Source organism: Phragmites australis, chromosome 11 (assembly GCF_958298935.1).
Source record: "Phragmites australis chromosome 11, lpPhrAust1.1, whole genome shotgun sequence".
Taxonomy (NCBI): Eukaryota; Viridiplantae; Streptophyta; class Magnoliopsida; order Poales; family Poaceae; genus Phragmites; species Phragmites australis.
This window is the reverse complement of record NC_084931.1, coordinates 4,987,634-5,058,378: the sequence shown is the minus strand read 5'-3', so window position 1 is coordinate 5,058,378 and position 70,745 is coordinate 4,987,634. Positions and strand designations below refer to the sequence as shown.

General features: G+C 44.1%; 5 protein-coding genes across 9 annotated transcripts; 2 read left to right on the top strand and 3 right to left on the bottom strand.

The window, feature by feature from the left end:
• Positions 1-1,184: 1,184 nt before the first annotated feature.
• LOC133885944 (auxin-responsive protein IAA16-like) lies at positions 1,185-3,163 on the bottom strand. 2 transcript variants are annotated; one of them, XM_062325717.1, is made up of 5 exons: positions 2,795-3,163; positions 2,611-2,689; positions 1,972-2,243; positions 1,715-1,823; positions 1,185-1,639 (listed from the first exon to the last, which is right to left on the bottom strand). In XM_062325717.1, exons 1-5 carry the CDS (start codon positions 2,895-2,897, stop codon positions 1,561-1,563), a joined length of 642 nt encoding a protein of 213 aa, XP_062181701.1. In that variant the 5' UTR covers positions 2,898-3,163; the 3' UTR covers positions 1,185-1,560. The 2 variants fall into 2 exon arrangements, with proteins under 2 accessions (XP_062181701.1, XP_062181700.1); XM_062325716.1 differs by having other exon boundaries at positions 1,715-1,829; positions 2,795-3,159.
• A 37,799-nt stretch (positions 3,164-40,962) lies between these two features.
• Positions 40,963-45,364, top strand: LOC133885242 (NADP-dependent malic enzyme, chloroplastic-like). Its single transcript, XM_062324923.1, has 14 exons — positions 40,963-41,571; positions 42,220-42,340; positions 42,426-42,652; positions 42,822-42,927; positions 43,008-43,073; positions 43,163-43,258; positions 43,368-43,439; positions 43,549-43,632; positions 43,758-43,856; positions 44,005-44,052; positions 44,147-44,200; positions 44,300-44,488; positions 44,576-44,728; positions 44,830-45,364. The coding sequence occupies exons 1-14, from the start codon at positions 41,462-41,464 to the stop codon at positions 45,136-45,138; spliced, it is 1,734 nt and encodes a 577-aa protein (XP_062180907.1). The 5' UTR covers positions 40,963-41,461; the 3' UTR covers positions 45,139-45,364.
• A 751-nt stretch (positions 45,365-46,115) lies between these two features.
• LOC133885241 (pseudo histidine-containing phosphotransfer protein 2-like) lies at positions 46,116-63,157 on the top strand. Of its 4 annotated transcripts, none has more exons than XM_062324922.1 (9): positions 46,116-46,438; positions 47,602-48,019; positions 48,108-48,204; positions 57,546-57,611; positions 58,745-58,875; positions 59,017-59,085; positions 62,393-62,464; positions 62,546-62,618; positions 62,844-63,157. In XM_062324922.1, the coding sequence occupies exons 4-9, from the start codon at positions 57,552-57,554 to the stop codon at positions 62,892-62,894; spliced, it is 456 nt and encodes a 151-aa protein (XP_062180906.1). In that variant the 5' UTR covers positions 46,116-46,438; positions 47,602-48,019; positions 48,108-48,204; positions 57,546-57,551; the 3' UTR covers positions 62,895-63,157. The 4 variants fall into 4 exon arrangements, with proteins under 4 accessions (XP_062180906.1, XP_062180905.1, XP_062180904.1 ...); XM_062324921.1 differs by having other exon boundaries at positions 57,543-57,611; XM_062324920.1 differs by having other exon boundaries at positions 48,105-48,204.
• On the bottom strand, positions 51,033-51,398 carry LOC133885103 (uncharacterized mitochondrial protein AtMg00810-like). Its single transcript, XM_062324741.1, has one exon. The coding sequence runs from the start codon at positions 51,396-51,398 to the stop codon at positions 51,033-51,035; it is 366 nt and encodes a 121-aa protein (XP_062180725.1).
• A 601-nt stretch (positions 63,158-63,758) lies between the features above and the next one.
• LOC133884756 (protein CHUP1, chloroplastic-like) lies at positions 63,759-67,499 on the bottom strand. Its single transcript, XM_062324299.1, has 4 exons — positions 66,589-67,499; positions 66,407-66,474; positions 65,147-65,911; positions 63,759-64,900 (listed from the first exon to the last, which is right to left on the bottom strand). The coding sequence occupies exons 1-4, from the start codon at positions 66,761-66,763 to the stop codon at positions 64,058-64,060; spliced, it is 1,851 nt and encodes a 616-aa protein (XP_062180283.1). The 5' UTR covers positions 66,764-67,499; the 3' UTR covers positions 63,759-64,057.
• Positions 67,500-70,745: the final 3,246 nt, after the last annotated feature.

Here is a 70,745-nt window from a genome sequence, read left to right as displayed (position 1 = left end):
AAAGGCACCAAAGCTGGATTAGTGCAAGAACACCACGGGAATACATAAAATCATCCTAAAGTGTTGTTTAGATGCTCTAGGAATTTAAGGGCCTCTTTGGAACAGACATTTTTTTAAAGTGGAACGAAAGGAAAATTTTCCTATATGGTCTTTGGAACAAATATGAAGATCAGATAAAATAATCAAGCTGAGGCACTCTGTTTTCCTTTTTTTAAAACACGCAAAAACTTTAAGCGTCAATTTCATAGAAGGACAAGCATAGGCCGAGCAAGATAGGCTGAAACGTTAGGTTGTAAGTACAAATAACTTAGACAACAATACCGACACTCTGTTTTCTCGCTAAATGCAACAACTGGATCAACTTTCCCTCGAGAAATCCAAATATCTAGATATACCTATAATATTCCGATGTGTTTCTGATTTTGATATATGTGATTTAAAATTTTCGATACAGAGCTTTTAGTACCACATTGATAGTTACCATAGAAGGACAAGCATATGGCGCACACGATAAGCCGAAAGTTAGGTTATATAGAACTTAGACAACAATATCGGCACTCTGATCAACCTTCCCTAGAGAACAAAATATCTAGATATACTTATAATATTTTGATTTATTTCTGGTTTAAGTCTATATGACTCAAAATTTTTGTTTCTGGTTTAAGTCTATCTGGCTCAAAAATTTTGATATAACGGACTTAGTACACATTAATAATTCAGATAGATTAAAACCAACTTATAATTCTTCACACTCTAAACATAGCACCTTTAAATTAATCTTTTATACCAAACGAGAACAAAATTATAAAAGAGGTATTTTACCAATGCAAAACCACCCAATGGGTGGTAAGTGAATTTTAAAGACGAATTTGCACCTGATAGGCCATAAGTGAATTTTAAAGACAAAATATTACATATAGTATCATAACCAACTCTCACGACTGTAGCACCGAACAAGAAAAGATCATAGATATTTAACTGCTGTGTTAGCGATAACGAGATAACGAAAATGTAAAAAATATACTATACGTACAAAAATCCGTCTCACATGTTAGCTGGACTATAAGTGAATTTTAAAAAGACTGTTACAGTACTATAACTATCAACCGTCTTTGGAGAGCCTTTGCAACATGGAGATAGCATTCCCGCTTGCCGACTGATGCGAAAACAATAATCCATGCACATGAATCAAGAGAAGCTAGCATTGAAAAGATACGAACAGACATCATCTCTACACTGTGCATGCATGGCCGCTGACAACATGATGTCTGCAGTTCCAAAAAATCTGACACTGCAGCTCCAAACATTACAGGTACAACACCCATCATCCCCTCTTGATTCTTGCTTCCCTAGTTGGTAACGGCGTGACAACCAAAATAGAAGAAACAGCTTCAAGTTTATACAGATGGCTCGCAGAAAAGCCGCAAAATGTTCAGAGCCATGGGCACAGTTCAGCACCCAGCTGCTGCCCTCTTCCTACTCTGCTCTTAGCTGCAGAAGCAAGGGCCAGATCAAAATTCTGAACTCAATTTTCAGGCTACAATTTACTGCAAACTAGTTTTAGCGGGGACCGAGCGATGACGTGTTCAGATCAGAGCTCCTCAGCACGCGCAGCCTCCTTGCGGTGGCGATGAACATGCTGCAAGAAAGCATCGCCGGTTAGTACTCAGAATTGCAGCAGATGAACCGCTGCATGGACGGAGATTGAACTCACTCCCATGGCACGTCTCCAACCAGCATCTGGTCGCCCTCGTCGTCCTCGTAGACCAGAGTGTAGTCGCCGCTGCCGTCCAGGAGCCCCATGGTCACCTGCTCCTCCCGTCCTGATGCTTGAGTTGACAGAGCAACCAGAGATTGTAAATTCAGTTCAGGTACCCTTTCTTGCACCCACGAGCACCAGAATCCATGTGCTCACACAACTAGTATCGCGGATCGTCAATGGTGTGAGGGAGTTCATGTACATGCACGTACCGGCGAGGAGGCCGCGGAAGAGCTGGTCGACAGCGCCCGAGAGCGTGCCGTAGCTGCCGTGCGCGCTCAGATCGACCTTCCGGCCGATGGGGACGCCGTCCATGTTGATCTTGACGAACAGGCCCTTCTTGCCGGACTCAACCTTGGCTCTGCCAGAATCTTTGCCTCCGTGGCTTGATGGTTCGTGGGACGGCTTGGACGACGATGAGACGAGGTTTCGCCGGAACGCGCGCACTGGGGGCCATCCGACGACCGGAGCAGCTGCCACCGGCCTGCAGAATTCAGGCAATGATGCAACGTAAGAACAGACTGCCACTAGCAACTAACGAACAAAACAGAGAAGCAAGATTGCCCTTTCGCATCTGAATATTTGCATCAGGTTGCAAATATCAGAGTTTCACTTCACTGCACGCTCATTTGGACAAGTCTGTCAAACTTTTTTAAACCAAAGGATAAGTCAAATTTTAACAATCTGTTTCTGAAGTGGAGGCACCAATGGCACCATTTCAACTTGTACTACGAGAAAGCGCCACACTTAAAGAAAGGAGCAATTTTTTTAAGGGAAATAATGAGCATCCAAGACCAGAACAACCAGCAAGAACCGAACAGTTCAAATCAGGAGAAAGATTCAGCGGTTACCTTCCCTTGAAGCCATCGCTTCCCTTTGCTGCAGTTGCAGAAGCAGCAGCAGAACCAGCACTTCCCTTCTCCTCCAAGCCTGAAACCACCAAACAGACACAGAAACACTGATCAAATCAAGCCATGGAACTCCAGAACAAGAAACGAAGCGTAAACACGAGAGAAGCAACCATGGACACAGCACCTGCAGCTTGGCTTGGCGATCTGGAGAAGTAGCCCGGGAGGCCGAGGCTCAGCTCCAGGCCCTTCCCCTCTTCCTCGTCGCCGAAGCCGCCATTCCAAGCCATCTCGTTTCTCTCTCTTCCTGTCTCCCCCTGCGCTCAAACAGTCAAGTCACAGCAGCACAGCTAGCTGCCTCTCTCTCTCTCTCTCTCTCTCTGAAATGCTGAAGTGAAGCAGCGTTGCGCAGCACAGGGGGCAGGATATATAGGTAGGGTGGATGGATGGACGGATGACAGGAAGGAGAGGACGCAGCAGGTGGGTGCTGCTCCCGATGAACAGGCAGGCAGAGACCGGAAAAGGCCAAGGGACCTGTAAGATGGGACAAGGTTTGAGAACGCAATAAAGGCCAGGGATTTGTGACAGTGTGCACTGAGAAAAGTTTTCCTGCCTTTCTCTCTCATATCTCTCTCTCTCTCTGCACTCCTGTACTGCGCGTCTGCGCTACTGATGAGATTTTGAGAGTCCACCCAACTCCGATAAGAATTTTTTAAATAATATTATTCTGTTATAAAATTGTAAAGAATATTAAAAATAGAAAAGCAGCAGAAATCGGTATTAGTCGGCGTTCTAACACCAACTAAGCACTTATCAGCAATTGAAGTGTCAATTAATCTTTTGTCGGAAATAGAATAGTCTATATATAATTTTTGAAGGATCTATTAGTGCTTCAATTGCCAACATATCTGAGGTCTCGTAGGTGATAATAAAAAAAATTAATTTTTTCATACGAGTTTGGATGAAGATGATCTTCATATGTAAATTGTACTTATCGATGATATCTATACCTTTGTAGTTAAATATTTTTCTATTTAAATCCGTTTAAATAAAAAAATAGATAAAAATTTCAAATTTAAGATTTGTCGGTAATAAAATAGTCTACATATAATTTTTGAAGGATCTATTAGTGCTTCAATTGCCAACATATATGATATCTCGCAGATGATAATAAAAATAATAATTTTTTCATACGATTTTAGATGAAAATAATCTTTATATGTAAATTGTATTTATCGATGATATCTATACCTTTATAGTTACATATTTTTCTATTTAAATCCGTTTAGATAAAAAAAATCAAATTTAAGATTATAGTTATAATTTTTTTAAATATCGTCAGCAGGAATCTCTATTTCCGTTTTTCGAAAATTCTGCATTTCTGCTAGTGTTCGGTTTCTTCCTTTTTCTTGTTCGCTGCATTTTCTATTCTCTGCTTGGTTCATTCGTACTAGCATATACAGCAATGGCAGTGGTAGGCTACGTTGAGGTCTCGATGTGGCCGAAGACAAGACATGCCGCAAGCCTCTAATAAAGGAGTACTCGATAGCTGCGGGTATATTTCGTTCAAGGAGACTTAGATGGGATTAAGCCATTTTTATTTTTTAATAGGATAATTTAATTTTCTATTTATTTAGGTTGGATAAAATAATTTAATTATTTATTTGATTGATGAGATTAAAGTGAATAAATGAGTCTTGTTTTATATTTGATTTGGTATTAGATACATCAGCGGACTCACTTTATGAGTTTTTCTACTTCAAAGGATTGGTTAAGTGAATGAACTCTCTCTTGAATAGTTTGGTACAAACTGAATAGTTTGGTGCTTAAGGTCATATCATCATCAGATCATACGATGAATTCATAATATTTTACACAAAGTTTCAAACTCTAGGCAATAGTCCGGTGAAGGTTTTGGTGTGATCATCGGATCATTCGACGAGTTCATAATTTTTTGCAGAGATGTTGCAACTTCTTAACATAGTCCGATGATTTATTTGATGAAGCGTCAGATCATCAGGTGAGTACAAATGAATTCTTCCTTTGGAAAAACTATCCGGTGAGCGCCGGATTATCCGGTGTGCACAAATACACATTGTTGCAGAGAGTTCAGAGCTTTTGGGAATTGATCCTGTGAAAGCCTCTAACATGTGTATTTCAGATATCGGACACATCCGGTGTGTATTAAAACTGAGTTTAGTGTTCTAACATAATTAAACTCATCGAACAGGCCGATGTTCAAATTTTTGTTCTCATCGAACCATCCTATGTTTAGTCTAAGTTCGGGTCGAATTTATTTTTAGATCTGTTCAGATTCTTTTGTTAGTTTTGACCAAACAAAGCAGGTGTAAGCAGGTTTTAGGGATAGTGTCCTATTTCATAGGGTTAAGTTCAACCCTCACTCTATAAATAATTAAGTGGGTGAAGGTCGATTACATTCAACCAACAATCAACACAAAATTAGTTTTGTATCATGCCTTCTATTTTTTTTCTCTTGTTTACCCTATTGTTCTTCTTCTTCCAACTGCCACCGCCATTGATCTCTACGACCTAGGGCAAACCACCGGCTGACCGTGCCTTGATAGGGTCCCTCTCGGGTGCAATTTGCTATCGAAGATCTGTCACGCGCAGGGCCAGACTGGTTTGCTCGTAAATCGATCGCTTGTTGCCGCAAAAGCATAATAGTTATCCCCACTGTTGTACGCCCTACGTGTGCTGCTGCGGATTGCACACGAGGTGCTCATGTGTTGGCGTGAGAATCTATATTTTTGTGCCAACACAAATTAGCAACTCCACTAGGGAATGATTTGCTCTTGGCTATAGTACAACCGATTTTTTCCATAGCCAATTATCGAATTGATCCTTTTTAGCTATCACCACATCAGGCCTTTGGGCCGATTGCAATTTGTCTACTGGTGCATGGTGCCGCTCTGCGTTGTGTGCTTGTAGCCCTGCGTCGCTTCTATGCTGTGTGCCTATGACGCCATGCTGCTGCTGTTGCCGCTTGCGCTGCTTGCTACTGCGTGTTGTTACTATTTTGCTATGTTTCATTGCTGCGGGAGGCTGTCGTCCGCTGCTACTCCATGCTATCCGTGGGGGAATCAACTTCTCCAACCATGGTGTAATATGGACTTGGGATCGACAACAACAATATTATCATGCAATCTATCTATACCAAGCCATACAATTTGCAAACATATTACCTATTTCTCAATATTATCTTGCAAATATAATAAATAGGCTTGTTGATGTTGCTATGCCTATATTTAATGAAGTTAGTGCATTAGCTAAAAATTCAGATTGTATGTTAAGTAATTGTTTTGGATCTTCAATTTTAGAATTACAACATATTGATAATATGCAACAACCAATGAAAAGCAATATGCATGTTTCAATTTTCAATTCTATTAGCAACATACAACATGAGCCTGTATCTTTTAATTCATCGGCAATATTTACTTCACCTTGAATGTCACAAACTAGCATGCCAATGAACAATTATTATGGTCAAATTGATATGATAGGTTCAGCCAATTATGAGCCATCAACGTTAATAATTCTAGTAGTGTACAACGTGAAATTGTACCTTTTAATTCATCGGTAATGGTTTCACCGCCTGTGGTTACACAAAGAGTTATGCCAATGAATGATATGTACGGCCGCAATAATATTGATCATTGAAAGTGCATCTAGGGCTCCTATGTAGGTTTTGGATAATTGATGATAAACGATTAAGTGACTAATGAGTTTAATGAGATTATAAACATGTTCTAGTCTTATTAAAGATGTTAAACGATGTTGGCATCCCTCAAAAGGAAAAGAGAAGTGGCAAGCGAGTACTCAGTAGTTTTAATTGATTTTATTTTTGAATTTGAGTATAGATATGATGTGCTATCAAGAGTGATGCGTTTAGATTATCTTGAGGATGTCTCAATTCTAAAAGTATCATTTTATCCAAAAGATGGGAGACACATATCACCCCAAAACACCGAGTTTTTCAAAATTGTTCAGTGTACCCAGAAGTTCCGGGTGCAACTCAGAAGTTCCAGGTAGCTAGAACCTCCGAGTGGAGCTCGAACCAAGGGTGCTCGGTTTGCTTTTTAAAACCAACCCAGAAGTTCTGGGCTGGCTCAGAAGTTCTAGGTGCCAGAACCTCCTGATTGAGTTCGAGCTGGGGTGCTCAGTTAGGACCTCAGTGCTTAACCTCTGGATTGTTTCTGAGCAGGGGTCCTCAGTTACTAAGTCCCGAGCTAACCCGGAACTTCCAGGTTAGAAGTTGGAAGTTCCGGGTTAGTGTAGAAAAGCTGCATAACGGCTAATTTTTGGGAGTTGGGTATAAATACCCCTTCACCCCATCCCTTAATTTGCTGCTGAGCAAACATAAAGACAAAAGTATTCATAGACATTAAATAGCTCTCCCACTCCCTTAGGCATTAAATCTTGCAAGGTTTTGAGAGTTTGGGTTGAGTGATTAAATTCTAGTGAGTTCCATTCAAGGCTTTGAGTACTTGAGTTTGTCTTCAAGTCGGTCGATTTCGCGTTCGTTACTCTTAGAGACTTGAGCTCCTAGATGGTTAGGCGTCACCCGTCGAGCATCAAAGCTTGCGGAGTGTTGCAGGGTATTTGTTAAGGTTCATCATCGCCTCCGCAAGGAAAGAGGATTTTGAATAAACCCAAGCTCGATCTTCATGGTCACTTGGTGAGGAATAGGGTTGAAAGAGATCTGACTCTTTGTGACCACCTCGATGGAGATGTAGGATCGTTTGATCCGAACTTCAGAAAATAAATTCTTGTCTCTTTTGTTTTCTTTCTAACTTTTGGACGTTTTGCCCCAATCTACGGTTTGTGAGTTTGTGACTGCACGTGAAAGGTGGAAAACACTTTACACTTTCTTTGGAACCTGTGGTAACGACTATATTCAACTAGAATCACCTAAGTGTTGTTTGTTTTGATTTCGTTCTGTTTATCTAGAAAATCCGGGTTGAACTCGAAACTTCTAGGTACCAAAAGTTCCAGACTGAACTCGGGAGTTTCAGATTCTGTTAATCCGCTATGAAGTTTTAAATTTTTAGGAACACTTATTCACCCTCCTTCTACATGACATCTCGTACATTCAATCATTCGGCCAATTATATTGAACCACTATATGCTACACCTTGTACATTTTCAGCATCATGTGTAACATGTAATGTATGTAATTTAGCTCCATACGCTACTAATGATTATGGCCGAATGAATGAGAATTCAACAAGTATTCTTGTCCCTCTATACAACATTGTAGCATATAGTTTGCTTTCTACATTACCCCAAAGTTTCGGTATTCCTTATAGTTCATTGCCGAAAATTTATTCTAGTATTTCCCAACGAAATTCACCATTTGTGCAGCCCACAACTTCAGATAAATGTGATACATCACGAGTACATGCTTTTACCCCAAAGCAACAAGCAGATTCCACGCCTACTCGGCCAATGGCCAAGCAACATGTAAGGTTTGAAAATAGTGGGGAGGAAAAGGCTAGTATTTTGGGAGCTAATCCTAATTCAAATCTTAAAGGTGTGACACAAAATTTGGGTGGTAGTCAATTTGGTGAAGAAAGAAATCATGGTAATTCTAATTCTAGTATAATCGAACAACATACGAGTAGTTCAGTTCATTCAAAAATAAATAGAGATGACCATAGCATCACCACAATAGCAACTATGACATAGCATCACCTAAAAGCGTTAGGGGGCAACCTGATAAGAAAAGGGAACAAAACCCGACCTTTGTTGAATGGTCGGATGCAGTTAAGGAGACGTTTGTGTTACATTTGAATTTCGCGCCAAAACAAATGAACTTGTGTATGGTTTGGGCACCGGTCATAACATAGAACTGAAAAGGCCTGCATGTTGTATGTTCGGTTGATGATCAAGACAGAGATAATGCTGTTTCGGTCGTGCCCGTAGCCGATATATAATAACAACATGTTTACGCTTGATGAAATATCTGAAGGAGATTGTAGCACAATTAGAGCAGAATTACAAAATAAGCTGTTTTTGTGCTATTGGAAAACAAAGCAAGGCGTCGTTAAAATAAAGGAGTTTTCATTCATTGATACCTTGCTTAAATAGGTACGATCAGAAATTACGTTATTCGCTTCCCAATCTGATTTTATAGTTTTAGTAGATAAATGTATTGGTATTTCTATGCTTAATGACTATGAAAGATTGGGTAAAGAAGGTAACATAGATAAACGATCAGGTCTGAGTGCAAATACTAAAAAGCCGACTACTATGGCATATGGACAGTTGGTTAGCGAAAAGGAAAGTTCAGTTAGTAATCAACTTGATCTATGGAAAAATTATAGTACTACAAATTCAGATTTTGCCGAATCGAAAAGTAATTTTATTATTGAGAGTAGGATCACTATAGAACATGTTGGCCAATTTAGTTCATTTAGATTAAAGTTGTTTTCATTATCATTGCCGAGTATTACACATATGAGGTTTACTTTACTTGTTCCAAATTCAATATATGCTTGGTTACAAATGGGGAACAAGGTTCATGATTATTTTTATTTTAGAGATACAAAATTAAAAATTGATAAAGTTGAAAAGACCGATGTTAAAGAAATAGAATTTGTTTATAAGATATTAGACAAGGCAAGTACAAATAAGTGTGTAGCCAAATGGGTAGATATTAAATTTGAACCATTAATTTGCTTAGCTTTAAAGCCATCTCCACAAAGGAATTAGCTAAAAAAAAGAAAAAATATACGTTTGATGTGACAAAGTGTGATCAGGTTTTTGATTTTTATTGCAAGAAAAAATATATTAGATTACTTGATCATCATATTATACCATCATGTGAAGAGTCAAAGGGGTGCTTATATTGCAAATGGCATAATTTGTTTACTCATCGTACTAATGATTGCAATATGTTTCGCCGGCAAATACAGTCAGTTATAAATGAAGCTCGATTGAAATTTGCAGAGTGTCCAAGGATAAGGGAGCATAAGTTAGTTGAATCTTCCCCTGTAAATGTGATTAGTGGTGAGAACAAGAAAGTGTTAATTCAGTTGGGAAAGGCTAATGTAACCAAAGAAAATAAATTAGTGATAGCCAGTGAAATTGTCAATAATAGAACTAAAAAAGTTAGCAAGGTTTCTAGTAAGAAGAAGAATATGGTTTGGGTACTAAAAATAGTAAACCTAGTAATGATAGAACCAATGAGGCTAGAAAAGTTTTTGGCAAAAAATAAGATGGTTTGAGTCCCTAAAAGTAGTCAAAATATTAAAGTTAAGGAGAGTGTTCAAGCATCAATTGCTAGAGCTCCACCAAATGCAAAGCTGAAGGTGACATTCCAACAACTTTTAGCTAAATATGAGAATGAAAGGGCAGATCAACATAGTTTTAATTAGGCGAAAGAATCCAAGAAAGGATCACGAGGTCAAAAGTTTACGTCTAGTCATCAAAACCATTGGCGATCACACCATGGATATTCATTACTGTTGGAGGGTGAGCTCCTCAAGCAGGAAGGGACCCCCTTTGAGATTCGGCTGGAGTGATGATTCTGAACCCGCCTCGTACATGAAATAAATGAGAGTAAATGAGATACAGGTGGAGTGGATGATCGGATGCAGGAGGAAGTAAATGCTCAGGGGATTTTTAGACAGGTTCAGGCCGCACTGAGCGTAATACCCTACTCCTGTGTGTATGCTATAAATGCTCTGAGAATGTTTCTCTGATGATCTGCTGTGTTACAAGAATATTTGTCTAAGTCTAGAGCTTCGTGCTTCTTCCGTCGTCGTCCAGAGTTTGTCGGATGTGCCCCGGTGTTCTCAGAGCTCAGTCTTAGTGTTCTAAAAACTTGTCCGGTGTGTTCCGTCGTCTGTCTCTCCAGGGAGCCCGCCCCTCTTTTATACCCGGCGGGGCGGGTGGCGTGCCCAGAAAGGATTGGCGCAAGTTCCAAGGCGTCATAAATGGAAAGCAACCATCATGGGCTGCTGCTTGAGGTGACGGGGAGGGTTGAAAACGAGCCCCCGTCCGGTCTTTGTCGTCATCATTCCGCTTTTCAGCGGGCGCAGCGGGGAGGGCCCGCCGGGCAGCCACCAAGCAGCCCCGCGTGCCCGCCCGATCAAAGCGTGCCTGACACAGCAGGGCAGCAGGCGCTGCGCCTCGAGTCCTGTGACGTTATCCCGAGGCGCGCCGGATGACGCGCGACGGGACCCGCGCATTAAATATCCCCACGCCTCCCTGCCAGACTGTGACAGGGACTGACAGCAGGCATGGGGGGAGTGGTTAGAAGTGACAGGCCACGCGTCCTCTTAAATGCAGCATCGGGCCTCTCACTAATTGACGCCTCACCGCTGAGCCCCTGTGGAGACCACCGGTGAAGGACTTCTCAGGCCCTCGGGGGACTGTGAGTGCTCGGGGACCACTGTTCACAACCCCGAGCACTCTCTCTCGGATATGCCCTTTCTGGGTCATCGGGGAACTCGGGTGCTCGGGGACCACTATTCACGCCCCGAGCACCCTCTCCCGGAACTTGACTGCCCGGGTCCTTCGGGGAACTCGGGTGCTCGGGGACCACTGTTTACGGTCCCGAGAACCCTCTTCCGGAACTGACTGCTCGGGTTCTCGGGGAACTCGGGTACTCGGGGACCACTGTTCATGGCCCCGAGCACCCTCTCCCGGAACTTGATCTTCTCGGGTCATCGGGGAACTCGGGTACTCGGGGATCACTGTTTATGGTCTCGAGCACCCTCTTCTGGAACTTGGTCTTCTCGGGTCATCGGGGAACTCGGGTACTCAGGGATCACTATTCATGGCCCCGAGCACCCTCTCCCGAGACTTGGTCTTCTCGGACCTCGGGAAGATAACCCCCGAGGGAGGGCGCCACGTGACACTCTGCTGTCCTGGCCTCGGGACTCAGGGACCCCTGGTTCCCATGTCACCGATAATTACCTTCTCCACAGATGCCTACATCGTGCAGTATATCCTTAGGTATGTTAGTTTATTTACCATGGTTTTGGTATAGTCTTTGTATACCATTTTATGAATCTCTACGTTCTAGTTGGACGCTGCCGAAGTGACACCTATATGATCGGCTATCACGGTTGTAAATCAAGAACATTGTTGTTAAAATTAACTTCATATTAGAAGGTCAAAATGGTTGTGGGGGGGGGGGGCAAAACAACAAGTATTTGAAAGGCTATTATCACTGTTGCTTGATAGAGTTTTTATTTTAGCCGTTGGTTGATGATTGGAGAAATATATGAATAGACATCACCGATGTTTTGTTTTTATCATCCTAATAAACATATATGGCCGATGTTTAGTCATCGCCCTAAGAAACATAATTGTACAAGGCTGATGTTCGATTCTTATCGCCCTAAGAGCATACATGCATGGTCGGTGCATTGTTTATCGCTGTCCTAAGTAATGACAAAAATAGATAATAAGTTGTTCATGATTATTATACATGAAAGTGTTTTTTGGTACGCAAGCTTAAAAAAAAGAGAGCATGTGTTGATAGCAAAATATGGCATGACTAAATTTTTTTACATACCGGATGGTCCGGTCCTTAAGGTTGTATCATCATTGGATCAACTTGTGTGTTTATAATATTTTGCACAGAGTTTCAAACTCCTAGGCAATAGTCTGATGAAGGTTCCGATGTGATCATCAGATCATCTGGTGAGTTTGTAATTTCTTGTAGAGAGGTTGCATCTTTTAGAAATAGTCTGGTGATTTATCCGATGAAGCATCGGATCATCTGATGAGTACAAATGAATTCTTACTCTGGAAATCCATCGGTGAAGTATCCAATGAGCGTTGGATTATCCTGTGTGCACAAATACATGTTGTTGCAGAGAGCTCAAAGCTTTTGGGAATTGATCCAGTGAAAGCCTCCGACATGTGTATTTTAGACATCGGAACATCCGATGTGAATTAAAACTGAGTTTAGTGTTCAAACCTAATTGAACTCATCGGATGGCCCGCTGTTCACATTTTTGTTATCACTGGATCATCATATGTTCAGTCTGAGTCCGGGTCAAGCTTGTTTTTTAGATTTGTTTGGATTCTTTTGTTAGTTTTGACCAAACAAGGCATGTGTAGGCGGGTTTTAGGGATAGAGTCGTATTTCATAGGGTCAAGTTCAACCCTCCCCCTATAAATAGTTGAGGGGGTAGAGTCCGATTGCATCCAACCAACAATCGACACAAAATCAATTTTTATCATATCTTTCTAATTTCCTCTTGTTTACCCTACTATTTTTCTTCTTCCTGCTACTGACGCCCTTGATCTCCACAACCTTGGGCAAATCGCCGGCTGACCATGCTCTGACGGAGTCCCTCTAAGGTGCGATTTGTAGACGAAGATCCGTCGCCATAGTGCCAGATTGGGCTTTCAATGTGTTGTTTATCGGGTTAGTTATTCTTTTACGGTTTACTTGTAAATCGGTCGCTCATTGTCACGAAAGTGTAATAGTTACCCCGCTATTGTACACCCTGCGTGTGCCGCTGCAGATTGCACACGATGTGCTGGTGTGTTGGCGCGAAAACCCATATTTTTTACCAATACAAATTGGTGATTACGTTGGGGAACGATTTGTTCGGCTATAGTGCAACCAATTTTTTCCTAGCCAATTATCGAATTGATCCATTATTTTTGCCGGCTCGAAAAATGGGCAGATGGAGGAGTATGGACATGTGGTGGGTGGACGGGTAGGCGGCCAGACTACCGGGTAGAGGAGATGGCACCGACTCAAAGGACGGGTGGACGGAGGCGGCCACCTTGCACCGCTACTTCTGCGAGAAGGTGAGATATGTGTGACTGGAGGGCTACAGTGACTGCAAACAATATGTGTGAGTCACATGAGGGATGTCTCACGAGTGGGATGGCTCGGCCCGACCATTTTGTCAGGTTCCATTCATCCAGTATCTTTGATGTATATTCTCCGCAACTGGTCACCCTATTCACATATTTATCTAGCCAAACATCTTTCAAACTCGGAATGATCATCCTATGAACCAAACACATGCTAGGTGTGCAGGAACGGGAATAATGGCAGCGAGTGATTCCAGGGGAGGGACAGAGCCCGGGAAGGGCAACGGGAGCATCTACGCTGTGCACGCCGCAGGAGGGAGCAGCAAGCAAAGCTGACCCAACAAGTCAGCCTCAGGCCACCACCGAAACGTATCTCTCTCTACCTCACTCTGAAAAACCAATTGTAATTCTATATATTTTTAGAATGAAACGCAACTTCTAGGAACTCAGTGTAAAATAGTGTCAAGTATTACTGGCTGCCTCTATTTATATACCAGTACTCCCTACATTCCTAGATATACGACTACATAGAGAGGGTGCAGTCAAATTTCTCTTACTTTACTTTGACAATTAATTTACTTCGATCGGTCCAATCGATATTGTATTATTAGATTTGTTGTGAAAATATTTTTCATTCCATATTGATTTCACAACTTTTCATTATCATTTTCGTTCAAAAGGAGCTGTCAAAGTTGCACAATGAAATTTGTATCAATATGAACCACGTCATATATTAACCAACATGAGGGACTACCTTTGTAGCTAAATAGATCTTGACGCTGCTTTTGTTTTTGCGAAAATAAGTGGTCACGTTAACCTTTATATTTTGCAGCTATATGATATACAAATTGTATAATATATTGGCGGTATCAAAGTAGTTTTGGAAGCAGAGGAAACTTTTACATGTAAAAGTGTAATTTAAGAATTGCTAAGGTTTAACTTCGCGCATAAATTTGTCAGGGAACATAGAGAATATCAAGATGCTACTGTATGTTACAAAAAGAGGAGGCGGCCAAATAATTTCAAGCAGAAAAGGAGCTGTCAAATCAATCTGACCAGGCGCTAGAACAACTTTTTGCACCTGTCTAGAAAACTCTGCACCCACTAAAATGTTTTTAATTTTTTTACATTACATTTTTTGAAGAATAAGAAAGACCACCCCTATTGCTAGACATTAAGGTTGCGTTTAGTTGGTCTTGCTATTATGAATCGTATTTAGGTTGAGGTAAAATATGTTAAGTAGAGTTATATTTGTTTTAAAATGAGTATTTGGTTGATTTTATCTGTCTGTGTATGTTGAGCTGAATTTCTATTTGACTATTGAATTTGAGGTTGTAGGAGCGAATACAAGAGTTAAGATTGTTATTGATTATTTATATTAATATAATTTTTTTTATAAGTGGGTTAGCTTATATGAGTGAATGCAAGCTGCCAAGTATCACTTCTGGATTAGGAAAAAAACCGAGACAAATCGTATCAGTAGATATAAACAACTAAACAAACATCTTATTTTCAAAATTATACATATCCATCTAATCAAGTTAAGGCAAATTCCAGCAACTAAACCTACACTGATAATTAACAGGGGTACATAGATAATGGCCGATCAATTGTCGGTGTAATAAACCAGTTGGAAAACTTTTGCAGCGATGATAATGGATGGAGTCACTGTAAAGCACACAAGGCAAGAGAATGTGACATATGAGAGGGAGCAAGTACGTGGAATCGGATAAGAGATAAGCTCAGAACTAACACACCTGCTTTTGAGTCTTTAGCAGTTGTTTAATCCTCTTTGTAGGTTCGTAACCTTAGGGAAAACATGTTTAGTTGCACAACTGAATTCGACAAGAGCATGAGTAGATTAATATATAGTACTGAGATTGGATGTGCAGTGTGATCGATGCCAGGAATGCAAAATGAGTTCTCAGGTAGAACGGGTCGCGTAGACAGTTTTTAAGCTAAATCTGTCTGTAACACTTTACGTATACATATAGTTTTTCAAAAAAATCTATAAACCTTACGAAACTAACGTATGTGTAGCTATATTACAGACGTAAATTTTATTTTGATTCGTCAGTGTGTAGCTATGTTATAAACATGATTTTATTTGTACGTGAAAGCTCGATATCTAAGATGAAAATCAAATTTATATGTGATAGAGTTTAATGTCTTTTTATAATATATTTTTTTATGAGGTAGTGAACGTTGCTATTGGTGGTGCAAGAGTTGCATGGCAATAGTGGAGAGCTTGTGTTGACTTCTGCTAGAAATTAGGCCAGCTGAGCTAGTTAGTTGGCTTCGTTCATGGGCGGCTGGAACTGAGTGGTGAATGGTGAGTGTCAGAAATGAACATTGGATCCAGACAGGGGCATGGCGAGGTTGTGCGTTCTGTAGAATTATCACATGTGATGAATTGTGTGAGAAATGCGCTTCTCGAAGATAAAGTTGATCCCGATTTGATTGCAGAGACAGGGAGGAAGAAACACACTTATCGAAATGTAAAATGCTCATGTGCTCTGAGAGATTGTTCATTTACACCGATTTTCCAAATTGGTTAGTGTGGTGTACTGTAATTCAACTGAAAAGTAACTGTGCACAAATTTTAGACCAAAAAGTTCCCTAAAAAATTCAGATCCAAAATCAACGAATCCAAAATCAACCAAAAACTAAAGAGAGCAGGGAGCGCCGAGATTCAACTTGTCTAAACCCATCTCAAAACCTTCAAACATATCCGTTTCAAAAATAATCATTTCAAACACTGCCAAACAGTTTGCTCCAGCTATTCCATATCTCTGCACACTGATCTGCTCTCATGAGACAGAGAGAGAGATTGGGACAGAAACAAAGACAAAATATTTACTTTGGAACTAAAAAGACAAAATACTTATTTTGGAAGAGGAGAACAAGAACATCTCTCCTGTTTCTTCTGTTTACTTTTGCAGTGACAGTTGTGAAATGTCCTTGATGAAATGATTGTGTACCGTATCCTTGTGCAGCGTGTAGTTAGGCTCGTAGGGAGCAGCCAGCCTCTGATGCCTGTACAAGTAGTACTAGTGTAAAATTTTCTTGTCAGGTTTTTTCTTACAAAAAGTCTAAGCTTGACCAGGACCATATCTTGGGTGCAGACAGTAATAATGTCTAGTCAATCAGCATTTCTCCTTTTTCCAGAGGTGAAAAAGGGCAGTACCACCACCTGTTGACCACATTTGTTCTCTCTTTGACACAAGGAGTATTTCATTTGCATTGGAATTTTCTTATACTTTACTTGCCTATCCTAGCCAATGATGAAAACCAATAGTCCAATATCACTCCTACTTTATAGCTTTAGCGAAAGATAAGAATTCGTTTTGTCGATCCATATTAAACTCACTGGATATAAAGGTTTTTTTTGTTGTAATTTTAACGATATCTACGCTTTGTATTTGGTATTTTATGAAATTATGCAGTATCCTGACAAATTTACAGGAAGGATACAAGTATAACCTACTAATCAAGATACAGGTGACTGTGATGCACATAAGACAGTATAAATAAGCAAAACATGTCGAACTCCGACACAACGAAGTTCCGACACATTGCGCAAGAGATGGCGGGTATTGCAGTGCATATCTTTCATGTTGGCACTTTTCTTCTAGTCAAGATAATAAATAGTAGACAGTGAGATTGTAGTGGGTTGATATCAGGATAGTCGATAACAGATAGCGCACGTTAAATTTCAATAGCCGTATTTGAAAAATATCTAAATTGTTATGTAATAGTGTATATATTATGATTTTTTTTCTATTATAAAAATCATGCAAATGTACTAATCGATCAAAAATTAGAGATTAGAAGCCTGACTTGTACATACAATAAAATAATAAGACAATAAAAAATTAAATATTTAAATTTAAATAAATAATACGCTATGAATTGACTACTATCATGACTAAATAGTGACCACTAAAATAGTCTTATAAATTTCAATCCATGATTTTTTAATGCTACCTCGTATCAGTAACGTTTATACCCTGGTATCACTATTATCAGCGCAATTGTCGACCATTGTCAACACTATTTAGTACCTTATTCCTAATACCATGTTACAATATTTTACCTGTTTATTTCATACTCATGAAGTAGCTTGTGCTCCCTTACGAAATGATGTCCTAGGTGAAAGAAAAAAGGAGCATGAAAATGTATCAGTTCGTGCCCGAAGCTGCCCTGCACTGCACACACGGATACCATGGGGGCAGACCGCCCAACGCTGCTGGGAAAATCCGACGGCGAGCATCGCCCGTCCGGCGTCTCGAGCTCCAGGCAGGCGACGGCGGAAACCGCACCAGGCAGAGCGCCACTGCTCGTTGGGGCCCACGCGATCGTGCTCCCTTCCGTTAGCCAATGGGGGAGCAAGACGCGTTGCACGAATTCGTCGCTGTCAGCACCGAGCAGTTAGAAAGATTCTATTAAAATTTTATCTATACTATTCATCCTATAATCTAATGATTAGATTAAAGAGCACAGAGAGATTAAGTGAGCAACGGCTTGACAGCAGCGTGGTTGGATTGGTTGGTGACTGGGACAGCGGGCATTGTATCGCCGCCGCGCCATGACATCCGACCAAGGCCGTGCCAAATCTAGCGCCATCGTTCGCCTCCCAATTCTCCCAAATCATACACGGAGATAAGGTCTCCGTACAACTGCGAGTGTTTTTTTTTCCTGTCACACCTTCCATTAGACAACGAATGGGGGAGATCGTCAGATCGACTTGGAAGACACGAAGACAGTGATGCCTGCGACTGCCAAGTGCAAACGCTAGCTCTTCGATTCGACGATAAGATGATGCCTATGCCCTATTGCTTTAGTGAAACGGAAGCTAGCTCTGTTGGGAATTTCGGTGAAATTTAATTGCCAATTTTAGAGAGAAATAAAATATCTAATTTTGAGATTTTCTTTCATTGGTATATGAACCCACAAAGCCGAGAATGAAAACTGATTGAAATTTCGATCTTTTCTTCAGTGAATGAAAAAAATTGTAAAACAAAATTGAAATACTTGCTCGCACTCACCCGCCACGGAGGCAACTGCTGGGTAGTTGGGGTTAGGGATTAAAATTTCCCTAAGATTTTAGCGAAATTTTGAGAACAAAATATCTGATTTCAAAATTTTCTTTCACTGATAATATGAGACCCACAGAGTAGAGGATGAAAAATATCAAAATTTTGACAAAATTTCGTGAATTTCAGTCTTTTCGTTGTCGAACGAAAAAAATTATAAATGAAATTGAAATTCCAAAAGATTTTTTTAGAAGTAGATTGAATTGGGTACGAAGTTATGGGGAAAATAACTATGGTGTAGTGACAAGAAAACTTAGCATTTGTTTTGATATGTGTTGAGCCTAAAATTGACTTAGCTTGGCCAAAAGGCTCATCTACAAAATCATGCTCGCGAGTGCCCCTCTCAATGTAGGACGGAGTTATTCAGTTTTTGTCTTTGGATAGCGGGTATCTACTTTTTTTTTTAAGGATGCTAGCTTTGGAGTGGAGCCATAACAATATAGTCATCATGACTGACTAAACTTTACTACGTGGAACAGATGGAGAATCTAGCTTTTATCCGTAAGGTTTTACAATAGTTCTTGGCAATTATCTCCCGTTAATTTGTAAGCTTACCTCTCACATTAAAGAAAGCATATATCGAGAATTATTTTCGAAAAAACCTTTGCACTTCCTTTTCTAGCAGAAACCTGCCCTCGTCATGACCAAAAAACAAAAACAGGTGGCCTATATGGCTTGCAAATTTTGCATGTGGCATTTTCCCTCGACCACCTGAATTACAAGTGGTAGACATTTCAGAAAGGAAGACCTTTCAAGGCATTTGAGTGGGCGATGGGAACACAAAACAGATTCGTAAAGGGGACTTTCTGCGAGTTCTACGAGGAAATTATGGTAAGGGAACGCAATTTCAGATGGTGTCATGCCGCGTCAGAAATTGCTTCTACAACCACCCCGGGTGGTACCCGCAAGCACGTTTTTTCAAACGAGTAGACAGGGGATCTATCTATTATATTAAATAAAGATAATAAAATTATTAATTATTTATATAAAAATAATTTTATAACACTGATAAGTAAACCAAACTGTACGAGCATGTGCAGTTGTTTATATCTACTGAATTAAACTGTAGACATATATTTACATACACCAAATCAGACTGAAATAGTAAATACAAACAACTAAACATAAACTACAGATTAAGCCCGCATGATATAAAAAAAATTGATGAGAAAAATAAAAGAATAAAAATATACTAGTAATAGTAATAATGGTAAAAATGAGACCGATAGTATAAGTCATGTTCTAACATTTGATTGCTAACTTTCATGAGCTTCTATTTATATATAGTTTTTAAGATATTCTATTACATTAAGTCTTTCTTCACAGACTTCTTCTTAGGTAAGATTTAGTTAACTCTTTTCTCTTCACATTTATCGATACGTATGTTGAGGATCGGATAAAATTAATAAATATAGGTACTAACCAATATAATTGTAGTATCTAAGGATGGAATACCAATTTAAATAAATGGTTACACACCCTGGTACGGCATATCTGCAATTGCCATGAGATAAAACATGCCGAAAATCTATTTTCAGGAATCTATCATGTGCTGCAAGTAAAATATCTTAGTTAGAAGACAAAACTCTATGCAAGATACAACTATTCTGCAAGGCAATATAAAGAGTGGCAGGGAGCACATTTATATGGCCCTCGAATCCTAATTCTTCTAAGTAAGTCACGCCCTACTTAGAGCCTGACAACACAAGTCACACCCTATGATAGCCTGACAGTGCAACCTTGTGCAAGATGTAACACACGGAAGAGCTCAACGAGTAGCCTAGGATAGATCTAGATACACCCATTGTATTATGTGATTTCAGAGTTAATACAAGGAGACAACAACAATATGACGAATAACTATTACTCTATAGGAGCCTAAACCTGTCTAAACCTCGTGTTCATCGAGCTCTCTACAACTGAGTAGTTGGAGGCTATTTTTATAAATATTTGCTTAGATCGATTTACCCATTTTCGATAGTGCCTTAGAATCCCACAATGCACATGCGACTGGAGGTATCGTTGAATAAGTCTAAACCATTTCAATGAATGTTAGACAAGTTTTTTTTTTCAATCAGTGATACTCTACCTTATCATATATATCATCATTTTAGATCCGATCATTTCTGGTAAGGATGCAAATCCATCGTAACATATACATCTCTGTTACACTTAACTGTTGAACACGATAAAATACATGAAGTTTTTTACTTTTCACGATTTTCGATATGCAACTTTTGATAATTATTTTTTATTAGAATATAATTATAATATTTATAAAAAATATAATATTATAAAAGTATTTTTTAACACAAATATACATGTATGATTTGTATATTTCAAACTAAATATTTTGAAAGTTATTGATAGTAAAATTTCTAAAAATTTAACCGAGTCTTGATCAAAGTGTTAAATATTTATAACCGGAGTGAGTAGCTTTTTTGACACCCTTTTATCATAGAGCATACCAAAAGCTCGATACCATTTTATTCATCCGATTTTAATTCTATAATTAACATGTTTATCAATGTCACCGTCAGTCACTCTGTAGTATCATTCCCAAGTATCATACTCCTCTTTTTTAAATTTTCATTTGGGAAGAATGCGCAAAATTTTGGCTCACACGTCTCGGAGAGAGAGAAAAGGCACGTGTTGCTTTGCACTGTGAGACATACGATATGCAGGGAGAAAGGAGAGAGCGACACGCATACATGTGGTAGTTCAATGTACCACGTGCGGCGTACGTATGCATCATCCTTAATTAACCGATCAGGAAACGGCGATGTTGCCCCTCCCCACTTGATTAACCACATCAGCACACATCGTGAATGGTACTACTATATGTGACCTTCATTCACCGTCCAATATGCTTAGCTAATCTTTGCTCCCATTGGACATCATTACATACGCTTCTGAATTGTTTAACTACTGGTGCAAGTCATTTCCGAATTTACTAACTGACATCTATTGTCTATTACAACAATAAATGAGTAGCAATTAGCATTCTCTCTACATACCCATCTAAAATCAAGCAGCATGTCCAATTCATTGCAGTATTCCTCATTTTAGTTAAACACACTCCCCCAACCATAATGTAATCAGTCAATGACCATTAACTAAACTGCAATCACTTCTCCCAAGTAGAAACTAGCAAGGGGGTTATCGATACCTAGGATCATCTTGGCTCACATGTCCTCAAACCGGAACACAGAAGCCCGGAGCGTATCCTTGCACGACGACAAGCGCGATGCTGAGGCAGAGGCCACAGAGGCTGCATCGGCGCCATGGGGTAGGAGGTTTGGTGGTGGGCTCGTGCATGGTGGTAAGCGGTCGGGGTCCCATCCATCGCCATGACTCATCGACAGTGAGAGAGGTGTCAAAACAACAATGGTTGGGAGATCATGTGATAGGGATTAGATGTGAGTTGGGGAGCGACAATGTGGGACGAAGGGAGGAGCACGAGATGGAGAGATAGGGAGATAGTGGGATAGGTAGCAGATGTGGGCAGTGATGTGAGTCGATCTGAAAGGGAATAAAAGATAGGTGGGGGTGATGTTTGGCTAAGGCAAGGTAGGTCATGATGGTGAAGGAGCATGACGGATCACGGATTCTAAGGCGACAGGGGCGGTGTTGCCCGGGTCAGCACCCGCCTCAGGGTTAGAATCACAAGAGCGAGATCGAGGTGGGGAGAAGGGTGATGCCCTGGTCGGAGAGAGGCCAAACGAGTAAAGAGGAAAGGAAATCGAAGTATTTATCAAGTGACATGAGGCGGATAATTTATGTGAAATTTAGGTAGTCTGCAGAATGTGGAGATATGATATCCAATCTGGTGCGAGAAACACTATTTATTTTTTAAATAATAGAGATTAGTGCCGTCAGTAGTACGTGTTGCCTTTTGAATTGCTATGGATACACTATATATGTGTGTGTAAAAAAACAGTTGCAAAGTTACTGGACATGTCAGCAAAGGCGCACGATGCACTAGCTCTGTCCACTTCGTTGTTTCGTTGTCCCTATCTAGGTCTTGGCTTTTATTTGTAGCTTTTCTTCTTCTAATAATAATCTTCTGAATCCAAATTCAGTTTCGTCTACAAGAAAAAGAAAGCTTATTGTACATATCCGGCCCAAAAGCGAGAGCGGCTGACAAGGAAGCACAGCAGAGGAACGAGCGCAAAAAGAGAGTGTGCTCACTAGACGAATGTAACACAAAACACTTGTGACCTGGCTTGCTGGGCCAGATGCGTAAACCCTGATTGGTCTGTAGGCTAGGCCCATGTCAGATGGTCGCTTAGAACATTTAGGCCGTTTTGAATTTGCGAGGTTCAGGTTTAGCAAAAGTGCAGCCCTGCAGCTTAGCTTAGCTTAGCTTTGCTTCCATAGGTTAACAGAGATGGAAAGCTTCTTCTCTACCGGGTCCGGGTGAATCGTAGAACTAGCTGTAGAATTGTATTGTCGAGAGTGCTGTGATGTATTCAGAGAAGAAGGCTATAAATAGGCAGTACAGGAGCGCTCACAGGCACTGAGTCAAACGGTACAATACATGCAGTGGAGCTAATATAATCCTACGGAGGAGGTTCGCGTGAACTGTTGGCGCCCAGTCGTGGTGGAGTCGTTGGCGAGAATCGCTGAGCCGTTGAGCGCCAGAAGAACTGGACACAGTGAAGACTGGGCGACGTATGCCGTTGCAGAGAAGCATGCGCGCGGACATGGGCACATGGCAGGGGAAGCTTGCGCGCTCACTGGAACGGCCCGGCCCCCATGCGTGGCGTTGCAGCAACAGGAGGATGCGCCGAGATGGAGAGGTTGGAGTATGCAGCGACCGGCACCGCTCTGCTTCCCTTGGAATAATCCGCTGCCCCTAGGTCGCTAAACCACAGAGCTCGTCCTGCATAATATCAGTCGATCAACTATGAATTAGTATTACTAAAGATGAAAATACAATATAAAGATCTCACCATTAGGAAGGTAAGCTAACTGTCCTGCCTCATTCTAATGATGGGTCCGTCTATGCATGCAGCAATCGACACCACTCTGCTACCTCGAATAATCCGTTGTCCCTATATCGTTAACCCATAGGACTCATCTAATATAATATCAGAGTACAATGTAAGTCACCCATATCTAAATTCACATGTCAGCGATAATTGCTCCATGACGTTCACGTCAAAAAACCGGTTCCGTCGCTAACGACTGCTTGCGTGTATCTAAAACCAAGCATCCTTTCGTGGAATGAAGCCGAACGGGTGCGTGTCCCCATCCCAGATTCAATCACACGTCCCCGGGGGGGGGGGGGGCACGTTTGTTGTGTGGCTCACGCGCCTGAGCGCGTCGCGTCGGCTCGGATGGCAACCAACCAGAAGTGGCTTTGGGCGGTGGGGAGGCGACAGATTAATCGCTGCTGGTGGCGCGGTGCAGGTGCAGGTTCGGCGGACGGTTGATGCAGGCAGCCTTGTTGGTCCCTCTCTCCCTAGCTAAGCCTCTCTTTCGAGTTTTGACCCACGAACTCCTCTTCTGCAGGCAGGCGCATCTCGGACAGGCCTTAACCCAACCGACACCCGCCCAACCTGCCGCCGACCAGACGTGGGAATGGGACAATGGTGTGGGTCGTACCGCAACCAGTGGGACGGCGAATGGTCACCGTCGTCGTGAAGGGCCGTGTCTTGTGATGTGCCGTGGTGTGGTGTGGTGTGGGCTGGGCTCGTGGCGACGCAGCATCCAGAAGCGGGCAGGTGGCGACCCGTTACGCTTCTTTTTCTCGCCGGATTAAATTCCCATCTCCTCTCTCTAGAGAGCATCTTGATTTTTCTTTCCTCTCTTGTCCACCAGCATGTGGCATTTTTTAAAGGTATAAATAAGTACGGACGTACACATCCTATACAGATATTTGGAAAGGGATTGAAGACCCTAGAGCTATGCACGGAAAACACGTAATACTATTAAACATGCATCCATGTATGCTTATAAGCTATCAGGATTAAAGCTCATGTAATACACATGCTTGGGAAGGGATCGAAGACCTTAGACCTATGCACGAAAAACACGTAAACTGTTGAACATGGACACGTGTATATTTATAACCTATCAGGATAGGATCCTAAAGTAAAACACACATGGAAATTAAATATCAAATGATAGGGTGAGGACTTACGCCGAACGAAGATCGAACGCAGATGTGCTCGAACACGCAACTGGCGTTCTTGCCATAGTAGCTGCGGCTCGTTCTCAACAACATGTGGCTTTGGATTGAAGGATAAACAAGTAAGCAACTGCGGCATGCATCGAAGTGGTCAGTACGTAGAAACGAGAGTATATACGTAATGCCATATGAAAGCTTGTCGGCCATATATACCAGTACAACGTCTCTCCGAAGAGGCAATTTTATATTTGACACTGTAAATAATTTTGATCATTTATTTAATATCGATGTATTAATGGTATGTGAAACCCACCAATATCACTAACAGCGCTAAATAAGAGTGAGGAGAGGATAGAACCAACACTTGAGTTATCTATTGATCAGTTAGTTATATATTACATGTGTGAGCCTAACCAACATGCCTAGTCTCTATGATCTAGCCTACAGAATAGGAGACGTGGGAGAGACGATGAACAAGTAAATGGTCATAGCTAATATCTCGCTAACACCGCGCTGCAGTCACAGCGTCACCGGAGGAGATGCACAGATTGGACCGAAACTCATTGAAAGTTGATGTCGGCAATCCTTTTGTCATCACATCGGCGAACTGTTGACTTGTGGGCACGTGTAGAACTCTGACTTCACCAATGGCCACTTTCTCTAGCATGAAATGTATATCAAGCTCAATATGTTTTGTACGTCGATGGTGCACTGGATTTGCTGCCATATATACCGCTGAAACATTGTCACAATAAGCAATTGTTGCCTTTGTGACACCGCTGTGAAGCTCACCAAGAAGCTGCTGCAACCAGCAACATTTCGCGACAGTGTTGGCGATGGCTCTATATTCGGCTTCGGCACTTGACCGAGATACGGTGGGCTGTCTCTTTGATGACCATGAGATAAGCGAATCACCAAGAAAGATACAATATCCCGATGTTGAGCGCCTCGTGTCCGGACACCCTGCCCAATCCGCGTCCGAATATGCGGTGATCATGTTGCATGCGGAGCCCCGGAGATGGAGACCAAAGTTGATGGTGCCGTGTATGTATCTGAGGATCCGCTTTACCAGCGCCATATGACAATCCCGCGGGTCTTGCATGTGTAAGCACACCTGCTGAACCGCGTAGGTGAGGTCGGGCCGGGTCAAGGTCAGATATTGGAGCACGCCGACGAGGCTCCGGTAAGACAATGGGTCGCTGAGCTCGGACCCGATGTGGTTGGAGACTTTAGGCTTTGTGTCAACCGGTGTCGAGACGGGCTTGCAATTTGTCATCCCTGCCCGCTCAAGAAGTTCGTCGGCGTATTGTTCTTGAGACAGGAGGAAGCCATCAGCCGAGCGCCGCACATTGATGCCAAGAAAGAACTGTACCAGCCCCATATCCTTGATCTTGAATTCGCCTTGCAGCTGCTGAATGAGCTGGTGGAGAAGCGCATCAGAGGAGGCCATGATGATCATATCATCTACACAGAGTAGAAGATAGGCCATGTCTGAGCCCCGCCGTAAGACAAAGAGCGATGTGTCCGACTGGGTCGCCATGAAGCCGATGCTATTGATGAAGGATGCGAAGTGCATGTACCACGCCCGTGGTGCTTGTTTGAGTCTGTACAGGGAATTGGACAGTAGGCACACGACGTCGGTGTTGGAGGGGTCGAGGAAGCCTACCGGTTGCGTGCAGTACATGCGCTCGCGCAAATGTCCGTGCAAGAAGGCATTGGACACATCGAGCTGGTGTGCCGGCCACCGCTTGGAAGCAACAAGGGTGAGCACGGTTCCAATCGTCGCAGGTTTAACGATGGGGCTAAAAGTTTCCTCGAAGTCAAGCCTTGGATGTTGCGAGAACCCGCGCACAACCCATCTAGCTTTGTAGAGGTCAAGCATCCCATCTTGCTTCAGCTTGTGTCAGAATATCCATTTACCGGACACCACGTGCACGCCGGGAGGTCGAGAGACTAGCGTCCAGGTGCCATTGGCGCACAGCACGTTGAACTCCAACTGCATTGCAGCCCGCTAGTTCGGATCGCGGAGCCCCTACCGAACCGAGGTGGGGACCGACGAGACAACTGTTGTCGAAGCCATGTCGACGTAGCGTGTATTGGGCTTGAACACACCGGCGCGCGCTCGAGTCACCATGTGGTATCATAGTGGTGCAGGTGTCTGGAAAGCGAGCGGAGATGATGTTGGTGCCGGAGGTGCTGCTGTAGACACGGACGTCGGAGGTGAGTCCCATGGTAGCGCTGTGGTTGCGGACGTCAGAGTCGTTGCCGCTGCCGACGACCTAGGCTGCACAGAGTTTGGCATAGATGGCTCCGCGGCAGGCGACGTGGGCGTCGTGAACGAAGCTGGCGCACTCGAAGGACTGTGTCGCCCTGGATGTAGTTGTTCAGGTGCTGGAGTCGATGCAATAGCTGGTGACGCATTGCGTACGAGCGTTGAAGAAGATGCCAACGCACACGGATGTGGTGGGAGTTGTGGGCCGCGTTTGTGCGCTGCGTGTGGCGCAACTGAAGGCGAGATGGTCAACGCGGGTGCTGGGGTCACAGTCGGCTGGAGCGGGAGTTGTTGGCGAGCTCGTCTACGAGGAGGCAAGTGTTCAGGAGCAGGAACCTATACGTGGTTAGTTGGCAAGACTGGATCCTGCACCGAGGATTCCGGCTGTGGTGGACAGCTGGGCGACAAGGTGGCAACGGCGGAGCGATAAGGGAATGTGTGCTCGTCAAACACCACATGCCGAGACGTGATAACTCAGCGTGTGGTAGGGTCGTAGCGCCTGTACCCTTTGCGGTCAGTTGAGTAGCCGAGGAACACGCATGCAGTGGTACGTGGCGAGAGCTTGTGTTGGTTGATGGTAGAAAGATTTGGATAGCATAAGCATCCGAATATGCGTAAGTGTTCATAGGAGGGTCGCACACCTAACAAAAAGTCATAGGGAGTAGAGGAACCCGTAGTTGTGCATGAACGTCTATTGAGCAAATACGTGGATGTAGGTAGTGCCTCAGCCCAAAAGAAAGAGGGCATGGATGAATGAAAGAGCAGAGTGTGAATGCTGTTATTTAGCATGCGAATAATTTTCTTGGCTTTCCCATTTTGAGCCGACATGTAGGGGCAGGACAACCGGAGCTTGATCCCGTGAGTGGAGAAGAAAGAACGTAGGCTGAAGTTGTCGAATTCTCTATTGTTGTCGGTTTGCAAAGCAAGAATGGGCCGATCGAATTGTGTGCGTACATAGGCATGGAAAGAAATTAAATTGGAGAGCACTTTGGACTTGTATCGCAAAGGAAATGTCCAAACATAATATGTGTAGTCATCAAGCAGAACGAGGTAGTATTTATATCCGGAGATGCTAAGAACAGGTGATATCCATACATCAGCATGCAACAATTGAAAAGGAAAATAGCTAAATGAATGGGAAGAAGCAAAAGGAAGGCGTGCATGTTTACCCAGCTGGCACGCATGGCATACATGGGAGGAAAACTTATTACATCAAAAATCAAATGATGCAAGTGCATTGGAGAGGGAATCCCGGCCAGGGTGGCCGAGCCGTTGGTGCCACAAGTCAGCCGAAGAGGTAGAGGCATGAAGATTCTGATGCAGTGGAGCGCAGAGCGGGTAGAGATCACCATATCTGTTAGAACGAAGAATCACTTCCCAATTGCGAAGGTCCTTTATGGAAAAGCCATATGGGTCAAACTCCATGGAAACAAAATTATCATGAGTCAAGGCATGTACTGAGATTAAATTCTTAACAAGAGAAGGTGAAACGAGGACATGCTGGAGATGAAGAGGTTTGGAAGAGGTAGGAATTTGAGTGTAGCCGGTATGAGAAACAGAGAGTTCATCGCCATTACCAACAACGATGTTAGGAGAATTGGAAGAATGAGACGAGGAGGCAAGATTACTAGGGGCTGTAGACATGTGCGAGGTAGCACCCGTGTCGAAGAACCAGTCATTGTCGAGGCTGGAAGGACTCGAAGCAGCGGTGTTCAGTGCGTCGAGTAGCGCTGTCTGGTCCCAGACGACTCCGGCGTGAGCAACTAGCGGGAGGGCGGGGTCATTGGAACCCTGCTGATGGGCCGCAAGTGCTTGCTGTGGTGGTGTGCTAGGCCGGGGTCCAAGAACGCCCACACCAGGCGCGCACAACGGCATGGGCCAGGCCTGCACGAGCCCTGTCTAGGGATTAGTCCTAGCCTGCCACTGCATAACACTGATAGGTGCCCGCGGAGGTGCAACCTCGCCACTGCCACCATGGCAAGAGCCGCCGGAGGGCGTGACGGGCGTGGAGGTCTTGGTCTTCTTCTTTTTGTTCTTGTTGTGATTCCTGTTGGAGGAGGAGCCGCCATCGTTGGGCGCAGAAGTCGTGGAACGTGCGGAACGGCCCGCGATTAGTGCCTGCGTTGCCTCCTGTTTGGCGCTCTGCTCCATACTCTGCTCCTCAAGGAGAATATAAGAGCGAACGTGAAGAAAGGATGAAAGCGGTGTCTGGGAAGTGAGGTGGGATATGCAGTGCCGAAACTTAGGGTTGAGGCCTCGGAAGGGGTTGAGGCCTCAGAAGAGGTTGAGCACCTGGTTGTCTTCGTGGACCTCTTGCCCGAGGTCACCCAGGCTATCAGCGAGCGACTTGAGCTTGGTGCAGTACTGCATGATCGACATCTCGCCTTGACAGAGATTGTGGAGCTCGGACTTGATGTAGACAGCGCGGGTGAGGTGGTTGTCGCGGAAGATCCCTTCAATGGCTTGCCACACAGAGAGGGCAGTGTCGTCGGGGTTCATGATGGTGGCGAGCATCTGCGGCGAGATGGTGGTGTAGAGCCAGTTCATGATGCACTCATCGATCATCACCCACTCGAGATCGTGGTGATGGTGGTGGCTGTTAGGGCTGACATGACCGCGTAAGGCGAATTTGCCAAACACGGTGTCGAAAAGATGCCTCCATGAGGAGTAGTTGGAGGTGTCAAGCTCCAGTACGATGGGAACATGAGTTTTGATGTTAACCATCGGGATCTAGGTAGCAGAGATTGTAGAAGGAGGAGGTGGTGGTGGGTTGGCGCGCCGCAGCATGGCAGAGAGTTGATCTGTGCTCGAGCTGTCAGCTGAGGGAGAAGTGAAGGAGAATTGCAAAGTGTTGGAATCCATGGAGCCCATGGCAACGGAAGCAGGAGAGGATCGATGCGCAAACAGATTCATCGGTGATGACCGTGCGGTTTCAGATACCATGAAGTAGAGGATAGAACCAACACTTGAGTTGTCTATTGATCAGTTGGATATATATTACATGTGTGAGCCTAACTAACATGTCTAGTCTCTAGGATCAGGCCTACAGAATAGGAGACGTGGGAGAGATGATGAACAAGTAAATGGTCATAGCTAATATCTCGCTAACAAAGAGATTATGCCAAATTACAATAGCGTACAAAAAATTTCCCTTCTCCGAAATGTCGACTTGGCATGCATAACCTTGAGAAAACAAAAACGTAAAGCTAAGTGAGAAACGTCGTTGGTTTGACCATGGCCGGACTTGGTGTGCATAACCTTGGAGGTAGCACGCAGTGCTACTTTTATTTCACCATGCACGGGAAGAAGACGAGTCAGAGTAATAGCCAGTCATAGTATGAACGGTTGACTGGTTGAGGAAGGAATAAGTAAAAGCAGCAGGTACGTGTGGCCCTGACCTTCCTATATAGAAAATAAATTTTATAGGAATGAAAGATCTTTTTTTTATATGATGACATGTGTCTTTTCTCTCTATTCTTCAGTCTAGTCGTTGGATCAGAGGATGTATAACTGGATCAATGTCTCACGAAGGTCTTTTGTAGGAAGGTTCTATAGAATTTACTTCCGCCTGCATGACGTATCCATGCCACGGCTTCATGCAGCTACGTCTACATTGCAAACGGAAAGCCAAAACTACAACAATAAGGCAGGCTTCCCCACCAACTGGCACCCCTCCTTTCACACGTCCCCTCCCTTCGCCTCGGTGACCTCGCCGGAGCCAAGAAGGAGGGGTCCCTCACTCCTGTAGTTATATATCTACTAATATAAGTTAGGTATTCTCAGTCCCTTCTTGTTTCCCTTGCCATTATCGGATTTGCAATCGTCCTAGCTGGAATCAAAGCCGCCGCTGGATTCAAGTCGGTTCTCTTTGGAATCGCATCAACTCCAACTAAATTCAAGGCCAGCGTTGTTGGATGCGAACTGGTCACAATCGAGCAGGACAAGAAGCCAGGGGCGGAACCAGCCATAGGCTAAGCCCCAAGGCTGGCCCATTCAAATTTAGGCAAAACCTAAAAAAACTACTGTTTCTACAGTAAATACAAGGGTAATTTGGACCCATAGCCCGGACTGAAGCCTAGCTTGCCATAGGCCTGGGTCGCCTTTGCAAGAAGCCACTAATGAGCTCCAACCTTCCTCCCTCCCTCTACCTCTATAGAATTTTTTATATATTTTTTCTTTAATATTTTTAAGAATGCATGCCCGTTTTAAGAAGTATCATGTATAGGCTATCATCGTCCGTTCAACGGGTGAGATCTTGTGGGCCCGGATGGTTAGTGTATTAAATAACCAATTACAGCAACGTCCCGCCTGTTCATTGGGCGACAACTTCATCTCGCCCGGTGAACGGGCGAGATCTTTATTTTGTCCGGTGAACGGATAACAAATTTAAATTAATTTAATTTACGGTAGAATAGATATATGCAGATTTTTTTTTCTAATATAACTTTTGTGTACTGCAATTTGAAAAATATTGCACATTATTTTGACAAAAAGTGTTGGTGTTACAAATAGTTATCCAAACGGCTTCGCATGGTATTTTATTTTATCTTTAATTTTGGTTCGATGTAATTTTGTCGATATTTTTTTATTTAGTTGATGTAAAAGCGTGTGAGTTATTTTTTTAGTGAAGTAACGTTGGCAGGATATAAAATCTAATTTATCGAATAATAGTAGTTGTGAAGCATAATTATCATATAACGTGGCACGGAGGTTACATACGCTGATAAATATTACATAGAACATGGGGTTTGTCGTCGCTGCAGGACCCTAACCGTAAAGAGATGACGACAACAAACGTTGGCATATACGGTATACCTAAACACTAACCTAATTTCATACCGCTGCTAAACCTAACTTGCCTTAGGAAATAAAAATAGGCCAGTTACAATAGATGCTCCCTACTAAGTGAACCTAGGATATTTTCCCTTTTGCAGGGCATCGAGGCCCTCAGCCTTAGTGTGACGGGCCCTCTCTCGCTTTCTTTCCCTCTCTGCTTCGCGTGCTTCAGCCGCGGAACGCTTCTTCATTGCCTTCCTCATGCGCTCCACCTCTTGACGCTTGAGCCGTAGTTTCTCCTATTGTTACTCGCTACCTTCCTCATGCGCTCCTCTTCCTGACGTTTGAGACATAGTTTCTCTTACTGTTGCTCGTACTCCCATCGTTCGTAAGCTTGCCTCCTCCACCTTATACTCATGTCGACCTACCGCTTCTGGTTCTCAGTTTGCTCCATGTCTAGCCATCCCATGAAATCATACATAGGTGGAGGGGACTGGAGAAATGAAACAAGAGGAGAGATTAGTAAAACAATACATGAGATCGTATGGAAAGTGTCATATGAGTGATCTATGTCGCTATACCAGTGGATACTCATATGATCCATGTCGAGACGGGTCGTACTGGTAGTTGGAACACATGAAGAAGCGTCTGCCATAGATGTAAGAGATGTTCTGGGACTCGCGTAGCCTACAAGGGTCACCACAGAAACACATCGGCAGTTCGACCCCCTGGGGATGAAAATCTCTCAATGTTTCTTGGGTGGGCTTGGTGGAGCTGAGGAAGACATTGCAGTTAAGAGAGCTGAGGAAGAAGTGGTCTATCCATGATTGAGGATGGGGTTATTTATGGTGGCTAGGGGCTAGTGCATAGACTGAGTGCATGGGCATGACTGGAGGCTAGAGCATGGAAGTATTGTGCACAAGGACAAATGAGCAGAGATTCTCTATGAAATCTAGAAAAGTTGTGGCAATGATGGTTAGCAGAGATTCCCTATGAAAGCTATTGCTTGGTATGGTCATTTCATTTTGCAAAAGTTTAACAAGGAGTTATTGTTGTCTCTACATGAAAGATAGAAAATCCTATTAATGCATTGGGCTTAGAAAAAACGTATTGGTAGAATGATAAATTCTGGCAATTTCATTGATGAAAGTAAAGTACATCACATATAAATCGTAAACATTCAATATCTGTCTGTGGCTACAATACATAAGGCAATATGCACCCATCTTGCCCTTATCCTTGTTGGACCTGGACCCAGATCTGTTTGCCATGGAAGGGGTTGTGTTGGACTATGTTGGAGATGAAGTAGCTATGGACGGGTTACCTTTATATACACAATTGAGTAATATTGTCATAAACATCTTCTCTAACAACATGGAGTACCGTTTGTAGAATAACAACGGTGATAATTCATTCGAGTACGGTTATATAACACAATTACGCAACCATACGACACACACATAGGAAATTTACAATTTTGTGGCGTTAGGTATCATGGGCTATACAAAATATAAGCATAACATGTAGACACGCCTTAGGTAAAGTTAATAGTCGGCCTACAATGGAGTTGCACCAGAACCAATCCTCGTCACTTGATGCTTCTTTCTTACGCGATTGTGTGTGGGCTTCTTTCTCACCCTCTAATTCAGCTCATCCTCTTCCCACTTTTTCCTTTGACCCACCCATTCCTGGTCCTTGGGGGATATGAAGTCATTGATCCACTGGTGAAATGCACACACCCCGGTTGGTGGCTGGACACGATTTGTTGTCTGCAGACAAAAAGTGTTAGTACATGAAGTGAATGGAAAATTGTGTCGTCTCAAAGTGATTGCCTCAGAAGATTTGCTCTCTTTGGAAAGCACATCTATGTTTGAACAACTGAAGTACCTCCTCCCGAAGGTATCCAAGTCATGGGAAAACCGAACACTGCATGTTTGTCCATAATGGTATTCATGCCTTGACATATGTTTTGGGAGTAAGCGGTTATCGAATGCGTCCCTGCTTGGATCATTTGGTGGATGATCTTCAAACAACTGCATGGCCATTCCACATCTTCCTCTTTCCGCCATGCTTAGTGTTCATTTTGTTCAGATGGTCTTGATGGACGTGCCTTATATTGACGAAGGGCATCGAATACTCTGGTAAGCTAATCATCATGCGTCACTGCAGTGGTGGGGAAAAACATGTGCATGAGTCAATGTTGTAATGCCTTATATTGACGAAGGCCATCAGATACTCTTGTAAGCTCATTAGCATGAGTTACTGTAGTGGCAGGGAAAAACATGTGCATGATTCAATGCTGTAGTGCGATGAGGTGATGACTGCCTGTAGTTCAATAATTAACATGTGCATGATTGGTGGTGTAGAAGTGGTCATCGGCACTAGTGAAGACTGGCCTAGACAATGTGATGCCATAGCGGGGGTTATCGATGCTGGAGAGTGAAAGCATAGGCCACGTGCAACTGTAGTGTGGGTCACTAGCCCCGGTGAAGGACTGCCTCACCGTAATAGGGGTCGAAGAGAAAGTCGGGGTCAAAGACGTCCTCGGCGGTTTGGCATAGAAGGTCGGGCATACCGGTGGGTGCAGCGGCTCGGTGAACATGGCAGACGAGCATGCCAGGAGATGAGACGACGCTCATGTTCCCATCGTAACGTCCGAGGATGAATTGTAGCTCATCGAACAAAAGATCTTTGCCACGTTCTGGATAATCTGTCCAAACGTCGCGCTCATATCTCCCCTTGGGACCTCGAGGACATTGTCGAGCCACAACTTCGTGGCACGTGCCTCAGCATAATTTGGTGCAGTTAGTCCCTCTGCAAAGAATAGTTTCATTTGATTACACAATTTTTTTTACCAACAATTGTAGTAAATGAGGACTCACGTAGTGTTATTCATACCTCAAACAACCGTGCCTAGTCCCTGTGCGTCGGGTATGTGTCGCGTATGTCCATCACATGCTTGGAAGTTCGGCTGGTGTGTACATGACCTGGATCCATGTCCGAGCCACGAAACAAGAGAGGTACTCCGCGTACACCTCCTCATCCATGACGTGCTCCATAGCTTGGTCTCATTTGTCAACCCACCTCTGCACACGCGACGCAAACGCACTCATGGAATGAGCTCCCCTTCGCGTCAAACTGCAAAAACATATGTACATGAAAACATGTGTATACGTGGTCATATGAAAATGTAATTACAACGTTACGAACTTATGTATATTGATAGGCACCGTCCTGGTCAGCTGTAGGGGGAACACATGGAACTTCTTGAACTATCATATCACGCGATGCGGTGAGTACTCCTCGACGTAGATGTCGAAGACGAGGGCGCAAATTGTGAGCCAGTACTCCCGATCGCGTAAGAAGAGCACTGAAAGTCCAGGCGGAGCACATCAAAATACCTCGTCCTCCGTGTATGGCCTCCAGTGGACACAGTTCACTGTCAGCTCATCAAACTAGTGAACGAAGTTTGGGTACACGTGGTGTGTCTACACGCTGAACCAACTCGGTTGTGCAACCAAACTAAGAGAAACTAAAAAGGAAGTAGTGAACATATACATACACAAACATCATAACACTTACCCTATGTTTGCACCACAACGACCCCATGGTAGGGCCGTCGACGTCGTCCTCAGGGAATTGATATGCGCTATGGTCGACAACAGGCCTACCAATGGTGATGCGCTCGTACAACCACATCTGAAGCAGCAGGGGACACCTCAAGATCCAACGCTCTTCAATCCTCATGTGCTCATCCGACACACGAGCTTGTAGTACCGGGTGCTCCTCAGCCTACACCATGATGCGATACGAACGGTGCCTAACGTTGAGTTGAGGGTCAAGCAGATCCAGCTACACCATACCCTGCATGTTCACAAGTTATTTACATTCTTATATGCAAAACAAACACAGATTAAGAAGTGTCAACCAGTCTAGACCTAATCTAAACTAGTCTAGACTGCTCCTTATTGTGGGAACTAAACAAGTAAGTGTCCAATATATAACATGGCATAATAGATTATTCAAATTATACACAAATATGTGAACAAATCATAACCTAACACGTTACAACCTCGCACATAGTGACAGTCTCAGTACTAAAATGGTAAAGTACAATGTTGAGCACAATATCCATCACACCATGAATTACAACATTAATCGATCTCAATGAGCCGTCGAAGCCGACGATCAACGACAATGAGGACATTTGTCATCTGCATCAGACCCGGAAGGAACTGCTTTCGTGGTGTTCACACTTGGAACACCAACAGTGCATTTCTTGTAAGTGTGTCCTATTCTATTGCACTTGCTGCGCCATTTCATGTGACGCCCAGCTTCTGCTTCATCCATGTCATTATGGAGCCTCGTAGTATTGTGCCATCCCTTCTTCTACTTCATCTTGTCGGGATCAGGGATGAACAAACAATCGAGCCTAGCTTTCTTTGTGAAAGAACCATAAATCCCGAAACTATAGACCTCATAGTTCCAGGTATCGAACATAGCTTCCTTCTTAAAGTAGTTGGAGACGTACCTCCTGGTCCTCATCCTCGTCACAACACACATGGCTATCACATGAGAGCATGACTTTTGCAGTAGCATCGACTTGTAGCAGGTGCAAACGCATCTGTCAATGAAGATGATGCACTCTTGGATAACTCTCTCATCCCCCCCCGGCCTTCTTCCTTTGTCCCTGCATAGAATTTTGTATCTGTGCTGTGCAGTTCCCATGATTTTCACCTCGTGCATCTTTTCCATCTCCGTATTCTCTTCCATGCACTTAGTCATCTTCGTCCCATAAATTAGATGATCATCATTTAGCACCTTGTGCACAACTGCATAGCGATCCTTAAAATACTTGCAGGTCCCTTGAAGTATGAACTCTACAATCCCTACCAGCGGTAACTCTCTCACACCTTTCATCACAGAGATAGTTGCACCGGAGCATTTTTGGAAAAAGAAGAGAAAGTTTAACTCATCGGATGATCCATTGTGCACATGTCTAAGGTACCCTTACCCATTGACTCAAATAAGGACAATACTACCCCTTCTGAACTATATACTATTTTACCGTCCTTATAAAAAATCCCAAACTACCACATATCCGACATACCTATCAACCATCGATAAAAACCCTAACATTAGTGCGCCATCACAAAAATAATTATAAAACTACATATACAATGAAAAATTTATTACAAACATAACCCAACATGTAATCTATACTACAACAAAATATTCCCGAGTCGCTACACCAAACACATCTAAATCCTACATCTACCACATCAATTATGACTACACTATAACTAAATTCTACATCTAATACCTAATATATGTCTAAATACTATATCTAATTGGTAAAATATATGTATAAACAGGATCTAGTTGCTAAACTATATCTAACACTGATTCTAAAACTATATCTACATTCTAACCTATGTCTAGTGACTATCCTACTAGATTTGTAAAAAATCCTAAATCTAACATCTAACCTATGTCAAAACTAGCACTAGTGGCTATCCTACCAGCTTTGTAAAAAAATCATAGAAAAAAAAACATACCACTTTTCTCCGGTAGAGCTTCGCCGCAAACTTTCCCCTCCCATGCCCTCCCCTCTCCTCTCCTCCCTCCCTCCCGGCTCAGCTAGAATCAAATGGTGTGACGTCGGCAAGGCGGACGCGGCTGAATTATATACCCAAAAGATCTCGCCCACTAAACAGGGGAAACCTTTTGGGTGGGCCTGCTGTAACCAGTTATTAAATGCACTGACCACCGGGACCCACAAGGTCTCGTCTGTTCAACGGATCTCGCCTGTTAAATGGGTGACGGTAGCCTATACCTACTATTTTTTAAATGGGCATGTATTCTTGAAAATATTTATATATATATATATATAATTCTCTGATCTACTACCATCCATGCCCTTCACACAGTCGTTGGTGTAGCGAAAATAGCCCTATTAGGCTATAATTGTGATTTTGGTGATTAATGACAATATAGTCAATGTGACTAACATGTTTGTCAAGAATATATGTTAGTAGGTCACATGGATGCAATACATGAAGAAGCTACCGCAGTCGGGACAAAGTTTTGGTTGAATTAGAGAAATCCCAGGTGATTTGTTCTCACCGGATGGTCCTATGTACCGAAGGCTATAATCACCAGAGTATTCTCAGCAAAGGAGAAAGAAGGCACCATATAGTGTGGTGTTAAGACCCGTGTACTCACCGGAGTGTTCTCTACTCAGAAGGACAAATAGAACAACCCATCGGATGGTTTGGTGATCACCGGAAGATATACACCGCACCAATTTTTGCTGAGAGGGTTGCAAGTGCTGAAGTGCGAAGATTAGTTGACCGGATGGTATGGTGTTTGGTTTGTGCACATCGGATGATCTCATCGGAGCATTCCTACCAGAGAGGATGCAACTGTTGAAGAAGAAGGATGAAGTCACCGGATAGTCCTATGATCATAGAGATAGTTGCATCAGAGCATTTTTGAGAAAAGAAGAGAAAGTTTAACTCATCGGATGGTCCATTGTGAATGGAGTAAACACCAGAGTAATTTACACAGAGAAGATATAAAGGCTCGGATGACTCAAGATAACTCACCGGAAGGTCTGGTGCTGGATTTGAGTATACACCGGAGAATCAGTGTTCAGAAGAAGTGTGAGTGAAATTTCAACAGCTAGTATCCACTGATGTACACACCGGATGGTCCAGTGCTTGTACTACTGTTGTCACTGAATCATCCAGTACTCACAGTAAAGTTGAGCCATTAGAGCAACGGCTAGTCCACGAGTTTGAATCTATAAATACTCATTCACTCGGTCATTTGAAGGTGTGGCCTGCTGTTGGAGTCCAGAGAACCCCATATACATTTGAGAAGATATCCAAACCACCAAAGTGTTTAAAGTGATCATCTAAGATGATTAAGAATAAGATTAGTGAGTGATTAGTGCTTATAAGCCTAGAGAGAGTGTTGTTAGGTGATTGCTGCCTAGAAAGTAGATGAAGAAGTGATACAGCCATGTACTGAGAGGTACGCCGACACCTTAGAGTCTTGGTGACTCGCCAGCAACTTGTTAACCCCCTGACTAGTTGTCGAGCGGCAACAAGACACGTGTACGGGGACACGGAGATCTTTGCCTTGGTGGTTCAAGCTTCGAAGTGATCACAGCGACAAGGGACCGGAAGTGAGGCTTGTGGTGAGGCCTTGCCTTGGTGGCTTGGTGGCTCATTCGGGCTGAGGTCTTGTCTTTGTGACTTGGTGACTCAATAGTCATGATCGGGTACCAACCGGGAGTATATTCTTGGTGGAGCTCAAATGTGGACTAGGGGTGGTATTCATGTCATCGATATCACGGGAAAAATTCTTATGCTGAATTTGTTCTCTCTACCTTATTTACATTTCCGTATTTACTTACTTGCAATTTACTTTCTTAGATAGGTTGCAAGCGCTTTGATCTGTAAAATAGACACGCTAGATAAATCTAGAGCATATTTAAATAGAAATTGAGATATATTTATCTTGTGAAGTCTTTGGAGCTGAGTAGTTTGTAAGTGTTCTAATTCACCTCCCTTTTAGGATGTCACTGATCATCACAATCGGTATCAAAGCTGGGGCTCACACTTTTCATAAGGACACGCCATTCTAGTAGCATTTGAGACCCCATCTCATTTTGATCGGTTATGCTTCACCACCTAGTGAGACCTCGCATCACCAAGGGTCTAGATGTTTGGAGGGTCACTGAGGAAAGGATGAAACCTTGCATCACCAATAAGGAGAGGCAATTAGATGCATTGGCGAAGAGTATCATTTTATCATCTTTAAATATTGATGCATTTAATCGTGTTTATTCTCTCACCAATGCACATGTTATTTGGACTAGTTTCATTAAAATACATGAAGGCACAAAGGATGTGCACAATGAGAAATATCATGTGCTTGTGACTAACCTCAATGTCATCAAGCAATTACCCTATAAAAGTGCTAATGATATGTACTCACGTTTGAATATTCTTGTTAATGAGATCAATTGGTTATGTTTGATGCCAATTAAAGATGATCAAGTGGTGAGAAGAATGCTTCAAGCTCTTCTTCCAAAGTACAAGTTGATAGTCTCCATCATCTACGACAACAATGACATCAAGAAGATGACTCCAAGTCAAGTGCTCGGTAAGATCACTGTCCATGAGATGACAATGAACATGGAGGTGGAAGCTCCTATCTTATCCAACGCCAAGAATCTTGCTATCACAAGCAAGCAAGCTCAATGCTCCTACATGAAAGTGAAGATGAGAATGTAAGAGCAAAAGTTAAGCTCAAGTGAAGATGATAGTGATCAAGATGAAGAAAGCGATGAAGAGGATGATCAAAACACATCAAGTAATGATGATATTGATCTCAAGATAAACAAACTCTTCTCAAAGATAGAGAATAATATGAAGAGATCAATACCCGAGTTGAAGCAAAAGAGTCCCTTCCACCCGAGTGTCGTCATCGATGTCCATCCTCGTCGATATTCTGCTAGCTAGACATGGTGTCTCCCATCCTTTGATGCGAGTCAAGGACATGCTCGCATGTGTCTCTACCTCGTGATGGGTGTCTCGTATTACTCTACACATGTACTGTGTTTGTGTCAGGTTTTTAGTCTTGTTGTACTCTTCACCTCGAGATTGAGAGAATGTTGTTGTAATAGTTTAATATATAATATATGATAAATTTCTCAAGAATAAACTATAATAATAACCACTGGTCAGATTAGGACGTGGTGGTGGTCGGTGAGGTTGGAGCTCTGGAGGAAAACGATTGGATTTGAGATAATAGTAGCCAGCTTGATGACAACTTGGTGTGTTCTTGGACACACACACATATATATACATATATATATATATATATATATATATATTTTGAATGGATATTTGATAAATTGCATTAATGGTGTGATTCTGTCTTGTATTTTTCTTGAAATGATTTGTGTACATATGCAAAAAAGGGCATGCCATTTTTTAACTAAATCCGTACGGTCAAAATGGGTCAGCTGTCCGACTTAGCCAATTTGTGTCGTGTTTGAGTTGGGGACAAAAGCGCCAATGCACATGGCCTTTTATGCTGAAAAATAGAAGTATAGAAAAAGATGGGATAACACGTTGGTGCGTGTGATCTGCCACGTTGGTGCACGCGCGTACACCGACCCGTTCGATTCAATTAATTAATTTATCACCGTACCGCGCGCGGCGCGATTCGGCGTGCGCACACGGCAGGCACAGGCGCCGCCGCCGCCGCCGCCGGTACCGTGCGCGGCGGCGGGGCGAAGCCCGGAACCAGGTGCGAAAAGCGCGGCACCCCCATCGTGCTCGGCACCCCGAAAGTGGCAGCCCTCGCCGCGGGCACCACGGCTGCGACTCGTCCACCACCTACCCCGCCGCGTCGCTTGCCCACTGCCACCACCTTCCCGAGCTCTCGTTCTCGTTGCTCTGCTTTCGACTTTCCAACGGGAGGACGCCGCGGCGCTTGCTATTCGCGTCTCCTCTCCGACCTTTCCTCCCTTTCACACGCCCTGGTAAAACCCGGAGGAGCACGACTGCCTTCCCGGCCCATGCCGTGCCGGCTCGGCCTCTATAAATACACACCACCACCGGTCGCTCCTCCCGTATCTGTCCTGTCCTGTCCCGTTCTGTGCCCGCAGGTAGCTAAGAGGAGGAGGAGGATCCAGAGCGCGTGAGCGTGACGCGTCGCTGTGTCCTTCCGGTGCCGTAGAGCATGTCGTCGTCGGAGATGGAGACGGCGGGCGGCGGCGTGGAGGACGCGTACGGCGAGGACAGGGCCACCGAGGAGCAGCTCGTCACGCCGTGGGCGTTCTCCGTCGCCAGGTGCGGTCGCCCACCCGTTGCACGCACACCTCACGCGCGCGTTCCTTTCGATTTTCGATTCCATGGAAATTTTCCCCCTGTGATCCGGTGGCGCATTTGCTCCGCGAGATCGTTCGTCTTCCGGGCTCGTCAAGGGGATCACGCATGATTCCATTCCACCTTAGAGCTTTACGTTACCAAACCTTCCTCTTTCTTGGACCCCGCGTTTCGCAACTCGCGAAAAGTTGCCGTTTGTTTTGCTCTGTTTTTTTTCCTCCATCTCCTTTTATTTTCCCGATTAGCTTCTTCAAATTTCCCGATCAAGTCGCCATAACAGCATCTCGAAACCTGATACTGATCGCTTAATTACACATGAAAAACGGTAAAATTAATCTCTAGCGAATTTGAGCACGAGTCATGATGGCTTGCACTTAGTGGCAGAATGCAGAAGAGCCAGACATTGAGACTCATCCACCTCTCCCCCACTCTTCTTCATTTCCCTTCTCTTACTCTTCTTCCTCTTCCTTGTCACGCTAAAAAATTGTTGGAGGAGTGATGAAAATTTAGCATTTTTTCCCTTTTAGTATCAATTGCTGATCTGTTCTATATGACGAAACTGAAACATAGAGACGATGTGACGACTAACAATCTCTTCTTCTCGTGACACAGCGGCTACACTCTGCTGAGGGATCCCCGCCACAACAAGGGCCTGGCATTCTCCGAGGCGGAGCGCGACGCGCACTACCTGCGCGGCCTTCTCCCCCCGGCCATGGCGTCCCAGGAGCTCCAGGCACGTCCCGAACCGATCGCTACCAGACATGGCGAATCTTTGTCACCTACCTAATCGTCGAACCGGTGCTTGTTTGTTTCCGCAGGAGAAGAAGCTCATGCACAACCTTCGCCAGTACACGGTCCCTCTGCACCGGTACGTCGCCATGATGGATCTTCAGGAGAGGAACGAGAGGCTCTTCTACAAGCTCCTGATCGACAACGTGGAGGAGCTGCTCCCCGTAGTCTACACGCCCACCGTCGGCGAGGCGTGCCAGAAGTACGGCAGCATCTATAGGCGCCCCCAGGGCTTGTACATCAGCCTCAAGGACAAGTGCGTCATGCTGCTGCTGCCAATTCTGTCTTTATATATATATATATATATATATATATATATATATATATATATATATATATACACAGTTCTGTCTTTGTATGAATCTTCAGCTTGTGTTTGGGTTACAACTGTTTGTCTGACAGACAGGAGGTATGTTTCATTTCAGGGGCAAGATCCTAGAGGTGCTCAAGAACTGGCCTGAGAGGAGCATTCAGGTTATCGTTGTCACCGACGGCGAGCGCATTCTGGGCCTCGGAGATCTGGGTTGTCAGGTATGAGCAACTCAGTCACATATCTTGGCTGTTTTTGTTGCCTGACTTTGCCTATGTGTTTCGGTATGATTTGTGCACAGGGGATGGGAATTCCTGTTGGCAAACTGTCTCTGTACACCGCCCTCGGAGGCGTTCGCCCATCAGCTGTAAGTGCTGCTGACAACGATCTTTTTGCAACTATCAAAGAATCGGCATCGATGGGTTATTTTACTGATGACAAACGATTATGCTGCAGTGCCTGCCGATCACAATTGATGTTGGCACGAACAATGAGACCTTGCTCAACGACGAATTCTACATCGGGCTCCGGCAAAGACGTGCTACCGGCGAGGTTTGCCAACAGCCTCAACACATAATTCTCACATTTTTTTCACCTGCAATTGCTAAATTGGCAAGCTCTTTAGAATATAGATGTGATTTGTGTGCTTCATGACTACCAGGAATACCATGAGCTTCTTGAAGAGTTCATGACCGCTGTTAAGCAGAATTATGGTGAGAAGGTCCTCATCCAGGTGAGTCAGAACCCAGAACACGAAAAGTAGTTATATCTGCACTTTCTTTTTTGTCCATTTTGGAAGAATACTAAGACTTCAAATCTAAACAAAAGTATATGTTTGGCAGTTTGAAGACTTTGCGAACCACAATGCTTTTGACTTGCTTGCAAAGTACAACAAGAGCCATCTCGTCTTCAACGACGATATCCAGGTAGGATTTAGCAGCTCTGTGCTCTGACTGTACCATGCCCATATTATTCACGCGAAGTTAAGAACGGGGCTGTTCAGTACTCCGTTTCAAGTGTGCTGAACTGAGCGAGAACGATGGGATTGCAGGGAACAGCGTCTGTGGTCCTCGCAGGCCTCCTAGCAGCGCTCAAGGTGGTCGGTGGGACTCTTGCAGACCACACTTACCTGTTCCTTGGCGCCGGTGAGGTCAGCCACTATACACTTTGATCAAGTACACCAGTCCATCTTCCCTTCTCGACTTGGAAGTTGGAGCATGGCGTGTTTCTCTAAACCATGACTGCATCAAATGCCATGCTTTCGCTGATGCATTCACCCTCCATTGTTTGACGTGCAGGCTGGAACTGGGATTGCAGATCTCATTGCTCTTGAGATGTCGAAACAGGTAAAGATCCACTCTATATTTGCCTCATTGGTTCATGGTGTCACATACGACTATTTTTCTTCAACTGAAACCTGATGTTTTGATTGTTTCACAGACCGATGCTCCGATCGACGAGTGCCGCAAGAAGATCTGGCTCGTCGACTCCAAGGTTTCGGAACCGAAACAAGCAATGTTCAGCACTGCAATTAACACACACCATTTCTTCCAAAATTTTCAGCTGAGACACTGTTCATTTCATCACGCGCAGGGGCTGATCGTTGAATCGAGGAAGGAGTCGCTCCAGCACTTCAAGAAGCCGTGGGCGCACGAGCACGAGCCCCTCAAGACCCTGCTGGAGGCCGTGGAGTCCATCAAGCCGACCGTGCTGATCGGCACCTCCGGCGTCGGGCGGACCTTCACCAAGGAAGTCATCCAGGCCATGGCGTCGTTCAACGAGGTGCTGTGTCCGTTCAGCGCCTCTCCTGCGCTTCTTCCCCCCTCTCGAATCTGCTAACCTGACGAACTTGGCATTGATGCAATGCAGAAACCGGTCATCTTCTCGCTGTCGAACCCGACGTCGCACTCGGAGTGCACGGCGGAGGAGGCGTACACGTGGACCCAGGGGCGCGCGGTGTTCGCCAGCGGCAGCCCGTTCGACCCCGTCGAGTACGAGGGAAAGGTCTACGTGCCTGGCCAGGTAAAGATCGAGCAGCCCCTTCTCCTCCTGGGCGCACCAATCAAGAAAGAAATGTCAGCTGAAAGATTGTTTTTTTTCTTTTTGCTCTTGACCTCGCGCAGTCGAACAACGCCTACATCTTCCCGGGGTTCGGCCTCGGCGTGGTCATCTCCGGCGCCATCCGCGTCCACGACGACATGCTGCTGGCCGCGTCGGAGGCGCTGGCGGAGCAGGTGAGCGATGAGCACTTCGGCAAGGGGCTCATCTTCCCGCCCTTCACCAACATCCGCCGCATCTCGGCGCGCATCGCCGCCAAGGTGGCCGACAAGGCCTACGAGCTCGGCCTGGCCAGCCGCCTGCCGCGCCCCGACGACCTCGTCAAGTACGCCGAGAGCTGCATGTACACCCCCGCCTACCGCAGCTACCGGTGATGACCGCCGGCCGAGGACGACGCCATTTTTGCTGTATCGTCGTCGAGTGAGTGAATAAAAAAAGTTCAGCTGAAGCTTGTTACTGCTGCTAGATGAGTTGTTTTGTATACTTTTGTGTATCCGTATACGACGTTTACCACACATGTACGCGCCGGTCATGTTTATTTTGTTACATTTGTGGTGTTTTATTTAAATCACAGGAGCACCTGATCGAGGATTCTTCTAATTTCGTACCGATTGATCGGGTCACATTTGAATGTTACAATTCTCTTCGTTTCACCTGAATCAATCTACGTTGTTTCAATGTTTCTACGTGCCCCAAAGCAATGCAAAACATAGGAATGTGAAAAACACAGAAATATAATGGAGTAAAAATGAAAAACTACATGAATCCATTTCGTACAGGAAATCGAGGCCTTCCAGAGGAATGGAAAGTTTTTTCAATCCTCCGTTCCAATCGTTGCGTGACATCAGGAGAACATAAGGTGTGTTTGCTTTTTGATGAGGTTTCGTAGAATTGTATACTATAAATAGGTTGAATAAAATTATATTTGTTAAAAAAATATTTTATTGGTTGTATCTGTTTGAACATGCTAAGCTGAGTTTTCTGTTTAGTTAACTGAATATGAGATCGCACGAGCGGATGCAAGAGTTGAGATTGTAATTGGTTACTCATATAAAGATGATTTTGTAACATTGACTAGTGGACTCGTCTGTATGAGCGAATGCAGAACTTGCATCTACCGGACCAAACTGCGAAGTGAAATTCGAATCGAGCTTCACTCTCAGGTCAGGATGAGACCGTATATTTGCATCCGTTGAGTCAAACTGGAACGATCGATACGGACAACAAAACATATTTTTTCTGAGATTATACATATTTATCGGACCAAGCTAAAGGAGATTTGGACAATCAAACACGAATTTACTGATTTTTTTTAAAATAGAATATTTATACTGCTCACATGAATATTCTGTGTTGAAATTTGAAAGGGCTCCAAATTGGAACGATATTTGCAGACCAGAAGGGATTTTGTCGTCCTCCGAATCCTTCTCTACGCTTGATGAACGGAAACAAAGCGCAGCAAAGCCTCCCTGGTTTTCTCTCGACCGTTGATTCGGCGATCCAACGGTTGAACCGCCCCCCAAATCGAAGGCCCGCCTTGCGTTCGTTGTCCAGTCTCTCCTGTCTCCACCCGCACGACCGAAAGCCGCGCACCCGCCGCCAGCCTCCGGCGACCGCCGACGCGCCGTATCCTGCGCGCCGGGAGCTTCCCACCGACCGCCGCGCTTGCAACCGGTGAGCGCCCCCACTCTCGTTACTGGCTTTGGTGGGGCTGAGATTCGTTCGCATTCACCGCTGCTCGAAGGTTATTACCGTTGGGGATTAGGTCCTGCTCTGTGACAACAGGATGCTCGTGACCGTTTTGGGGCCGCGACTTGTTGACATTACGTGCTCGTGATTTCTAGGCGTTCCTCCGTTCTCATCCCTTGGCGTCCGGTGATTGTTTGTTTCGTTGGGCTTGCCGAGATTGTTCAAGTGCATTGCATATCCAAGGCTATTCTTGAACAAATGGCCGAGCGCTATGATTGATGTCACATGACTTACTCCCAAGTACTGATTGACATTAGTAAATGACTTCGTATCAATTTAAGAAAGTTCAGTGGTTCACTTAAAATTCAGTACCAGTGCTTCCATTAAAATTCTATACCTAAGTAGTAGAGTGAATATTTGCATTATTACTAATGTGTAAACTGATGGTTTTATTTGCGGGATCAAATAAGAAGAGTGTTAGTTTTGGTATACAATGTGCAAATAAAGCTTCAAATCTTCTCACAATTATGTAAAACCTAAGTGCAGGAGCAACAGTTGAGTTTGCGTTTAACCCATTTTGAATATTTTAGTTCTCTAAAAACATTGAAAATTCAGTACCAGTGCTTCTATTAAAATTCTATACCTAATTAGTAGAGTGAATATTTTCGTTATTATTTACGTGTAAACTAATGGTTTTATTTGTGGGTTCAAATCAGTGAACTACGTTAGTTTTGGTATACAATGTGCAAATAAACCTTCAAAGTTTCTCACAATTATGTACTGCCTTAGTGTAGAAGCTACATTTGAGTTTACGTGTTTAACCCATTTTGAAGATTTTAGTTCTCTAAAAACATTGAATTCAGTAGTGAAAATCTGAAACCTGAAAGCTTCAAATCTGGATGTTTCATATGTGTATCAAGCAACTTTTTGGTGCCAAAGTCAGGTTGTTTTGGCACTGACAGAAGCCCTCTACCAGCGTAGAAAACTCATTAAGATGGAAGTGGCAGTTAATCTTGCTTTTTCATGTTACCTGAAATGGTACAGTATTCATGCTTGCATTGCTAGGCCTAGTTATTACTGATGGGTTTTGTTTCAATGCCTTGTAAAGTGGTTTCTGTTCTTCAACTGCTTTCTTCTGTAACTTGCAGGAGCTGATCCCATTGCCAGTTATCATGGAGCAGCTTATGCCCAACAGTTCTCATGGTGGCCCACATGTTCAGATCAACTGCTAACCTTACATCTTACGGAAACCAGGAAGCTGATTCGCTAAACAACCATTGACCATACATCTACGGATCCATGAAGAACCTGAACGTAGGAAGCCTTCATGGAGATGCCTCCCAATGGAGATGAATACAGATATATTCTTCAGCAGCCCAACTGCTCTAACTGTGCCGAATTTCTATCCTATATATGTGCCTGTTCCACTAAGTCTTTGCCCATGAAATGCTGTAAATAGGAAAGGAGCATCCACAATAAAAATATGAACTCTAAAGCCCACTCCCGTGATTGCAAAGGAGGTATTTAAGGAAGGCAATGATGTTAATGTGTCCAAGCTCTGTATTGGTGAGCAAAGGGGCCACTGCTCTCTTCACTTCTCAGTTTCTTGGGCTGTCCAGTACAATGCAATTGACATTTTGTATCATCACAGCAGTGATCAGGCCTGACCAAAGGAATGGAGACTAGTCCAATCATGCTGTGTGAACAACCATGGAATAGGCATATTGCCAGCTCAAGTGTGTTACTTCCATGTAAGCCTTTGAGCAATTAATCGTATTACCTGGTTTATATTTGTCGTGGACGATTAGAGGTGTATGTGTTAATATCTTTTACCTGCCAATAGAGTCTCAGAATATGTGTTACTTGCAGAATGCGCACGTGCATCTATCCTATCTGATATAACTCCTGTGTGTCAGGAATATGATTTAGACTGTTGCAGTTAAAAGACTATATTATCTTTAATATTTGTAACAGTACACATTTATATCTTCTGCTAATTACAAAGTTTGAATTACAATCAGCCCACTAACGGCCAATTTGGCATTGCTATGCTGTGGAATCTTGTTATCTAGGAGAATCTTTTGCAAATTTACAAACTGTTATAGCTACAGAAGTAGTTATTAATTAGTCAGTGTATTTAGAAATGGTGACGCTTTAGATTAAATCCCACTGGAATGGCAAATTAAGCTGTATTCTACTGTGAATACAGTGGCGTACACAGGAGAAATTTTAGCCAGTGCTCATTTCTTCAAACTTTAGAATAGCTGCTGTTATAGCTTATACCTACTATACGGCAGTACCTGGTGCTTGGGGAGAGACATAGAGGGGGGTAACCTATTGTCTGTCCAACGGTAGGTGGTGCCAGAGCCCCGGCTGCCCCCTCCAGTTAGATCCACCCATGTGCAGAAACATATGCTGGATATCTAAGACATAGATGATCCATATTTATCGGCAAATGAAACTTAAGATAACTGGTCTCTATGTAGAACTGTAGAACTTTTGCAATCTCACGAGATTGATATCGGTATGATTAGAAATAGAGTACAATGTACAGTATACAATGCTTTTCTAAACCTATCCTTGTGGCTACGGCTTATTTTCCTAATTGTGTTCCACTCAGTTACTTGCATCTTTTGTTAATTGGGATGTTACTATTATCGATTCTATAGAATTGAAGGCGGTTGAGAGAAGAGAAAAAACACTATCAGCTTAACTAACTCTTTAATAGGAGACAATGCTGTTTCATTAGTTTATTCTCCACCGATTGTAAATTCTAACTAAAGTTTTAAATCATGCTGTGGAATTCAAATTCTATGCTTGTCTCTGATGGCATTTATACTACATCTTATGAAATTTGTTGTTGAAAAGTAGGACACGAAAGCATGGTGAGTACTTTTGGATAAGCATAACTTGCTCCTTATGCAACATGTTAATGTATATTGTTGTTTCTTCAGTGTTGTTACTAATAAAGCATGATAAGGACCAATTATAATATTAGTAATGAACAATGTCCAACTGAACAACATGACTACAGGCATGCTTCAACAGGCAAAGACATTAAAGTTTCAGACTTCTCTCAAGCATGCATTTTTATCCGCCGTGTGTTGCTCAGGTCACTACATAAACAGTTCCATATATGACTGCCTCTAGATCATGACAAATTCGAATAAAGATATTTATCTTAGCTCTCAAAAGATTTGGTTTACTGAAGGGCAAATGGCTTAATTTCTGTAGACCAGCAGCATGACTGCCACTGTTTTGAATGCATGAATTGACAACACGGTTGTGGACATGCAAGAATTCATGCTTACTTGTGATAAAATCTTAGAAGCACCATACTATAGCATTTGGGTGGGAACGATTGATAAAGAAAATTCATGTGTCTAGTAATTTGTAGTCTGTACCAACATGTCTTCCTGTAGGTTGGATCCTGTCAAATGAAGTAACTCTTCTGAGAATCATCCAGCTTTACTACAATCCTGGCCTATAGTGGTTATGAATTTTTGTGAGTATTAGGTTTGTGGGATCCAAAATCTCACGTGTCTTTTTTTCAGCGTCCTCCGCTGCCATAAGCAGATGAATTTTCCATTCCTATATATGGAGTCTTGCTCTCATTTCTTATACTGTCATTTTGATTTTAGTTCTATGGTGCAGGATCCAATCCTGCAGAATATAAATATGAAATACGATCCTGCATCAGTTCTCACTTTACATGGAAAGGTTTTGCTTAGTGTCTAGCCTCTCCTAGATGCTATCTCTCCTTGTTTCATTTTTCTATGTGATTGCTAATATGTGCTTCGGAATATGCATTGCAAGATGCACATGTAGAAAAGCAGTGAACAATTCTTGCAACTGCCAAGGTAGTGATGTGTTGGTTATGCCACCTCTCACTTTGTGATCAGATTTGTGCTCTGTGGCTAATGTTTGTCATGCATGAAAGATATGGAGAGTGAGGAGAATGCTCGACTTGATTTAATTCTCATACAACCGTAGGCTTAAATAGATATACAATGGATTAAGCAAGGTAAGTGATATCTAAACTAGGCAAGGTATATCCTGTACAAGGAAAGCCTAAACTAGGTAAGGGATATCCTAAGCAAGGTAAGTGATATCCTATACAAGGTAAGTTATCAATTGCTGCTATACACATTCCATACATCCAAGGGTAGGGTCGGCTGGGCTGGTTGTGCTTGTCGGCAGGGCGTGTATTCCAACACCCTCCCGTAGTGTCAACTTGGAGCTTCACAGATGTTGAGACTAGAGCGAAAATCCTGGAACACCGCCTTTGATGAAGATGTCTGTGTACTGAAGGGTCGTCGGGACATGTAGAATCTGTTCGCGCACGAAGGGCAGTCGATCTCCACATGTTTGGTTTGTTGATGCTAGACTGGGTTTGTGGAGAGATATATGACGTTGATGTTGTTGCAGCAGACAATTGTGGCCTTGGTCAACGGGCGACGGATCTCGGTGTGGAGTTGGCGCAGTTAGCAAGCTTCGGCGACGGCATTGGCGACAGCTCGGTACTCGGCCTCAGCACTAGATTGGGAGATGGTGTGCTGGTGCTTGGAGGACCATGAGATCAAGTTGTCGCCGACGATGATGCAATGCCTGAAGTAGACTTGCGAGTGTTGGGGCAGCCCGCCCAGTCTGCGTTGTAGACGATGAGGTCGTGGGAGGAGCTGCGAGAGAGCTGCGGGCCGTGGCTGATTGTTCCCTTGATGTACCGCAGGATGCACTTGATCAACAGGAAGTGTTCTCGCGGATCGTGCATGTGGAGACAAACCTGCTGTACAGCATGCGTGATGTCGGGGTTGGTGAAGGTGAGGTATTGGAGAGCACCTGCAAGACTGTGGTAGAGTGTCGGGTTGGAGACCGAGGCGCTAGCTGCAGCAACCAACTTGGAGCGAGCTTCGATTGGCATGGCGCACGGGTTGCATGTAGACATGTTGGCCAGTTGAAGAATTTCCGTGTTCTTGAGAGAGAAAAATATCGCGGGAGTCTCGACACGCCGAGATGCCGAGGATGTAGTGGAGGTCGCCCAAGTCGGTCATCGTGAATTCATTGCGGAGGGCGGTGATGATCCACTGAAGTAGAGTCGTGCTTGACGCTGTGAGGATGATGTCGTCGACATACAACATGAGGTAGGCGATGTTGGTCCCGTTGTGGTAGATGAAGAGAGAGGAGTCTATCTTGCAACCGCAGAAGCCGATGGAGACTGCAAAAGTCTAGAAGCGGTTGTACCACGCGCAAGGAGCCTGCTTCAGACCGTAGAGCAATCTGTTGAGCTGGCAGATGTGATTTGGCTTGTTGGAGTCAACGAAGCTGGAGAGCTGCTGGTAAAAGACCGTTTCCTCGAGCTTGTCGTTGAGGAAGGCGTTCTTAACGTCGAGCTGGTGGATGGGCCAGTTGTTGCAGACAGCGAGGGAGAGCACCACACAAATGGTGGTTGGCTTGACGACGGGGCTGAATGTCTCGTCGTAGTCAATGCCAAGCTGCTAGGAGAAGCCACAAAGAACCCAACGCGCCTTGTAGCGAGCAAGGGTCCCGTCGGAGTTGTACTTGTGGCGAAAGATCCATTTGCCGGAGATGATTGTGGCATGTGGCGGGGGAGAAACAAGATCCTAGGTATTGTTGGCGGAGAGTGCGGTGAACTCGTCGATTATCACGGTCCGCCAATTGGGATTGTTGAGAGCATCACAATGTCTTCGGCACAGGGGGCACATCGACGATTGAGGTGGTGAGGGCCTGGCGTGCTTTGGAGCAGGTGATCATGGGGTGCCCGATCATCGTGGGGACAGGATTGGGTGCTGGCGCGTCTGGTGGACCACTGGGGGCAGTGACGCTGCGTTGGGCTGGCTGCTCGGCGTCGGTGCGATGGGTCGGCTGTTCGACGCTGGTGGCAGCCCAAGCTTGGTGGGTGTAGACAAGGAGTGGCGGCTCGATGAGGTGGAGGTCGTCGGCTGTGGCCATGCCGGGTGGCAGGCCAGCCGCCGGTGCGCTGGGCTGAAGTGGCGGTGGGAGGTGGGGATGGAGACCCCCTTGTGGTGCGCCAGGCGGAGAGGGCGCAGTGGGTGCTGCGCTGGGAGGCCGTGTAGTCGCGGCCATGCTGGGCGGAGGGAGGTGCCAGCGCAGTCGAGCCGGGCGTGTCACTGATCGTCGCCCAGGGACGATACGCCGGTTCGGTTGTGGTTGCCCCGCGCGACTGCCTCGAGTACATGCGGAGCGGCGCTGGTCCGTGTAGATCCGCGAGGGTGAATGCACCGGGGTGGGGAGGCATGGGTGCCGTCGCGCCATGGAGGGCGTCGTCTGTCGTCACACCCTGCTGGTTGCTGGACTGCGCCGTGCCTAGAAGGCCGCCACCTGTCGGAGGGATGGGCGGCTTAACTGCGTCGGGGCGGGGAGGCATGGGCACCATCGTGTTGGGATGGTGGGGCGCTGATGTGGTGCTAGGCAGGTGGTGGAGGGATCCCGTACCACTAGAAGAAGCGTTGGGTGAACCGCCAGTGGCTGCGGTTGCAGGACCTCCTACTGAAACTTCATCTGCATTGAACATGTGATATGTGCAGTCGAAACCGACGTTCGTGAAGCAAATGGAAAAACAGCTTCGTCAAAAACCACGTGGCGAGATATAATAACTCGATGTGTGGCTAGATCGAGGCAACGATAGCCTTTGTAGTTTTCCAGGTAACCGAGGAAGACGCAAACCGCATAACGATGAGCGAGTTTGTGTGGCATGGTGGTAGAGAGGTTGGGATAACAGAGGTACCCGAAGACCTGTAGATGGTTGTATGTGGGAGGACGATCGAATAAGGCTTGATATGGTGTGGAGGGGAGAGCCTTGGTGGGACGTCGGTTGAGGAGGTGAGTGGCGGTGTCGAGTGCCTCAACCCAGTAGGCGGGCGGATGGAGGCCTATAAAAGTAGTGAGCGAAGAACATCGTTAATGGTACGAATATTGGGTACAGGGGATGTCCACAGATCACAATAAAGAAGTTCGAAAAAAAGCATTAGTGCTAGAAACAGAAGGATGAAATCTGAGGCGAACATGCCTCCCAAGCTGGCACGAATGTCAGAGGGATGGTGCCATTTTATTTGTAGAGGCGGTGATGGTGTTGCTGGCGTGAAGACTTGACAGGGGCTGGTGACCGAGATGACCCAGGCGTTGGTGCCAAGTGGTGGTGGATCGTGCGCTGAGGGCGTGGTGACAGCGGACATGTGGTGCAAAAAATGGGTACTGGTCGCCGGAGCTATTGCACTTGAGAATCATGTTCCTGGTGCGGAGATCCTTCACAGAGAGGCCAAAAGTGTCAAACTCGATGGAACAAAGATTATCAGTTGTGAACTTTCAAATAGAAATGAGGTTGGTAATAAGATTAGAAGAAACTAAAACATTAGAAAGAGTGAGAGGTCTGGCGACGAGAAAGTCAGCACGGCCAGAAGCTGTGATAGGAAGAACGGAACCATCACCGACAACCACCTGATGCCTGGTATTAGGGGGTGGGGAGAGGTTACCTGGGTCGGCAGACAGGTGGGAGGAAGCACATGAGTCCATGAACCAAGGTTCCTGTTGCTACATGGATATGGCGTTCATGGCCTAGATTAGCGAGGCTTGATCCCATGATGATGCAGTTGGGGTGCCGCACACGCCTGGTGCAGCGGAGGCGTGCTGGGTGTTGGACGCCGTAGGTCGCTGTCCGAGAATGCTCGGGGTAGCACCCGGCCGGATTGGTGGCATGGCTCCCCAGGGCCAGGGGAAGGAGGGGGCACCATTGCCGGTGTTGCAAACCACGAGTGTTGCTACCGTTGCCGCCGCCGCATCGACGGTTGTTCCGGCCTTTGTTCTTCTTGCCGCCGTTGCCGTTGGAGGAGGAGCTCCTGGACCCAGCGCCATATCCAGTCGAGTGGCCAAAGGAGGTGACGTTGGGTGGCTTGGCACCGGTGGTGGCCACCAGAGCCGTAGAAGGGCCGGGTGTTGTGATCTTGAGATCGGCCTCCTCGAGGAGGAGGGAGCAGGCGTCGAGGAACTTGGGGAATGGCGTTTTGGTCTTGATGATGGTGGCGATGTTGTGGAACGGCTCAGATAGGCCGCGCAACATGGTGAGAACAAGGGTGTCCTCATACACTGGTTGGCGAGGGTGTCGGCGAAGGACTTCAGACACTGGGAGTAGGTGAGGATCGTCAGATCTCCTTGGACGAAGTTGCGGAACTCGGCCTCGAGGGAGAGCGTGTGCTATCTTGTTGTCGCGAAACAGTCCCTCCAGACTGGTTCAGACAACATGCGTAGATGAGCCGGGCACAAGGACAATAGCGAGAATCTCCTCGGAGATGGACGCGTAGAGGGGGGAGAGGACGGCGTAGTCCGTTGATTCCCAGTTGGAGACGGCGTTGTTGGATGATGTCTTGGTGTTCTGCTTGAGAGGATCCATCGAGATGGCCTTGGGCACCAAACTTGCCAACGAGAACTAGAAATAGCTCACGCCAGCGGGAGTAGTTTGGTGGATGAAGTTCAAGCGAGAAGGGAATGTGTGCGTGCACGTTGACGGTGGAGAGAGCGGAAGCAATGGTTGTGGACATATTGGTGAGTGTAGCGCCCCGGGGGAGGAGCTGCTGGCGGGCGGTTCTGCACTGCGCAGAAGGTGTGGGGGGGGGGGCGCAGGAGGTGCTATGCAAAAGGTGAGGGGGGGGGGGGTCTGTGCAGTAGTTTCTGCGCTGCGCAGAAGGTGGGGGCGGGGGTGGTCACCAGAATGTGGCATCTGATGCCATGAAAGAGATGGAGAATGAGGAGAATGCTCGACTTGATTTAATTCTCACACAGCCGTAGGCTTAAATAGATGTACAATGGGTTAAGCAAGGTAAGTGATATCTAAACTAAGCAAGGTATATTCTGTACAAGGAAAGCTTAAACTAGGTAAGGGATATCCTAAGCAAGGTAAGTGATATCCTATACAAGGTAAGCTATCAACTGCTGCTATACACATTCCATACATACAAGGGTAGGGTTGGCTGGGCTGGTTGTGCTTGCCGGCAGGGCATGTATTCCGACAATGCATCTTCTTGTCATGATTCGCCAAGATAAGAACTTTACCGACACTAGCCATTTAAACCATTATCTGTCATTTTAATGTCCTGTTCCAGGTTCAGATTCTCTTATCACTATCCAGCAGAGATACCAAGAGGTCGCTATCTTTGCTCCAATTATGCATTTTATTCCTCTTCGTTTTCATCATTTATCGAAAGTGGTGGATGGGACCAAACAAAATAAAATACATAACTGGCAAACTTTGGGCGTAGCTACTAGAAAGGGATATCCATCCTTTTGTAGAATAAAGTTATAATTTCATGCCCACCATGCATTTTCCTTTTTATCACCCAGTTCTCCATTTGGTTTCAGTGTGAAAGCATGGCGATGCCACTATTTCTCTTCTTTTCTTTTTAGTAGGATGCCTGCTTTGGCCATTTGATGGTTATGTCTTGCACCCAATCTTTGTTGTTAGCCTTTTTTTACACTGTTTTAGGATCTGTGAGATGTAGCGAAAAGGAGCAGATAGCTCCTTTGGTTCATCAGATGACAGATCTGTCTGAACTATCCACCTCTAAATGACGTTCCATCTTTTTCTTGCATCTTAGGGGCCTTGGAATGTTTTATAATACATTAAGAGGATATCTCAAAGCCTCAAAATAACTGAACAGCAATATTGATATTTCTTCATATTACATGCTTGATGTGTTAGAATTTTGAAGTTTTGCACAATATTGTAGCTGGTGTACGCTTCCTTTGTTTTAACTTGAGGATACTGTGACATGTTTGGGTTTCGATGGTACCTAACTTTTAGGAAAGTGACTTTTAACTGTCAGCTACTGACTTTCAAAAAAGATTCTCCAATTATTTTCTGATTCAGACATTCTTTTCTTTTATTGCCAAGTATCTCTTTCTGTTTTGCTAATACCAGTCCATTCATAAATCATAAAATTGCAAAGCTATTGCTTGAGAAGGCACTGCAGTATTTTTGCTGCATACTCCTGTATTAGGAATTATGGTGTCCTTGATACATGAAATTAGTCCTTGATAAGGGTACTGTTGTCCTATGTTAAACAAAGGTTTTGTTTGAGGAGAAAAACTTTTATTTGCACACCCAGTCAAATGCCTTTTCGTTTTGTACTTATATGGCAGGAATGTTAATCTTAATATTTGCTAAGAGCTACATATCATCTTCAATCCTTTTGGCAATGACTTGGCTCTGATTGATTGTAAAGGAGTTTATTGAGGCTGGCAACATCATCATCTGCATAACATGGCATGCAGCCTCAATCCTTGATGTAAAAACTGTTTAATTTTCTGGAGGTAGTTTGCCTAGAGTTGGTACTCCAGTAATATGTACTTTTGTAAAAAAACAAAAGAAAATTTTCTTTATGTTAAGTGCCCATACGGAATTTCGACGGTTGATGTCATTTCAAAGACATTAAAAATCTTCCAGAAACTCATTTGTACTAAGATATCTTTGTAAAGTTAGAATTTCTAGATTTAGTGAATATGTCCTCCATACATTAAACGGTCATCAGTCACTAACAAACTTTGATGGTCTTCGTCGTGTGATAATGAGATTGGGCAAGTCCTGACTCTCTGAATAAATAGCTTTGTTATGTATAAATGGTACATATAACAGTGGAGCTTTATATATTTCTATGTTAGTTATCTAATATATGGAAAACTTTATTCATTTATTTGTAAGTTAGCTTCTTCAGGAACAAGTTCTAAGATGATACAGTTCTACAAATTTCTGTTGTGCAGTGTCATCATATTCTTAGATTTTTGTTGCTGTCTATAGTCTAAACCGCAGAACCATATGAGATAGACACCTATATAGAGCAACTTGCAGCATTTGTACTTGAGCTATTTCAGCAGTTTCATGAAGAAAAAAGTACTTTCTTTTTGTTATTCTTTATTCACAGGAGGACATTATCAATGTAGAATAGATATTTTGCATGTTATAAAAAAAGTTCTGTTTCCCTCTATATATACACCCTCTTCCATTTTCATGTCTCATTGCACCCATCTCAGTTCTCTCTACCTGCTTGTTCAAATCTCTAAGTAGCCAAGTATGGAGTACCTGAACTTCCGTCGCCAGATTATCTGCATGAAGAAAAGTCTCTTTGATCAGGTTTTGTCGCTTCTCCTTTGTTCATTGGAAACCTGGGATTGTAACAAGTTATTGTATCCCACTTATTAAGATTTTTTTCGTTTCCTAAAAAAATTCATGTCTGGAGAGTTTTGATAGGATAATAACATATGAGGGATAATTTGTTTCTTCATGCTTTGTTTTCTGATAGGAAAATGATTATGAGGAACCCCAGTTGACGTGGTTTGCTTAAAAAATATCAATTCATGCTTTGTTTTCTGATAGGAAAATGATTATGAGGAACCCCAGTTGACGTGGTTTGCTTAAAAAATATCAACGGTCACATAAAACTGATTTAGTTAGATATCAGTCTGGTATAAACCTGAGCAAACTTGGTCCGGCACCTATCTTCCCATCTAAAAGTTTTACAACTTTTCTGCTAGGCCTACATCAGATACACATGCATTATGATAATGAGTTTTATTAGATAAATGAAGAAGGATGTAGTTGACCATGCAAATAGGAAGCTACTCTATTTATTTCCTGTTTCTTGTTCCTTTGAGAATATAAAAAAAGTTGGTGTTTTGAAACATTACAGAGTCATCATAGGTTAGGATCATTTTAATGGTACATTAGTATCTCGTAGGCAAATATCAGAGTGCCCTTTATACCTAGCTAGGTTGAAGCCTAAACCACTTGCTGGAACTAACATGCTTCATCTTCATGTCGGCAGCACAAAAAGTAATCTTTTGTGGTGGATTTCAGGAGCCTTCCACCCTTAGGGGCAGCTGAAGTTGAACTGATTGGGACATGATAATGTTTCAAAAATTCTAAAACAATTATCACATGTGGTACATGTTATGCCACTTCTACCTTCAACATTTCATAATCATTCAAGATTAAGAAAAGTAGAAGATTCAGGACATGTTTTTTCTTATATATTTTGGTCCCATTACCATATACAACCATACTTGTCTGTCACCAAAAAAATTGCATGTGTAGATGTACTAATTTATCCTATATCATGAGTTCTTGAAGGATTTTCGGATGCTTCGTTATGTCTTAATTGAAATGGGGATGACTGGGGATGCCGTTCTTAAGAGTGGAATTGCTTTTACCTTGGAGTTCATTCTTTTTTGTTTTGCCACTTAGTCTCCCTCGTGCTATTCCTGCAGGGTTACCTTGATGAACAATTCAATCAGCTGGAAGAACTGCAGGATGAATCGAGCCCCAATTTTGTGGAAGAAGTTGTGGTTTTGTTCTTCAAAGATTCATCAAGATTGTTGACAAACATAGAGCAAACACTGTAAGTAATACGTCTGCACTCATGCTGCAGATGAAGAGCTAGGATTTTCTGGTACAATGCATACACATGACTTTTTAGATATGACATCTACAAAACGAATTTGTTTTAGTACATTCACTTTGCAATTTTCTTGTGATGCAGTGAGAAGTACCCTCAGGATTTCTACCAGTTGGATTCTCTGGTGCACCAGCTCAAAGGCAGTGGATTAAGGTATTGAACTGGTGAATATGCCCATAAAACATAGTGTGAACAATCCTTTTGCATAACTCATCAATGTGGAATATTCTCATTACCTATTTTGGACAAGCTTTAAGAGTGCTTATTGATACACGTATTATTAGTAAAATAGGAAAATGTCAAATTCACTAAAGCTGTTGTCACATCCGTGGGGAAGTGACCGGATAGAGGTGGCCGGCCGCTTCTTGGATGGTTTCCTGCCTGTGGTGGAAGGTAGGACGTCTGGGCGTCAGTTATAGCAGCAAGGGGATGAGAAACAGAGGTAACATGTTAGGACCGGTCTAAGGATAGACCAATACCCATGTTATATATTGAGCTAGAAATCAAACTCAATATATAGAGACTTCATACATGATAACAAAATACAATGTCACAACTTAACGTAATTATTCGCGATTACAGAAGGGGCCTTCGAGGGTCAAAAAGCAAATAAAACTCCGCAACTAGCATAGTCTTCTTATTCTGCATCTCCCACATACAGTCGATGTAGAGCACCACATTAGAAATCCTTGTCCTTAGAGAATTCCTCAGAATCTTCCCCAATTGAGCAGCATGGTTATAGCAAGTGAGTATGTCTCGTACTCCGCAAATTGTGGTAAAAGATATAATGAAGGCTTTCACAATAATAAAGCTTACATGGGCTTATTTGTATAAAGGCAGAATTTAATGAAAACAATAAAAGCAAAAGTAATTAACTAAATAAAATAACCTCTAGAATTAACCTTCTTGACATGAGTCACCTCAACCGCAGTTGACCACCTCAAACATGGTTTCCACAACCATGAATGAACCATCAAACCTAAGTTATCTATCTCAAACCATTACCGGTGCATTTCTCGCCGCTCATGACCGTGAGCACGGCTGATTAACAGTTTTATACTCTGCAGAGGTTGTACACTTTATTCACAAGACGTGGTCATTCTCTTTTGCCGATATCTATCAGTACCTTACACACTTTCGAGGTGTGCGCCGAGTTGACCACTACAAGGCCTTTACGATTTCTGCGGCTACGTTCTCGTCGGAGCTAGCGAAGTCCTCGTCGCGGTGCCTCGGCTTCGACGGCGAGCGTCGGAGGGCGACAAGATGCTTGCGGCGAATCCGTTTGAGGCGTCGCAGGGCTTCGGGAGGACGCACAACGACTTGGCGGCGACTCTAGCTTGGCAAGGACGCTCCTTGGCGGCACTCGTGCTGCGATTTGCGAGAGGAAACAACACGGAGGGCTTAGCGATGCTAGGTGGGGGGTCTTGGGGGGTATTTATACCCGGGGGGCGTGGAATCGAGTTCGGGTGAGGATTGGCAGCCGGCGGTGATTGTGCGATGCCCTTTCCTCTTTACCGAGCTCTAAATCTTCGCGCGATTATTCTTCTTTCCTTCTTTTCACTCGGTCTTTCCATGTATACAGGTGTGGGATGATTTCCTTCCGTTCTTCGACACTGACTAGGCGCGACGGTCGGATCAGTCGCGACGAAGAAGAAAGGAAGGGGGTCGGGAGGTTGAAGGAATGTCTGACCAATAGGTCCCACACACGTGAGAGAGAGAGAGAGGGAGAGGGAAGGCGGGAGCGTGGGCTGGGCTGGCGCGGTCGCGGCTCAGAGGGTGGGTGTGCGCATGGGAGGAAGGGCCATGGTGCAGCACTGATCCGGGGAGCGCGGAGTGCAGGGGAGAAAAAGGGAAGCGAACCGAAGAGAGAGAGGGATAGAGGGTTAGGCCGGGAGAGGGAAAAGGGGGGAGGGAGGCCCTAGGAGAGTTTTTTTCATTATTTGTTTTTCTTTTGATTTCCTTTTCCAATTATTCAACAATTGCTTTATTTGATTTAATTTCTTTGAGGAATTTTTAGGGACACCAATTTGGGGTGTTACATAATAGCAGAGAGATGAGAACTAGAGAACAGGGGATGATAAACTAGATTGATTTATTTCTTAATTCCCTGAAGGGGACTGCTGCTCTTTATATAGAGAGCTTCAGTCGAATCCTAAATAGACTCTATATGGCATTAGCCAACTCCTTAACAGACTCCATCACAATCTGATGCGCGTTTGGTCGATTTTCCGAAGGTAATATTCTGCTAACCTATCCTAACCTATCCTAACCAAATCCTAACCAACCCAAAACTGGTGTTTCACAGGACCTTGAACTCGTCCTAGGGCGGCTCGCCGCGGCTACCTTCAATGTGGAAATACCAATGGTGCGCATTGCCATCCATATGGTACGAAGCCAGCCAGACCTTGTACCGTTCCTTCATCTTCTACCTGCGAAAAAATTGTTCGCACCTGGTCAGCTAAGGCAGGGGATTATCTTTGCCATCATAGCGTGGGAACTCCAATTTGAAGAAGCGTGGCACAACCCCTGAGTTGTTGCCGCATGTGTCCTACCTGGATTTGGTCCTGTGTGGACCGTTGCCGTTGGACAGAGGTGGGTTGGTTGCGGGTGGTGGTACAAGGGTGATGTCGTGGCCTTACAGAATGCCGACACCACCCAAAGGGGGGAACGTCGGTTGCGGAGGAGGCGCCTGATGGTCCTGCTTGGAGGGATCAACAACCGATAAGACGGAATCACCCGTGATCAAAGCCTGATTCATGCCTTTAGCCTTCTCCACTGCTGTTACGCGATCCATGAGGTCGGTGACTACACGCGTGAGGGTGGACAGTGTGTTCTGGATGTCGCCCAGGGTATGGTTGATGGTGGTGAAGCTGTCCTGGTACTCCTTGCGCAGCAGTTCTTCCTAAGCAGCGAGCAACGCCTTGAATTGCTCCTAATTAGCGCTTGAAGCCATGGTCTCTGATACCAAGTTGTCACGTCCGTGGGGAAGTGACCGGATAGGATAGCTGTGGGAGGTGGTCGGCTGCTCCTTGGCTGGTTTCCTGCCCGTGGTGGAAGGTAGGATGCCTAGACGTCGGTTGTAGCAGCAAGGGGATGAGGAACAGAGGTAACAGCAGGGAGATGAGAACTAGAGAACAGAGAATGAGAAACTAGATTGATTTGTTGCTTAATTCCCTGAAGGGGACAGCTGCTCTTTATATATAGAGCTTCAGCCGAATCCTAAACAGACTCTATATAGCATTAGCCGACTCCTAAACAGACTCCATCACAATCCAATCCGATTACAATCTGTCCTCCCAAATCTATCTTCTCCTAACCGAACTCAATTATGCTAACCTATCCTAACCGAATCCAACTTGCCTACTTCTACTAATCCGACTCTCCTAAAATATCTCTACTGATATGACCTTCCAAACTCACTCAATACCGCACATAACAGCTGTCCTTTTCTTTGATGCAGCATAGGTGCATTGAGGATGAAGAATGAGTGCTCAGTGTTTAAAGTATACTGCAATGACAGGAATCTGGAAGGGTGCGCATCATGTTTCTTCCTCTATATGTATATTTCACTGTCATGCAGTGCGCTCACCTGTTTTGCTATTCCATGTTTCAGATGCCGCAGGTCATTCCAGAAGATGAAGAGGGAGCACGCCACTCTGAAGCAGAAGCTGGAGACATATTTTCAGGTACATGCGACACCCTTGTCTGTCAAGACCCTGTTGCTGCTTACTCTAATTGCAGCGTTGCTACATGGATATGTTGTAGGTCTAGCGTGTGCATTAGGGTATGTGTGGATGTGCGTGTGTAGGGTGTGGTGTGTGTTTGGGTATACATTCAGATACTACAGTTTGTACTCCAGTGTTAAGGCTCAAAAAAAAAATACTTACCTATACTGCCTGTCTATGGAACAGTTACTGAGGCAAGTCGGTCCTTGCAAACAAGCGGTGAACTCAAGGAAGTGATAAGAAGAATAGTATGGAATGCAGTTCCAAGGGAAATATAAGGGGGTCTCGACTATCTTTCCTTCCTTGGATGAGTCTTATGATCCTGAAGTTTTGCTGAGTTACTGGTGCCCTTTTGCTGTTCATGGGTGATGTATCTGTAGTTTCTGTACTCTGTGAAGTTATGTACACTTTGCACGTTCCTTCCTTGGTTGATTATGGTAGTAGTATGTTTGATGCGCTGTACTAAAAATGTGATGATACTGTATATAGTGGTTTTGTCAACCAAGTTTTGTACTAAACACGTTTTGTACTAAAATGCGCTGTACTATGTCCATGGTTCATTTTTTTAAAAATCATTGCAGGCTTCGAAAGGCAAAAAATCTATTAACTTAGCGAAAATGCATTTTTTTAGAAAAACGTGTTGCTGATAATAATTACTTTAAATTAAGCAGCACGATGCTCTGTTTCGAAATCTTCCAAGAAAGAGCATGAAAAACTCATTTTGAACCGGGGGCATCAAGCCGTTGCACTGCTCTATTTCCATACATTATATGGAGTGGCTTCATTGCAATTAGCATTACTTAAACGTGTTCTTAACTTGGGAAATGATTTGGTTGGTTCACGTAGTCGCCAACACATAGCTAGGAATGTAATGCAAAGTAACTACGATACTCCCTCTGATTTCAAATATAAGTCACAGTCTTCGATATGACACTTTGACTAGCAATTTGTATGAAAATATATTATTCCAAATATAATGGGTTATATATTATGAGAGTAATTTTCTTGATGAATCTAGTAATATTAATCTTATATTGTCAATCTATGTACTTTTTATAAATTGATGCTCAAAGCTTAAAAAAATTTGCTCCACAAGAATCCTAAGACGAATCATGTGCCCACGAATCAGAACAAACTGCTATGTGTTTGCCACCGGACTGTGGCATTTTATGAGACACATTGAAGAATTACAAACCAGCCCAACTGCATGGTAAGGGTTGGTATTAAAGGTTAGTAAACTGCACTACTATACAGATTGTACATTTCACAATGAATAGTCTTGTGCACTTTATTCCAGTAACATCTCCTATAAGTCTATAACTTCCCCATCAAGAACTGGCACATATATACATCCAAGCTGATCAGTCGGCAGCAGATGAATCCTAAAAGCTATTCGTGTATCAGTGTGGGAAGGACGATGACCTTCTTGATGACATGGAACCTGTCCTTGATGTAATCAGTGCATCGGCAAATTTATGGATCGCCGCATCCTCCGGTATGGCCTGACCGCTATCAAAGCGAGCACTGTGACCAAATCCACCGGACCTTTCCTCTCTAAAAGATACACTCTTCACCCCAGAATGATCTCTTTTTTCATCTCCAGTTTCTGTGCTAAGAGGACTAGATTTTGCGCTGTCCAAAGAATGCATACCAAAGCTGTGATCGTCGTGTTGACGACTACCAGGTATGTTTGTTTCTGCTATGAATGAAGAATAGCTATCATGTGAATCCCTTCCATCGAAGTCATCAAAGGAACAGCTTGAAATAGATACCCTCCTCTCCAGAGTATGAACGTCATGGTTCTCCTTTCCTTTTCCCAGCACCAGTTTCCGAAGCTTAGAAAAGAACTTTTTCTTCTTCGGGTTTTTCTGCTTTATCATCGAAGTGCTATCCATTGATGCATCATCAGGATCACCTGATGACGCCCGTGAGGAAGAACATTCTGAACCACACTCGATATGGCCCAAGTGACTCTCATCCCCACTGGCATAGGCATATTCCATTATCAGTTGCTTGGCCTTCAGTTCAGACTTGGGGCTTAGGGTCTTGCTCAGATCCCGCGCAACAGTTTTCCCTGATGGAGCATCCTTGTTTCTCAGCTCATACCGCAGGCAGGCATTTATCCATTTTAGATACACCAATTCTTCAACATTTGCAAACCTGTCACCCTGCAGTTGTTCGACCTCTTTAGCCAATTTCTCGTTTTCTTGCCTCAACCGATCAGCCTCCTCCAATGCTTTTACCTGCAACCATTTTTAGTTGTTCAATTCCTGACGAAAAAAAAAGATCAAGAGCACAATGACACAATGAACTTCAAAACTTAGTGCGCATGGAAATAGTTGATTTTTGATAGAATTATGTGATTTCTTCTCAGTTGCAAAACAAATATCACAAACACCATCTCCTTAGGAATAACACTTCCAATTGGTGATTAAGATTAATTTAGTAAGTGCCAGCTACAATACAGTCCAAGAAGAGTAAAGAATCACCTCCATGCTATCTTTGTTGGGCATGGGTACAGGGGTTAGGCGTGTAAGCTCCAATCTCCTAGTAAGATGCGCGTTCTCCTGCTGCAACCTTGAATTCATAGCTTTAAGCTCTCTTGCCTCATGTTCCATCTCCTCTAGCCTCTTTAGTTTCTTCTCAACCTCAGCATTATCTTTTCTTTCATTAGTCTCTTTACGCTGCAATGAGTCGACCATTTTCTGAAGGGAAGAGATTTTCTCCTTTGCCTGTTCTGCATCCAATATCAACTTCTTCTTCAGCAGCTTGCACTTTGCTTTTGTCGCTTCAAGCTCAGAGATTATCTTTGAGTTGTCTGATAACTGTGTTTGCAACCTCTGGTTTTCAGACTGCAAGGATTCAATCTTTAACGAATATAGTTTCAATTCGACATTGCTAATCTTCAGTTGATTCTCAAGCTCCTTCACTGCAGCATCTTGCTCCTGCAAACCGTAACACTCCAGAAGCTGTAGCTCCAGTTTCTTCTCGCTTTCTTGCAGTGATTTCACCAAATCTCTAAGCTTGTAAATTTTGTGTTCATTAGATGCATCTTCCCTTACCCTCGGTGCAGGCGTTGTTGTGATATTATCTACATCTCGGCCAAATTCTTTGAGAACCATTTCATTGAATTCTGGAAGTAGGTATCCTTCATCATCATCAAGGTTTCTGCATTTGTGGCGCAAGGGCACCAAGGCAGTGGTGGTGGTCGTGTGAACAGAGTTTCCACTGATGATTTTAGCCCCGGTGTCCTCCTTGACAAACCAGAAAACAAAGTCCATATGTCAATAGGCGCATCTTTCCATTTTCTTTCAATACAATCGAGAAGAATACGGAATATAAGTCAGGGATTGAGCTTGAAGGTTAGTTAAATTCTGTCGGTAAGTACTGGAAGATAAACTAGCCGTAAAATATTCAGAGCAGGGGAAAAAACCGAAAAATAAATCTTTGATGCATGTGGTACCACTAAATCGAGAATTTAACCCTGTTTCAGAAAAGGCCATCTGGAAGAAGTACATAGCTGTATTCTGAAAGGATCATCTAGGATTTTTTTCAGGGACGATCTTATATCACCTAGCAGTCAAACTTTTACGAGAAGATTGAAACACCATCTATTCAAAATTGAAACTTTCCAAATATTAAAAACAGGAACTTTCAATCATAAACAACTTCCAAAGGGCAACCACAACTTAAGAATTACAAATTATGAATACAGCATGTAACAGGCCATGCACGATCCAAATCCTTACATTCCTGAGGATCCTAAGCTCCTCCTTGAGCCCTCTGCCAGCCTTCATGCCGTGGGCATCATCCGACTCTGCAAGCACACATACACGAACTATCAGCAAATCTCATCTAGCACAACAAAAATCGTGATTGATAATTGATGCACCATCTCATTAACAAGCACTAATTTGCTCATGGTTGATACCTGAGGAGGGAGGAGGAGGAGGAGGGAGCAGGAGCTGCCGGGGCGGCCGTTGCCGCCGCGAGAAGAGCAGCCCGGCGATGGAGAGCGTGACAGCGGCGCCAACCCTGAGGAAAAGGAGGGGCAAGTCCTTGGCGTCCCCTCTCCCCGCCCCACCACCATCTCTGGCCTTGGGCATCTCCCCGCTACCACCTTGCCAAGAGCATCTGAATCCTCCTCATGCAGAACGGCAGCAACGAGGGGAACCCAATCGACAGCCACGAAGGTGATCAAAATCCAACCTTGGGTCACAAAAAGAGCATCTTTTGCGCCCGCGAGCACCGGAGCGGTGATCAAATTTTTAAAAAAATGGGCGCTAGAGCCTAAGATTGTGGCGGAGAATCTGATCTTGAGGGGCTGAAAAGAATTTTGCAGAAAGCTAGAAATCGCATCAAGAAACGCGAGCTCCGGGCCTCCGGCCCCTGCAAGTCGCCGGCTTTATCTCCATGGTGTCGAATTCGAACAGACCGGGAGGAGCAACCCAACCCAGCCTGACAATCAAACCTGCCTCCCTACTTCTGAAATTTGTTCTGGGGTAATCTCCACTTCGACTAAAGCTAGGGTGGTGTGCTACGAATTCAGCTCAGAACCAACAAAAGAAGGTCAAGAGAGAGCTAAACAGCTGAGCAGAGGAAGCAGGACAAAATTACTCTCTCTCCCCACGTTTTCAGGTTATTCCGTTTCTTTTCTGGCTTGTTCTTGTCCCAAAGGAAGGGCAGGACAACTCCAAACGCCGCCGGAATCTGAAAAGTTCTTGGCCTGTTTCTTCAGCGAGAGTGACAGCGGAGGCGCATCATCCACTTGTGGCAGCCACCTTTATTTATTGAGGGTTCTTCTTGCCTCGTGGCCTCGCTCTCTCTCTCTCTCTCTCTCTCTCTCTCTCACCCGTCCGTTTCTTGCTGATTCGGCAACGATTTTTTACTCGGCAACACCTATATGCAAAGCGAAATTCTCCTACTAATCTCCCATGGCTCAATGTGCAAGACCTCGCCGTCCATTTCATGATTGATTTTGCACTCGAGAGGAGGGTGGAATTTGGGGGCAGGAATTGATGGCGGGGAGGGGACGAACGTGAAACCAGTGGGCGTTGGACGCATCTACCTTCCGTGATTTCGTCAGGCCATGCGAAGCTCGCCGTGGTCAGAAGGTAGTAGAACTGGTGGTTACTGATGTTTCACATGCGGAGGAGACCATAATGATGCGCCATTTGCGTGTCTGGCAGAATATTTGACACGTCCAGCCACGACAGCTATAGTTTAGTGGTACAAGCTACCTATATTGTATGTATATCATGTGAAGATTGAAAATATGTTATGATCGTAGAAAGGGTTGCAGCTCTCTCTCTGCAGAATGGGTATATTTGGTTTTCTTACACACTAGTCTTGCTGGTTAAGATTTGACAAGTCAAACCTCACTAGGAAGGAGAGCCAATTTAGCTCTCTTTAGATCATCTCCAACAGCTACCTCAAATTTTCATTCTCAAAATACTATTACAGCATCCCCTATCACTATTACAGCATCTCCTATCTCTAACACTGTAGCAGTACTGTATCACTGGATACAGACTCTGTTGGAGACGAATTTCTAGTGTTACAGTACCCCGCAAAGTACTGTAGCACTAGAATCCTCAAATTTGCAGATCCTGTTGGAGAGGGCCTTAAAGTAAGAAAACTCTAACTCACCTTACTCAAATTCAAACCAAGAAAAAAAAACATAATTGTTTGTCCTCTAACCTTACATGAAGGTTGCTAGGACTGCAATCGTGACCACCACCTAAACAGCTCAAGAACGAGTTGCATATCTAGAAGGGGTGTAATGTCATGACATGTTATGGGCATTGTTGGGGATGATCTCTCGCCCTCCCCTTTCGTAGAGTAACTCGAAGTCTACCGGTGGCTACGTATTCGGGTGTTGCAGGAATGTTTTAGGGAGTGCAGACGAAGATCACGAAGTACCTTTGATCGCAGCCTGGAGATTGACCGAAATCCTTCATCTGTGCGGGCGAAGGCCCGGACGAGCCTTCGGTCGGAAGCCGAAGGCTACACCGGCAGTTTGGCTGACCGAAGTGGGCGAAGGTACTAGCGCATCTTCGGTCGGAGACCGAAGATCGACTCATAGAGCCAAAGGGGAGGAGCGAAGCCCGTGGTGAACCTCCGGCAGATAGCTGAGAAGCCTTCGGAGCAGTCATGGGATCGACCGAAAACCACGATTGGATGTCGAGACCCACTTAACTGCCCAGGGCAGAGTTGTAATTATATAAATACACTTGATTGTGCCATAATGCCCCTGAATATTCCGAGAATGTAGCAGGTGAGGGGGTGAAACTATAAACCCCAGGGTGGAGTGGTTGAGTACGGGCTATAGATAGGACCATACTGTACCCGAGACGGACGGAATCAATTGAGACTATTTACCCCCAAACACGTGTCACACCCAGAAGCCTTCAACTTTCCCTACAAACAAAGGTTCTCGTTGTTCGAGACATCGGTTCCAACAGGCATGAAAGCTAGAGCTATAACAAGTAGGTGTGCACCGGGAGGCTCTAGGCTACTACAGTTAGTTAGATAGGATTAGGCCTTAAGTCAATTAGTTATGATTAGATCATATTGTTAGTCAGTTAGATCTATTTTATATAGTTAGGGGTATGCACGTGTGCAGACCTAGTTCTATAAAGTCAGGCGTATGGTACTATGAAAAAAAAAGAAGAAGAAAAATCTAAATCTCTTTTAATATTCTAAGTCTCTCTAATTTATAGTTTAATCCTTCTTTTAGCAACTGACGCCATCCGACTATCCTCTCAATGGATGTTTTTATCCACCAATGATCCTAGGATCATAAAAGTTCATAGCCTGATGTCCAAAAATGGAAATGACAAAAAGGAAAATACTATGCGAAAGGGGATGAAAAAGGCAGTACAGGAGCGAGCAAAATGATAAATCGACGCAACTAGCTGCAAATAAGAGGAATTCAAAAAACCAAGGTAAAAGTAAATAGTAATTCTGGCTTTATGTTCCCTTCCAGTCTCATTGTCCCGAGATCCCCTAACTATTAAAACTGCATTAAACATGTCATACATATGAAAAGGCTAGCCAAAAGTTCTTGAACTATTCCAACCCGAACATTCTCCAATCACCAGCTTGTAAGATTAAAACTATTTAATCATGCAGATCCGAAGCGCACCAAACACAGGCCTTCAACATAATTCAAAACTAGCAAGTAAAACAAAGAGGAAAGGGCTAACAGAGAGTATCAGAATTCAAAATGCACCTTGCAAGTATTGATCCTTTAACAGTTGCAAATGGAACATAATCATCTCCAGTGGGAATGTCAGACCAATGGAAGTGAATCCGACCACCTCCACCTCCACCGCTACCATTGCTTCCAACCCCACCAACACTAGAAAGTACAGAGCCCTTCTTTAGGAGTAAAGTCCGCACAAATAAAAGAACTGTACCACCAGAACCATCACCAGGTCCTTCATTTGCGGCATGAGATACCACACCAGAAAAATTACCACCATTTGCCACAATTGAGCCAGAAAGGGAGAGATTTGGCAGAGATTGCTCCAAAGAACCCATCACTGGAAATTTGCAGATGATAAAGCAGTAATAGGAAGTGTTATTAAGAGATACAATGACTGAAGAGGACTACAGTGATCAATACAACATTTTTACCTATTATTCCACCACCAGCCGTTGAAGATGCACTGACATTACCGCTGCCACTGCCAAGTTCACAAGGTAAATCAGCATTACCATATGCAGGTCCACCCTCTGTATGATTGCCACTGTAAATGCCGTCGCCGTCTTTAGGTCATCTCCGGTAGCTACCTCAAATTTTTATTCTCAAAAATACTATTACAGCATCCTCTATCACTATTACAGCATACTTTATTTTTTCATCTCCAGCAACTACCCTATTTCCTACCTTCTACTACTCTTTTTCTCCATTCGATCCCGCTACGTAGCAGTGCTGTGCGACATTGTAGTACCGAATGGGTATCCGCTGGAGGCCGATTTTCTGTGCTACAGTACTTTACGGGGGGTACTGTAGCACTGGATAACTCCTCTACTGGAGTTGGCCTTACCACCATGCCCACTGCCACCACTAAGGCCACTGCT

Excerpts from the sequence above, each read along its gene's own strand:
- LOC133885241 (XM_062324922.1), top strand. The coding sequence starts at position 57,552 with ATGGAGTACCTGAACTTCCGTCGCCAGATTATCTGCATGAAGAAAAGT. Across the intron at positions 57,612-58,744 it reads AGAAAAGTCTCTTTGATCAG|GGTTACCTTGATGAACAATT; the intron begins GTTTTGTCGCTT and ends CTATTCCTGCAG. Across the intron at positions 58,876-59,016 it reads ACAAACATAGAGCAAACACT|TGAGAAGTACCCTCAGGATT; the intron begins GTAAGTAATACG and ends CTTGTGATGCAG.
- LOC133885103 (XM_062324741.1), bottom strand. The coding sequence starts at position 51,398 with ATGTCTACATGCAACCCGTGCGCCATGCCAATCGAAGCTCGCTCCAAG.
- LOC133885944 (XM_062325716.1), bottom strand. The coding sequence starts at position 2,897 with ATGGCTTGGAATGGCGGCTTCGGCGACGAGGAAGAGGGGAAGGGCCTG. Across the intron at positions 2,690-2,794 it reads ATCGCCAAGCCAAGCTGCAG|GCTTGGAGGAGAAGGGAAGT; the intron begins GTGCTGTGTCCA and ends TGGTGGTTTCAG. Across the intron at positions 1,640-1,714 it reads GTTGGAGACGTGCCATGGGA|CATGTTCATCGCCACCGCAA; the intron begins GTGAGTTCAATC and ends GCTTTCTTGCAG.
- LOC133885242 (XM_062324923.1), top strand. The coding sequence starts at position 41,462 with ATGTCGTCGTCGGAGATGGAGACGGCGGGCGGCGGCGTGGAGGACGCG. Across the intron at positions 42,653-42,821 it reads TACATCAGCCTCAAGGACAA|GGGCAAGATCCTAGAGGTGC; the intron begins GTGCGTCATGCT and ends GTTTCATTTCAG. Across the intron at positions 44,201-44,299 it reads TCTGGCTCGTCGACTCCAAG|GGGCTGATCGTTGAATCGAG; the intron begins GTTTCGGAACCG and ends CATCACGCGCAG.
- LOC133884756 (XM_062324299.1), bottom strand. The coding sequence starts at position 66,763 with ATGCCCAAGGCCAGAGATGGTGGTGGGGCGGGGAGAGGGGACGCCAAG. Across the intron at positions 66,475-66,588 it reads TCCTCCTCCTCCCTCCTCAG|AGTCGGATGATGCCCACGGC; the intron begins GTATCAACCATG and ends GTGTGCTTGCAG. Across the intron at positions 65,912-66,406 it reads AGCTTAGGATCCTCAGGAAT|GAGGACACCGGGGCTAAAAT; the intron begins GTAAGGATTTGG and ends TGGTTTGTCAAG.